Raw genomic sequence first — 72,089 nt, forward strand, 5'->3', positions numbered from 1 at the left:
CTCGTGGTCGTGACGTAATAGTGCTACCATTGTACTACAATAACAACCTAGTGATTGAGGAAGTGTGAGAACTCAATAGTAGAGTGCTGAAGTTGAAAGGATTTTCAATCAAACTCTTCATGCATGTTGTGAGATATTTCCAGCACATGCGAAATTTTTGCCTAGGCCTTCAGATCTGGGATAGGTTAGCTAATACTCTGCCACCAGCTCCCGACTTTGGCAACCGTATGCTGACATTTGGTAATTTATGGCTAAGGACTCTTTTGAACATGTGTACTCTATCGTTCAGCAAGACTTCTCCAATTAAATTTTCATGTTTTTGTTCGATTGCAGTGTGGTTGGTTACAGTTCCTCTCAAAATGCGTGAATTGTTTGAAGCTGCAGTTGGAAACACTGTGGAGCACACAGGAGGCAGAGAGTGTGATAGCTAGGTCGTACTTCATAGAGGCACATATACCGCATGTATTTTCCTGGTAACTTGATGGTCGTCAGGAGACTTAGGCAGGTAGAGCTGGAGGCTCCTGTTTCTGTTCCTCCTCTCAAACAAGTATACCATTTTGGATTATGTAGGGGCTTGCGAGGGAAGAAGGGAGTAGTTGGTCGTGGTCGTGGTGATAACCTCTCGGGAAATACAGCAGCAACAGAAAGGTCTTTGGCAACAGGACTGGCTATGCTGTGAATCATGATATGCCCAAGTCTCAGGAAGCAGTTACGAAAATGGAATCTCAGTCAAGAGCACAGACAAGTGATTCTGCTGTCGTCAGTGTCACTTCCGGATGGTATTTTCCCCCCTTGCTGCTGGGACCAAGACTGAATCGAATTCGTTGCAGTATACCATCATTGATCAGGTTGAGCCGCTGGAATCGCTGTATACATTAGCACTAATGGCATAAACAGAAAAAGGTTGAAGTCCTGGAGAGTTAGCATTAAATTCAAAAAAAAGATCTCCAGCTTAATAATATCTGTTTTTCTGCTACTACCAAGTGCTAGTGAAGGTCAAATTAGAAGGATTGGAGAGATAAATGCAAGTCTGAAGAGCCGGTGAAGGGGCAGGGATTCAGATTTTGTTTTGTTTTAGTGGCGTCTATTCTTGCGCAGGTCACCTGTAAAAAAGGGATGGGTTGCTTCTGAAGCAGAAGGGAGCCAATATCCTGGCTGGGAGATTTTCTTGAGCTTCTCAGGTGTTTGCAAATGAGGTTAATTGTGGCAGGGTCGGTGGGGGGATGGGGTTTTGCATGGGGTGGGTAAAGGGCGGTGGTATACCACAAATTGTTGGGAGAAAAGAAAGAAGATTGCGGCTGATGCAGAAGTTAAGCAAAACATGTAAATGGGGAAAGCATTTAAATAGACAAGACAAGTAATAGCGAGACAGGGAATGGCAGTGATGAATTATAATGCATTCATTTCAATGCAAGAGGCCTGACAATTAAGGCAGTTGATCAGGGCATGGATGGGAACAGAGGACTGGGATACCATTGCTTGTACAGAAACATGGAATTGAGCGCAAGACAGAACTAGAAGCTCAACGTCCAACGCTATAAATGCCATAGGAAAGAGAGAACTGGTGTGGGGGCGCAAGAAAGGAGGGAAAGTGCATATTTGATTAGGGAAAACCTCGCAGAAGTATTTGAGAAGAGATTACTGCTGGATCATCCAATGAAGCGACATGGATGAAACTGCAAAATGAAAATGGAATGATCACCTTGATGTTATTGTACTATTGGTCATCCAGTAGTCCCCATAAAACTGAGGAACAGATATGTTCGGTGACCCGTAGCTGTCAGAAAGAAGTGTAGCAGCAGTGCAGGATTTTAAAGGGGATTGCCATAATTCTAAGAGTTTGGATGAAGAGGGATTTGTCAAGCGTACACAAGAAAACTTTTCTCAAACAAAATGCAGATGTCCCTACTGGAGAATTGGCAAAAGTGGCCGTCGTCATAGGAAATAAGACAGAAAAAAAATGTGAGGTGTCAGTCGGAGAGCATTTTGTAAACAATGACAATAATTCTATATATTTAACGTGGTGATAGATTTTGTTCACAAGTTAACAACCTAAATTGGGACAAGGCCAATTTTGAAAACTGCAGGAAAGAATTAAAAAGGATCTGAGGGCTAAAGTTTTGACATAATGCATAGTGCGCACAGGGAATGATCTGCCAGAACAAAGGATCATTGCACATATAATTGCAACATGTCCAAGACGTTTGATCATGTGCATGGATAGGGAAGCTTTACAAGAATATGTGACATATGGAGGCAAATGGAAACAGTTTAGTTTAGGAAACCTTGTTGGCATGAACTTGTTGGACTGAATGGTTTGTTTCTGGGCTTTTCGATTCTATAACGATAATTTCAGAGAGTAACTTTTCCACTTCACGTATTTTCATGTCTTTGCTTTTTGTGGTTTTATATATTTCACGCAGCATCTATCTGCTCTATGTATTTACTTTGTTTTCTGTTTCGTTTCTTGCCCTAACACCTTTGTGTTTGACCATAGAAGACTCACTCTTTTACCTTTCAATCTTCACGTCTACCGCCGTTAACAGATCTGCTATTGGCCTTCCCCCACCTTGCTCAAATCCTGCCTCATCTCTACATTTGTCCCTGTTTTGCTGAATTACGTTTTTATTTCAAATCTTCCTGCATCGTGAACTGCAAATACCAAGAGCAACCATTTTAGAAAACGTACAAGGTAAATCTGAGCCAGATACCTGTGTCTACTTCTTCTCCTTATTAGCAAAATCCTATCTCGAAAAAATGCACTTGCGAAGTCTTGAAAAGTTCTTGTGAACGCGACAACACACTATTTGTATTCCTGGAGGTGGCTAGATTATCCGACAGTAGCTAGGTGCTCAGGAAACGAAGGAGAAATTTTGCTGTACACAATCCCTGTTTAATACATCTTCTTTCTTTGCCTGCAACACATTTTCGAGTTGGAATCGTCCCAGTTGGTCAGCTGTTTAAAATAGTGTCTCACTGAATGTTCCATATCAGAAATTTCTCAGGGGACAATACCGAACAGTGACCATACGAATAGATCAGTACAAATTCACACTTGCCTTCATCTAAGCAGGTTATTGATAATTTTCACGTATACTCACTGGGAACTGGATCATTGTATTCATCATAATATATGTTGCTACTGATGATACTTTGTTATATGATCTCATCCACATCTGCAAAATCACTTTTATACTAATGCATTGACATTTAAAGTGCACCAGAAGTCTGCAAATGTAAGTGTAAAATATTGCCATTCAGCTTTTATTTTGGGTTGGAGGACAACTGAATAAGTACACAGACTAAATTGCCTTTTAATTGACAGCTCCCATGCACAGCGAGATCCCAGTCTCCCTCAGTGAGGCAGATCCATTACCTACCCCAACGCTCATCCCTACAGTTTGGAGAGAATGGGAGAAAACTTCTGGAAACAGGTAGATCCAATCCTACCCTAGTCGGCGGGGATAGAGCAAAGATATTCAGGGGAAATGAGGTAAGAGAGAGAGACCAGGGATAAAGAACGATAGGTAGAAAATGAGAAAGAAAGGGAAAGTGAGAATCCAGAGGAAGAAAGAACGAAATATAAGTAGCAAGAAAATGTCTAGGGAGAGGAACAACTCCTCAGTCTGTGTATCTTAGGAGCGTCATTTCATACATTTCGTACATGTTATGCACATCCCATAAAGTCCTGCTCCCTGCCACACTCTCTGTGCCTCATGCTATGTCTCCTCCTTTTCTCAAAGTCCACATCCCATTCCTTTCACTCTCTCACATGCAACGCAACCTCCAATATCTCAGTCTCTCTCATATAATTCTCGTAACTTTATGTCAAGCCGTTCCTTCCAATGAATAGCCACATGGCCCCTCTCGAAGGGTTATCCCCTGTACAGCAGCATTGCACCTACTCAACAGCAACGTTATAGTTCCTCTATTATCCACCCATTGTAATGAAAATCCATTTTATATCCTCAATCGTGGACATCCCTATCCGTGCAAAATCAGTGAGTGCACTGGATTTTCCTGATCTCTCCTTTACATCGCAGAAACGTAGAGATACAGATCCTAAGGAGCGAAACATCATATTTATAAGTATAACTCCAAAAGCAGATGAGTGAGTCAATATGCTGATTCAAGTAACTTATCTCCAAATTCCCTAAAAGCTGTCCATAATCTACTAGGCAACAATCAGACGTTGATGGAATATTCTGCTCACGAGGAGGGGGTAACTCTAACAAGATTGATGACACCATTCAGGACAAAGCAACCTACCTGACTGGCACCATGCCTATAAATATACATTGCCTGGATATAGAACATAGAACATAGAACATTACAGCGCAGTACAGGCCCTTCGGCCCTCGATGTTGCGCCGATCAAAGCCCACCTAACCTACACTAACCCACTATCCTCCATATACTTATCCAATGCCCGCTTAAATACCCATAAAGAAGGAGAGTCCACTACTGCTACTGGCAGGGCATTCCATGAACAAATCTCGAGGATCTCTCAAAATCTCATAATGACTGAGAGATATGTTTATCAACTGCTTTATTGCATCTTACAATATTTCTGATAGTTTTATTCCTTTGCAGAAAATTGTCAGCAGAACCACACTATTTGTGAATAACTTAAATAGTTACTTTTCATTAAGAACATTAGCATTGTAGACTAGGAAGGATATTAATTCCTAACAATTTTTCTCGTGTCTTCAACATCGACCTTAACAAAAAGTTATTGTGTCAGCTGGCAAATTGAGAACAGCCCTTTTGACACTTCAACCTGACATACCATGTACAGTCCTTCCAACATGGAATCATAGACTCAAAAAGATCTATCGGACTGAAACAGATCCTTCAGTCAAACTGGTCCATGCCGACAGGTATCATCACCTATTCCAGTTCCATATGCCACCGTTTGCCCCACATCCATCAAAATCCTTCTTGTTCATATAACCATACAGATGACTTTTAAATTATGTAATTGGACCAGCCTCGACCACCCCCTCTGTCCCCTTTTTCCAAAGGAGAAGGTGAGGAGTGCACATGCTGGACGTCAGAGTCGAAGACTGTGGTCTTGCAAAAGAGCTGCCTCTCGGGCAGGATCCAAGGAGCAGGAGAATCGATGTTTCAGACATAAGTCCTTCATCAGCCCATACATGCCCCACACGCTGCGTGAAAAAATTGCCCGTTAGGTCTCTTTTATATCTTCACAATCTGACGCTAAACCAATTCCTTCTATTTATGTAATTCTACACTCCAGGGAAAAGACCTTGTCTATTTATCATATCCATGCCTGTCATGATTTTATAAACGTCTATAAGTTCACCTCTTAGCCTCCGACGCTCCAGGAAAAAACGCCCGAGCATATTCAACCCCTCCAGAGATCAGAAATCCTCCAACCCTGGCATCTTCCTTGCAAATCTTTTCTGAACCCATTCAAATTTCACAACATCCTTCTGAAGGATGGAGACCAGAACTGCAAGGAATATTCCAAATGTGGTCCAATCCTTATCCCGTACAATTGTAACATGACCTCCGACCTACTACACTCAATGCTCTGACTAATAAAAGAAATCATAATCAACGCCTTTCTTATTACCCAATCCAGCTCTGCCTTTGCATTCAAGGAACTTTGAAACTGCATTCCTAGTTCTCAGTTTTCAGCAAAGCTCCACATGGCCTTATCATTAAGTGCATAAGTGCTGCTCTGATTTGATGTTCCAAAATGTAGCACGTCACATTTACGTAAGTTAAACTCTCTCTGACACTCCTCAGCCCATTCACTCATCTGATCAAGATCCCATTGTACTCCGAGGTAACCCTCTTTGCTAACACTACTACCTCCAATTTTGATTTAATCTTTAGACTTACAATCTAAACTTCCTATGTTCACATCCGAACCATTTATGGGAATGACCAAAAGTAATGGACCCAAAACTGATCCTTGTGGTATACCACTCATCGTCGGACTCCAGTCTGAAAAGCAACTCTCCTCCACCACCATCTGTCTTCTAACTTCGAGCCAGTTGTGTTTCCAAATAGCTACTTCTCTCTGTATTCCATCAAACCGAACCTTGCTAAACAATGTCCCATGATGCACCATGTCAAACACTTTATTGAAGTCCATAAAGATCACATCTACCACTCTGTCCTCATCCATCCTCTTTATTTTACTTCTTCAAAAAACTCAATATAGTTTGAGAGACATGATTTCCCACGCACAACGTCATGCTGATTCCAAATGCATGTTAATCCGGTCCCTAGGGATTCCCTCCAAAAATTTGCCAACCACGGATGTCAGTCTCACCAGTCAATTTTTTTTCCTTCACCAGCTTTTTTAAATGGTGGCACAACGGCAGCCAACGACCAGTCTTCTGCCACTTCAACTGTAACTATTCATCACAGAAAAGCTCCGCGACGGCCCCACAACCTCTTCCTGAGCTTCCCACAGAATTCTAGTGTACACCTGACCGCGTCCTGGTATTTATCCACTTCTACGTGTTTCATGACACCTCCTCCTCTGTAGTATGGACATTTTTCAAGATGTCACACTTTATTTACCCAGATTCTATATATTCCATGTCCTTCTACATTTTAAACACTGGTGCAATGCAGTAGTTTAATAAATCCCCCATCTGCTGCACACATACGCTGCCTTGCCCATCTTTCAGAGGCACTATTTTGTCTCTTGTCACAATTTTGTCCTTCATGTATTTATAAAAACCCGTTCGATTCTCCTTCAGCCTATTTGCCAAATCTCTGTCATGGCCAACTTTTCACCCTTCTGATTTCCCTCCTAAGTATACTCCTCATTCCTTTTGTACACTTCGGAGGACTTAGGTGATATCGCCTGTCTTCAGCAGACATATGCTTCCTTCTTTTTCTTGTCCAAATCCTCAATTTTTCTATTCATCCAGCGTTCCCTGCACCGACCAGCCTTCCCTTGCACGCGAAAACGAAAGTAGTGTCTCTGAACTCTCGTTACCTCATTTTTGAAGGCTTTCCATAATTAATTACTTTTTCTGAATAAAAAAATCTATTGTTGTTCCACTGATGAATGAAATTCAATCACTTTTTAACTTTGCCAAGCCTTTAAACGACAGGTGTTTTGATTCTCGAAACAACTAAGGAATAGCCACATCTTCATTCTGTACTTTGTCATATATTTTAGTCATATTTCTCCTCTTTATTGATGCAAGAAAATCTTCGAATTGTTTAAATAATCGTTTATGTTTCAGTTGTCCCCTCAGGAGAATGCTTATGTGTTTAGACCTGCCTGTTTAGAGAAATAGGATTAAAGTACCTAATATGACTTCCTTTGGAGAATCTCAGTCGATCTATTTGGATACTGCATGTCGATCTGTGAACATATGTTGCATCTTGGCCATCTTGTTTTAGCTGAAAATGACAGAGTGACCATCTTTCAACTCTGCGTAGAATTTCACGCAAACAGACGCATAAATGAGACAAATCTTATCACCCAGAATTAAAGATTCATCTATGGTCAAAATAATGTTTGTTAGTTTACACCGGCCAGGAAATAAAATTCCAAAAATGATCATTCGATTATAAAATTCTGAAACTGAATAGCACCTCGTGGGCGGCACGGTGGCACAGTGGTTAGCAGTGCTTCCTCACAGCGCTATAGATCCAAGTTCAATTCCAGCCTCAGGCGACTGATTGCGTTGAGTTTGCACATTCGCTGCGTGGGTTTCCTACCATGGTCTAAAAATGTGCAGGTTCGGTGAATTGGCCATGCTAAATTGCCCGTAGTTTTAGGTGTAGGGGAAAGGGTCTGGGTTGGTTGTGCTTCGGCAGTTCAGTGCGGACTGGTTGGGCCAAAGGGCCTGTTTCCACACTATAAGTAATCTAATCGAAACAGGCCTCTTTCCTCAAACTAGTCACAACACAAGCGAGAAAGAATGAAGTAAGTTATGTCTTTTTCAATTAACTTTAATCAACTGTATTCGAGAGTGTGTTACTGGAAAAGCACAGCTGGTCAGACAGCATCCGAGGAGCAGGAGAATCGACGTTTAGGGCAAAAGCCATTCCCAAATGTCAATGTTAGCCATGCTTTCGGAAACAAACTCTCACTCAAACTTCAAAACCAGCTTTCATTTTCCATGTCCACGGCCCGTTCCTTTATGTTACATCTACTTAACCATACCTGTTCCAAACAGAGCCAGTCATACATCACACTTTCAAATCGTCACGCATTCGGAAAAAATATGCAAACCAAACTCTGTGTATGCTCAGACTGCGAACTTCATGGACGAAAAATATAGAAGCAACACAAGGACCTGTACAACGAAAGTGGAGCGGCCAGTTCTCCCAGCTCAGCGTTTTACTAGTTTGTTTTTGCTTTAATAATCTGTCAGTATAGGGTAGGGAATTCACCTAATCTGCACGTCTTTGGACTGTTCAAAGAAACCGGAACAAACCCACGCAAACAAAGAGAATGTGAAAACTCCACAAAGTCACAGAGGTGGGATTTGAACCCGTGTCACTGCATGGCAGCAGTGCTGGCCACTGAGGTACTGTGCCACCAAACGCTTGCATCATTACCAGGGGAGGTATATGAGGAGGTGAAGAAAACTATCTTAAGTGTACATGTGCTTGTATCAGAAGCCTGCATGAATTTAAGGAAAGGCCCAGGTCAACCCGAGACTGATGTTGATAGGGTCAAGCGAAGTAATTTTTGTAGTTGGGTAAGGGTGTTAAATATAGAGCAAACCACTTAGAGAGGCGGTTATTTTGTAAGCATTCAAAAATTCAATTCCTGAAGAAGTGAGAAATCACGTGGTAGTTCAGATGATTACAATGGCAAGTTTAGCATCTGAATGGCTGTTGATTATGCGTTTTTCTATAAATCAAGGTTTAGTTTCTATAATCAATTTTTATCCGTGAAGGATACAAGTTGGTGAAAATAGAAATCCTCACGTGGAAAAAAAATACCTGATCACAATGAAGATCATAATGGAATGAAAAGGGAAGTTGAAAATGTCCGGTGTTTTAACTGCAATAAAGTAGGTCATAAGAAGTCGTTGCACTGGTTGAATAGAAAAAAAAAAAGCATTGGGAAACCAAATCTGGGAAACATGATAAGCCAGTGAATTCTTTTGGAGTACTAATAGATACCAGAGTAGAACTACAAAGACGCATCAGAACGTCCAACCTGATCTGATGTTGTTTCAGAAGAAAGTGCCATTTTTTCCTAAAACACATACTTGCAAAGGTAAAGTTTATTTGGAGACCAGGATCAGCAGATAAAGAGTTTACAATATTAAGAGATACAGGATCCTCTCAATCCCTGATTTTGAAAGATGAGGATATATAGCTGGTTTACAGGTGGGAGTGGTGCCTGCTATCATTGACAAGGCAGTGGAAAATTTGGCAATTGAGTCATTAAAAGATGCAGAACCTGGGATTTATCCAAACTGTGAGGTAACGTGGTCAAACCGTCACTAGTTGAAGTACAAGAGTTGAAACAATATAGAGAAGTAAACTGAAGTGATGAAATAGTTGATACGAACCAGAAGCAGGTCTTGACAAGTCAGACATGATTAGTTCATTTATTGTGTAAGACTCGTACCTAAATCAGTAAGGGTGATTCTTCATTTGTTAAAAAGAATGGATGTGTCCACTACTTTTCCAGCGTTCATTTTAGACGCAATATAACAGCTAAAAAGATTGTGGAGGATTCACTCAGATTTTTCACTAGATGTGCACTATCCACAGAGGTGCAATCAGATTAAGGCTTAAACTGTACATCAAAATTATTCAAGAAAGTTATGGACAGAGTAAGAATTTAAAACATCAAACCAACTGCGTATCATCCAGAATGGTAGAGAACGTGAGAAAGTGGCATCAGACATTAAAGACCATGTTGATGACTGAGAATTAAGACTATCATCATGATTGCATATGGAAATTACATTTTCCGCCATTTTGCGATTATAGATGCATCAAATGAATCGACCAAATTCAGTCCAACTAAATTAGGTTTTGGGCATGAAGTGAGACGATCACTAAAACTCATTAAGGAGAAATTAGTAAGTTAGAATTCAGAGACCACGTATTTTGACTCTGTCAGATTTTAAGGAACAATTAAATGGAGTGTCTGAATTTGCTAGTAATCATTGAAAGGTATCACAGCAGATAATGAAACGAGAAGCAAACATGAAATAAAACAAACTCACAATTTTGCTATCATAGATAAGCTTTTAGTGTTACTTTAAAGTGGTGAACCTTTAACGGCAAAGTTTGGTGGACCTTATCAAGTCAAAAGAAAGTTGAGTGAGGTGATCGAATTGGTAATGAGCCCAGGCAAAAAAAAAATCCTGACAGAATGTGTCTTGTGAATTAACTCAATAGTTATTTTGCTCGTGAAGGAAAGGAAAAGGCGACTGCATTTTTTTCAAAACATAGAATAAAGAAACAAGTTCAGTGGATTATGAGTTGGAAATTCCTCAGATTAAATTGAACAATAAGGAAGTTATCAAAAACTGGGATAAAGTATGGAATTCACTTACAGAGGAAAGTTGAAATGATCTGAAGGAATTATTACTTTCGTGTAGGGATATATGTCGAAATAAGCTGAGGCTACTAATCTAATTATCCATTTTTCAGATATGCTGTTCTCATTAAGCAGCATCCTTAGAGCTTATGTCTCTAAACTTGGCACAGGTTCAAAAGGAGACTGAACGCATGCTGACAGATGATATTATCCAAGTGAGTTGCAGTGAATGGAGCTCTGCCATAGTAGCGGTGTCAAAATAGACAGTACCCAATTGCAATGTGTGGATTATTGCACAGTCAATTCAAATACAAAGATTGACACATATGCAATTTCATATCTGGAAGACTGTGTTGAAAAAGTGGAAGTTATATCTGTAAGTTGGACTTCCTCAGAGGATAAAGGAAGATAATTTTGGCCAAACGAATGAAGGCAATTTAGGTTTTCATAACGCCCAATGGACTGTTTCAGTTTAAAGTCACGCTGTTTGGTATGAAAAATGTGCCAGCTACATTTCAGACACGAATCAATAAGGACATATCCAGATTAACCAGTTGTGTCATTTATACAGAAGACCTGGTCATTGTAAGTCACACGTGGAAGGAACATTTGCCCATTTTATCGAATTGTTCAAACGACTTCATAAGGCAGAATTGATGATAAATCTTGCCAAAAGTGAATTTGGTAACTATCAAGCAACATTCCTGGGCCATATTACTGGACATGGTTAAATTGCCCAACGGGATGCAAAAACAAAAGTAATTGCTGCATTTACCATTCTATAGACAAAAATAACGAGCAGCACTACGAATCCTGAGATTGAATGGATTTTATTGAAAATTCGTATATGTATTTTGGCAGTGTTGCTGCTACACTTATTGAAATACTAAAGAAAGACAGCAGTTTCAGTAGACAGTGGAGTGGCAGAGGACATTTGACAGACTTAAAGCTGCGTTAACCATTGCCCCAGCGTTAGCCACACATAATTACGAAAAGTTCAAGGTCGTTATCAATGTAAGTGATGTGGGTGTAGGTTCTGTGCTCTTAAAGGAAGACTAAGTTATAATAAAAAGACCGATCTGGTATTTTTCCCAGAAAATTGGAAGAACCGAAGCGGAAATATTCGAAACCTGAAAACTAGACATTGAGGTCGGTGTTAACATCATAACATTTCAATGCTTGTGTTAGCAGTAATGTATCTGAGACAATCATATACACTGATCATAACCTATTGAAAGTTGTGGCAAAATTAAAAATAAAAAAACTGGACACTTTGTTGGAACGTATTATTACAGCCATTCTATGTGAAAATTGCGCATGTTGCAGGAAGAGAGAATTTGATGCCGACACATTGTCGAGACTTAAATAAGAAATGGAGGAGTTTGGTGGCAATAGTGAACCTGACTGAAACGGAATCTACGACTGTATATTTGCTTGCTTATAGTCAATGTAATGTATATGAGTGCTGTAGTGAACAAATACTTTGTGATTAAGAGATTTTAAAATGAAGCCATGTTTTGATATTGTTGGTTCATTTGTGTTAAAGGGGAAGGTGTGATGATTCTGCTCCTTGAACAAGGTTGCGTTGTAGTTGTTTTTTTCAAAAGTATTGTACGAAACAGAGTGAGAAAAACACAGGCTGAAGTGCAAAGATATTTTAACTGGCCTGGTGTGCACAAGCATGGAGTCGAAATTTGCCAGACGTATCCCGTTTTACAGGCAATTGGAAAACCACAGGCGGTAATAAAACACGCAGCCATAATAACTATTCCAACATTTCAGGGATCTTTTTCTTACCAGAGTCTAAATAGATTGTGTTTGTCCCATATTTCAAACAAAAAGTGGGAATCAGTATTTTTTAAACAATAATTGAAGTACTGACAAGATTTCCAGAGGAAGTTCCATTATGCAACATCACAACTAAAACGATTGTAGGGGATTTACTTTTTTTACTGGGTACGAACTACTAAGAGCGATACAGTCAGATCAAGATTCCAACTTCACATCCAAACTATTCAAGGACATTATGGACAGAATAGTAGATCTGAACTAAAACAGTTCAGATCTACTGCCTACTATCCAGAATCGCAAGAAGTGCAAGGAAGATAGCATCAAACACGAAAAACAATGTTGGGGTCTTATAGGCAGGATTATCTAGATGATTGGGATAAAGGAATTCAATTTCTGCTGCTTGCACCAGAGATACACCAAATGGATGGATCAAATTCAGTCAATTTCAATTAGTATTTGATCATGATATGAGAGGAGCATTAAACGTGATTAAGGAGAACCTATTAATCAGAATTCAGAGACCACACATTTGGGTAAACATGTCAAATTAAACAGAGCTGGTAAGTTGGATAGACAGCATTTAAAAGTATCGTAACCAAATTGGGTTAATGCTCAGAGAGATCAAGGGAAATTTCAGCTTTCAAAACGCAAAATGGACTGTACCAACTTAAAATAATGCCATTTGGTATGAAAAACACTCCAGCCACATTTCGGAGGTGAACTCAAAGGCTGGATTACCCATCTGTTTTCCGTACATTGCTGACATGGTGATGGTTAATCACTCATGGAAGGAATATTTACAACATGTGTCGAAGAAGCTAGCTCGAATTCGGAAAGCAGAAATGGTGGTAAAGCTAGCTAACAGTGAATTTGCCAAAGCCCAAGTCAACTTCCTGGGCCATGTTACTTTGAATGGACAAATGGCACTGTACGATGCAAAAACGAAAGGAATTGGGGAATTTCCCACACACTGGAAAAACGAGCTGTATGTTAGTTCCTGGGATTGAGTGGATTGTGATGAAACCAAATTTCAACAGTTTGGCAGCTCCACCCGCTTAATTATGAAAGAAAGGCAAGAAGTTTCAGTGGTCAGAATGTGTTTCATAGTCTGAAGACCGTATTAACCACTGCCTCATTATTAGCCACACTTCATTTTACAAAGCCTTTCATTGTCGCTATCAATGCCTGCGAAGTGGGTGTCGCTGTTGTGGTCCTGCAGGAAAATGATGGGAAGATAGAAAGACCCATTCGATATTTCTCCAAGAAATTGTATGTTCATGAACAGAAATCTTCGACAGTTCAGTAAAAGACTTTAAGGTTGGTGTTGGCAGTACAATCTTACAGTATGTACGCATCTGAGACAATCGCATGCACTGAGCATAACCCATTGAAATTGGTAGAGAAATTTAAGGAGAAAAATGCCATTCTGTTTAGATGGAGCTGTTATTGCAGCTATTCATTTTGACAATGTGTATTTGGCAGGTCGAGAAAACGTGCCTGCCGATGCTTTCCCAAGACTTGAATGAGTTTGGAGTTGTTCAGTTGTGAGTATACCAAAGAGTGAATCTGATAGCAGTTGTGTATGTTTGCAGATACATTGCTTATGAATGTATATGTGTGTTTTAAAGTGTTTTCCAATTTTGTTAAGGGGTTTTCGAAATGAAGCCATTTTTGGATATTGATGGTTCTTCTTTCAAGGGGGGAGGTGTCATAATACTGGTTCTGTTACAAGGATACTATGGCCATGAATTTTTCCGAGCGATTGTCAAACATCCCAAGCTCTGAGACGGCTTAGTTGGTACAAAGATGGATGGTGTATTGAGGGCCTCGTTGTTACCCTAACAGATAGTGCTTCAGAGAAAAGCTTGAAAGGGTTTTTGGAACGCTGGTATAACCAAGGGGGCGTGGCCAGCTCTCAAGCTGTGCAGTTCAGTAGAGAACTTTGTAAGTTCAGTTCCAGCAGGAATGTGTGAAACAGGCAGCTGAATGCTATCTCCTTAAAAAAGAAAGCCTTTGTTTACTTTGACTATTTTGTGCTAAGGGATATGCGAATTGGGACTGTTGCATATATATATTTGGAACAGTATCATTAAGTCGGTTTGTATAAGATAAGTTGGGCAGTGTTCTGTTGTTTGTCTTTCGTGTTTCATTCCATAATTTGGGAAATATATCTTGTTGGTTTAAAACCTGGCAGACGATCCAAGTAATTTACACCAGGCATACCCAATATACACCGACCTAAACAAGTAACAAAGTCACCTTCTGGGCTACCTGTTTAAAAATATTTTGAGGGGTCCAGCCTTGTCCATAATAGAATCTCACCCAAACTCTCTGAATTCATACATACCTTTCCTCATTTGTCGTTGAGTGGGCCAATCCTTTCTCTGGTTGCCTCTTGCTCTTTATATAACTGAGTCATAGAGGCATAGAGATGTAGAGCGTGGAAATAGACCCTTCGGACCAACTCGTCCATGCCAAACAGATATCACAACCTAATCAATTGCCACTTGCCAGCACTTAGCCCATATGCCTCATAACCCTTCCTACTCATATGCCCACCCATTGACTTTACAAATTTTGAAATTGTCCCAGCCTCGACCACGTCTTCGGCCAGCTCATTCCATATAAGCACCACCCTCTGCGTGAAATATTTGCCCCTTAGGTCCCTTTCCCCTCTCATTCGAAACCTATCTCCTCATGTTCTGGACTCCCCACACCCGGGGAAAAGACTTTGTTATCTATCTTATGCATCACCCTCACGATTTTATAAACCTGTATAAGATCACCCTTAACTTCCGACTGTTTCGGGAAAACAGCCCCAGCCTATTCAGCCTCTCGCTACAGCTTAAATCCTCCAACCTTGGCAACTTCCCCGTAAATATTTTCTGAATCCGTTCAGTTTTACAACTAATGCTTTTAGAACTTTTCTTAATCCAGTTTGCTAACGATACCTCATGACCCATTTTGGCCCTCTTAATTCCTCATTTCAGGTTGATCCTACATTCCCAATATTCTTCCAAAACTTCGTCTGACGTCAGAGGCCTAGACCTTACGTATGTTTCATTTTTTCCTCTTAGCTAGTCTCACAACTTCACCTGTCATCCATGGTTCCCGTATTTAACATTTCTATTCCTCCTTATGACAGAATCATGCCATTCCTGCACCCTAATCAAAATCTATTTAAAAGTCTTACACACATTCAATGTGGATTTACCCTCAAACTGCTGTTCCTAATAAACATTCCCTAGCTCCTGCCGAATTTTTCAAAAGTTGGCCTTCCCACAATTTAGCACGACTCTTCCTTCAGCACCACTCTCGTCTTTGTCCATAACTACTCTAAATCTTACAGAATTGTGATCACTATTCCTAAAGTAATCCCCAACTGAATTTTAGAACACCTTTCGTGAGCTGGGCTATTGAAATACTGCTCTAAAACGCTTCTGGATGTTCTGAACAAATTCTGCATCGTCTAGAAATTTATGTTATGTACATTTTGGAGAAATGTAAATCTCCTATCACCACCACCTTGGGTGTGGGCGGGAAGTTTGGTCAGACGGGGATAGATGAACATAAGTAGAGGGTACAACCTGGTTGGTCGATGGGAGGAATAAATTGCGAGAAGAGAGTCTGATCATTCCAATCAATGAAAGTAATGGAAGAGTGGGGGAGGGATCGAAGAGAGTCGGATGACGGGAAGGGAGTTTATTTGAAATTGGAGAAGTCAAAGTTTGCAAAAACGTAATCTTAAAATTATCTAAACGTACATCGTGAAGAGTTGTGCGCACACTGAGGTGAGGGTGAGATGGAGGTCCGCAAGTGCAGCATAGGGTGACCCCGGTTCTTGTGGACCAGAAGCTGTTCACTGAAACTGACAGAAAAAGCGGTCTATCAGTGGGACCCAGTGAAGGGAGAATAAAATGGGGGATGCGGGGGCAGTTGTTCGTAGGGAAAGGAGGGTGTTAAGGAAAGTACAAGTAGGTTTGTCTGGGCATAGCCAGACAGAACAAGAGCTCAGTTAGTCGGCGGGTTCAGGGCTACAGAAAATAGCTGCGTGCAGCATGGAGTAATTAAAATCTGGTATTTCTAATGTAAGGCCCTGTGGGGAACTGTGGGTGCTGGCATTTAGCTTGCAAAGCGTCTGCCAACATTGAAGGGCTACTGGGCAGGAGTCCAGGATAATGGATGGGTTAATTCTAGGAAGGGTGAGAGAGGTCGGCACTTAGGGCAGGAGTCTTTTGTGGATATACCCATTTCAAACAGGTACGCTGTTTTGGAAAATGTAGAGGGTGTTGGATTCTCAGGTGAACGTAGCACGAACAGTCAAGTTTCTGATATTGAGACTGGCTTTAATGCAACGAGGGGTACGCCAGCTTCCAATAGATCAATTGTGTTAGGGGATTCTGTAGTCAGAGGTACAGACAGACGTTTTTGTGGCCAGCAGAGAAAAAGCAGAATGGTGTGTTGTTTCCCTGGTGCCAGGATCAAGGATGTCTCAGAGAGGGTGCAGAATGTTCTCACGGAAGAGACGGGCCAGCCGGAGGTCATTGTCCAAATGGAACTAACGACATTGGAACGGAAAAGGTGAGGCTCTGAAGGGAGATTACAGACAGTTAGGCACAAATTTAAAAAGGAGGTCCTCAGGCATCGTAATATCTGGATTACTCCCAGTGCTACAAGCTAGTGAGGGCAGGAATAGGAGGATAGAGCAGATGAATGCATGGCTGAGGAGCTAGTGTATGGGAGAAAGATTCACATTTTTGGATCATTGGAATCTGTTTTGGGGTATAAGTGACCTGTACAAGGACGACGGATTGCACCAAAATTGGAAGGGGACTGGCAGGGAAATTTGGTGGAAATGCTTGGGAGTATTTATACTAATAAGGTTGGGGGTGGGTGGTCGGACCCAGGGAGATAGTGAGGAAAGAGATCGATCTGAGACGGGTATAGCTGAGAACGGAAGTGAGCCAAACCGTCAGGGCAGGCAGGGACAAGGTCGAACTAATAAATTAAACTACATTTATGTCAATGCCAGGGGCCTAACAGGGAAGGCAGATGAACTCAGGGCATTGTTAGGAACATGGGACTGGGATATCATAGCAATATGGAAACATGGCTCAGGGATGGGCAGGACTGGCGGCTTAATGTTCCAGGATACATTTGCTGCAGGAAGGATAGAAAGGGAGGCAAGAGAGGAGGGGGAGTGGCATTTTTGATAAGAGATAGCATTACAGCTGTACTGAGGGAAGATATTCTCGGAAATACATCCAAGGACAGATGTATTTGGGTGCAACTGAGAAATAAGAAAGGGATCATCACTTTATTGGGATTGTATTATAGACCCCCCAATAATCAGTGGGAAATTGAGAAGCAAACTTGTCGGGAGATATCAGCTATCTGTAAGAATAATAGGGTAGTTATGGTAGGGGATTTTAACTTTCCAACCATCGACTGGGACTGCCATAGTGTTAAAGGTTTAGATGGAGAGGAATTTGCTAAGTGTGTCCAAGACAATTTTCTGATTCAGTATGTGTATGTACCTAATAGAGAAGGTGCAAAACTTGAAATAGCTTTAGGAAATAAGGCAGGGCAGGTGACTGAGGTGTCAGTGGGGGAGCACTTTGGGGCCAGTGACCATTATTCTATTCGTTTTAAAATAGTGATGGAAAAGGATACACCAGCTCTAAATGTTGACGTCCTAAATTGGAGAAAGGGCAATTTTTACGGTATTAGACAAAAACATTCGAAAGCTGATTGGAAGCAGATGTTCACAGGTAAAGGGGCGGCTTGAAAATGGGAGGCCTTCGGAAATGAGACAACAAGAATGCAGAGAAAGTATATTCCTATCAGGGTGAAAGGGAAGGCTGGTAGGTATGGGAATGCTGGATGACTAAAGAAATTGAGGGTTTTGCTCAGAAAAAGAAGGAAGCATATGTCACGAATAGACAGGATAGATCGAGTGAATCCTGAGACGAATATAAAGAAAGAGTATAAATAAGAGGAAAATCAGGTGGGCAAAACGGAGGCATGATATAGCTTTGTCAAATCAAATTAAGGAGAATCCAAAGGATTTTTACAAACATATTAAGAACAAAAGGGAGAGAAGACGGCCTCTCAAAATCAGCAAGACGGCCTTTGTGTGGAGCCACAGGAAATGGGGGAGACACTAAATGAATACTTTGCATCGGTATTTAGTGTGGAAAAGGATATGGAAGACAGACTGTAGAGAAATAGATGGTAACATCTTGCAAAATGTCCAGATTACAGAGGAGGTGCTGGATGTCTTGAAACGGTTAAAAGTAGATACATCCCCAGGACCTGATCAGGTGTACCCGAGAACTCAATGGGAAGCTAGAGAAGTGATTGTTGGGCCTCTTGCTGAGATATTTGTATCATCGATAGTCACAGGTGAGGTGTCGGAGGACTGGAATATGGAAAAAGGTGATACCATTGTTTAAGAAGGGCGGTAAAGACAAGCCAGGGAAGTATAGACCGGTGAGCTTGACTTCGGTGGTGGGCATGTTGTTGGAGGGAATCCTGAGGGACAGGATGCACATGTATTTGGAAAGGCAAGGACTGATTTGGGATAGTCAACATGGCTTTGTGCATGGGAAATCATGTTTCACAAACTTGATTGAGTTTTTTGAAGAAGTAACAAAGAAGATTGATGAGGGCAGATCAGTAAGACATTCGACAAGGTTCCCCATGGGAGACTGATTAGCAAAGTTAGATCTCATGGAATACAGGGAGAACTAGCCATTTGGATGCAGAACTGGTTCGAAGGTAGAAGACAGAGGGTGGTGGTGGAGGGTTGTTTTTCAGACTGGAGGCCTGAGATCAGTGGAGTGACACAAGGATCGGTGCTTGGCCCTCTACGTTTTTGTCATTTACATAAATGATTTGGATGCGAGCATAAGAGGTACAGTTAGTAAGTTTCCAAATGACACCAAAATTGGAGGTGTAGTGGGCAGTGAAGAGGGTTACCCCAGACAACAACAGAATCTTGACGAGATGCACCAATGGGCTGAGAAGTGGCAGATGGAGTTTAATTCAGATAAATGTTGTGGTTCTGTTCGCCGAGCTGGGAATTTTTCTTGCAAACGTTTCGTCCTCTGTCTAGGTGACATCCTCAGTGCTTGGAAGCCTCCTGTGAAGCGCTTCTGTGCTGTTTCCTCTGGTATTTATAGTGGCCTGTCTCTGCTGCTTCCGGTTGTCAGTTCGAGCTGTCCGCTGTAGTGGCCGGTATATTGGGTCCAGGTCGATGTGTTTGTTGATAGAGTCTGTGGATGAGTGCCATGCCTCTAGGAATTCCCTGGCTGTTCTCTGTTTGGCTTGCCCTATAATGGTAGTGTTGTCCCAGTCGAATTCATGTTGCTTGTCGTCTGTGTGTGTGGCTACTAAGGATAGCTGGTCGTGTCGTTTCGTGGCGAGTTGGTGTTCGTCTATACGGATCGTTAACTGTCTTCCTGTTTGTCCGATGTGGTGTTTTGTGCAGTCCTTGCATGGGATTTTGTACACTACATTAGTTTTGCTCACGTTGGGTATCGGGTCCTTTGTTCTGGTGAGTTGTTGTCTGAGCGTGGCTGTTGGTTTGTGTGCTATCATGAGTCGTACTGGTCGCAGTGGCTGTCGGAAATGCTCCTGATGTATGGTCGTGTGGCTAGTCCTTTGGGTTGTGGCATGTCCTCGTTCCGTTGTCTCTCCCTTAGGCATCTGTTGATGAAATTGCGAGGGTTTCCGATTTTGGCGAATACTTTGTATAGGTGTTCCTCTTCCTCTTCTTGTAGTTCAGGTGTGCTGCAGTGTGTTGTGGCCCTTTTGAATAGTGTCGTGATGCAACTTCGTTTGTGTGTGTTGGGGTGGTTGCTTTCATAGTTTAGGACTTGGTCTGAGTATGTGGCTTTCCTGTAAACCTTTGTGCTGAACTCCTACTCTCCATTCCAGGCAACATCCTGGTAAATCCTCTCTGCACCCTCTCCAAAGCTTCCACATCTTTCCTAAAGTGAGGCGATCAGAACTGCACACTTTACTCCAACTGTGGCCTAACCAAAGTTCTGTACAGCTGCAACATCACTTCACGACTCTTGAATTCAATCCCTCTGCTAATGAACGATAATACTCCATAGGCCTTCTTACAAACTCTATCCGCCTGAGTGGCAACCTTCAAAGATCTATGTACATAGACCCCAAGATCCCTCTGTTCTTCCATCTGACTAAGAACCCTACCATTAACCCTGTATTCCGCATTCTTATTTGTTCTTCCAAAATGGACAACCTCACACTTGGCAGGGTTGAACTCCATCTGCCACTCCTCAGCCCAGCTCTGCATCATATCTAAGTCCCTCTGCAGCCGACAGCAGCCCTCCTCACTGTCCACAACTCCACCGATCTTCGTATCATCTGCAAATTTACTGACCCACCCTTCGACTCCCTCATCTAAGTCATTACTAAAAATTACAAACAGCAGAGGACCCAGAACTGAACCCTGCGGAACTCCACTTGTAACTGGGCTCCAGGCCGAATATTTACCATCTACCACCACTCTCTGCCTTCGACTGGTTAGCCAGTTTCCTATCCAATAGGCCAAATTTCCCTCTATCCCATGCCTCCTGACTTTCCGCATAAGCCTACTATGGGGAACCTTATCAAATGCCTTACTAAAATCCATGTACACTACATCCACTGCTCTACCCTCATCCACATGCTTGGTCACCTCCTCGAAGAATTCAATAAGACTTGTAAGGCAAGACCTACCCTTCACAAATCCGTGCTGGCTGTCCCTAATCAAGCAGTGTCTTTCCAGATACTCGTAAATCCTATCCCTCAGTACCCTTTCCATTACTTTGCCTACCACAGAAGTAAGACTAACTGGCCTGTAATTCCCGGGGTTATCCGTATTCCCTTTTTTGAACAGGGGCACAACATTCGCTACTCTCCAGTCCCCTGGTACCACCCCCGTTGCCAGTGAAGACGAGATCATTGCCAACGGTACTGCAATTTCCTCTCTTGCTTCCCACATAATCCTAGGATATATCCCGTCAGGCCCGGGGGACTTGTCTATCCTCAAGTTGTTCAAAATGTCCAACACATCTTCATTACTAACAGGTATCTCTTCTAGCTTAACAGTCCGTTTCACACTCTCCTGTTCAACAATACGGTCCCTCTCGTTCGTAAATACTGAAGAGATGTACTCATTCAAGACCTCTCCTATCTCTTCCGACTCAATACACAGTCTCCCACTACTGTCCTTGATCGGACCTACCCTCGTTCTCGTCATTCTCAGGTTTCTCACATACGCATAAAATGCCTTGGGGTTATCCTTGATCCTATCCGCCAAGGATTTTACATGCCCTCTCTTAGCTCTCCTAATCCCTTTCTTCAGGTCCCTTCTGGCTCTCCTGTATCCCTCCGCTGCTCTGTCTGAACCCTGTTTCCTCAACCTTATGTAAGCCTCCTTCTTCCTCTTTACGAGACATTCAACCTCCCTCGTCAACCAAGGCTCCCTCACACGACCATTTCTTTCTTGCCTGATCGGTACATACATATCATGGACACGTCGTATCTGCTCTTTGAAAAAGTTCCCCATTTCCACCACATCCTTCCCTGACAGCCTATGCTCCCAACGTATGCTCCTCAAATCCTGTCTTACAGCATCGTAATTTCCCTTCCCCCAATTATAAAATCTACCTTGTTGTGCGCACGTATCTCTCTCCACAACCAAGGTGAAAGTCACAGAATTGTGGTCACCATCACCAAAATGTTCACCCACTAACAAGCCCACCACTTGTCCCGGTTCATTACCGAGTACCAAATCCAATATGGCCTCCCCTCTGGTTGGACAATCTACATACTGCGTTAGAAAAGCTTCCTGGACACACTGCACAAACACCGCCCCAGCCAATCTACTTGATCTAAAGAGCTTCCAATCAATATTTGGGAAGTTGAAGTCGCCCATGACTACGACCCTGTGGCTTCTGCACCTTTCCAAAATCTGTTTCCCAATCTGTTTCTCCACATCTCTGCTGCTATTGGGGGGCCTATAGTAAACACCCAACAAGGTGACTGCACCTTTCCTAATTCTGACTTCAGCCCATACTACCTCCAGAGGCAGATCCCCCTCAAACTTCCTTTCTGCAGCCGTTATACCTTTTCTAATTAGCAATGCCAACCTCCCCTCCTTTTTTACCACCCTCCCTAATCTTACTGAAACATGTGTAACCAGGAACCTCCAATAGCCATTCCTGTCCCTCATCTATCCATGTTTCCGTGATGGCTACAACATCGTAGTCCCAGGTACCGATCCACGCCTTAAGTTCACTCACCTTATTTCTGATACTCCTTGCGTTGAAGTATACGCACTTGAGCCCATCTCTGTGTCCGCAAGTAGTCCCTGTCAGTGCTACCTTCTCCACAGCCTCCCTACAGTCTTGGGCATTCTGACACACAGCTCGCTTACTTGCTGGACTACAAGTCCGGATCCCATCCCCCTGCCAAATTAGTTTAAACCCCCCCGAAGAGTGCTAGCAAACCTACCCCCCAGGATATTGTTGCCCTTCTGGTTCAGGTGCAACCCGTCCTGTTTGTACAGGTCCCACCTTCCCCAGAATGCAGTCCAATTGTCCAAATATCTGAAGCCCTCCCTCCTACACCATCCTTGCAGCCACGTGTTCAACTGCACTCTCTCCCTATTTTTTGCCTCACTGTCACGTGGCACCGGCAACAACCCAGAGATGACGACTCTGTCTGTCCTAGCTTTTAGCTTCCAGCCTAACACTTTGAGCTCTTGAATGACCTCCCCACCCCTCTTCCTACCTACGTCGTTGGTGCCAATGTGTAGCACGACTTCTGGCTGCACACCCTCCCCCTTAAGGATTCTGAAGACACGGTCCGAGAACACACCCACTCAAATACTAATCACTTACCTTCCCGCAATCCAAAGGACATGCCACAGTCCAAAGGACTAGCCACACGACCATACATCAGGAGCATTTCTGAACTGACAGCCAGACTACTGCGACCACTAGGACTCATAACAGCACACAAACTAACAGCCACGCTCAGACAACAACTCACCAGGACAAAGGACCCGATACCCAACATGAGCAAAACTAATGTAGTGTACAAAATCCCATACAAGGACTGCACAAAACACCACATCGGACAAACAGGAAGACAGATAACGATCCGTATAGACGAACACCAACTAGCCACGAAACGACACGACCAGCTATCCTTAGTAGCCACACACAGACGATAAGCAACATGAATTCGACTGGGACAACACTTCCATTATAGGGCAAGCCAAACAGAGTACAGCCAGGGAATTCCTAGAGGCATGGCACTCATCCACAGACTCTATCAACAAACACATTGACCTGGACCCAATATACCGGCCACTACAGCGGACAGCTCGAACTGACAACCGGAAGTGGCAGAGACAGGCCACTATAAATGCCGGAGGAAACAGCACAGAAGCGCTTCACAGGAGGCTCCCAAGCACTGAGGATGCCATCTAGCCAGGGGACGAAACGTTTGCAAGACAAATTCCCAGCTTGGCGAACAGAACCACAACAAAAAGCACCCGAGCTACAAATCTTCTCCCAAACTTTGAATTCAGATAAATGTGAGGTGCTGCGTTTTGGGAAAGCAACTCTTAGCAGCACTTATACACATAATGGTAAGGTCCGAGGGAGTGTTGCTGAACAAAGAGAGCTTGGAGCTTGGAGTGCAGGTTCATAGCTCCTTAAATTGCAGTCGCAGGTAGATAGGATAGTGAAGAAGGCGTTTGGTATGCTTTCCTTTATTGGTCAGAGTATTGAGAACAGGAGTTGGGAGGTCATGCTGTGGCTGTACAGGCCATTGGTTAGGCCACTGTTGGAATATTGTGTGAAATTCTGGTCTCCTTTCTATCAGAAAGATGTTGTGAAACTTGAAAGGGTTCAGAAAAGATTTACCAGGATGTTGCCAAGGTTGGAGGATCTGAGCTGAAGGGAGAGGCTGCACAGGCTGGGGTCGAGGAGTCTAGAACGAAAGGGCATAGGTTTAGGGTGAGAGGGGAAAGATATAAAAGGGACCTACGGGGCAACGTTTTCACGCAGAGGGTGGTACGTGTATGGAATGAGCTGCCAGAGGAAATGATGGAGGCTGGTACAATTGCAATATTTAAGAGTCATTTGGATAGGTATATGAATAGGAAAGGTTTGTAGGGATATGGGCTGGGTGCTGACAGGTGGAACTAGATTGAGTTGGGATATCTGGTCGGCATGGATGGGTGGGACCGAAGGGTCTATTTCCATGTTGTACATCTCTATGACTCTATGACTCTATATGTTATCCACAACATCAGAAACATGAAAGACAAAGCAAGGATGAAAACTATTGATTCCTTGGATTCTTTATTTCGGGCTGAAAAATCATTTTACATCCTCAAGTGACCACCAGTGATTATAATATTTCAGACAGTCAGAGTATTGAGACCAAATTACAAATTATCAGAAGCAGAGGCGTTTGGAGACTGTGCATGCTTTCACATATTGTCCAAAATACTAAGAGAAGTAGTCAGTTGTTTGTTTCCAAAACTATCTCACCATATCGATGTGTTTTCAATGAACAAAAGGTATCAGGTAAGGACCTCAAGCAGATAACAATACTCACAGTTACATTCATATGGTTGCTGCTTTCGTTGTAAAGTTTTGGGAACAGACCGATTATTTTCAACGTGACTGAACAAAACAGAACAAACGAGGATTGTATAATGCAAGAAGAGAATTGGCGATTATAAAGGAGTAATGAAAGTTATGAGGAAATAAATGCCATTAAGTCATTTCAGTATAACATTAAAAATGGTGAGCACTCCATCCGACAGATACTGCCCCTCGATAGTGGTTAATACATTTGGAGATTCCATTTTTCTCTCGTTTCAAAACAGCAATCGCCATTGAACCATCTGTAGTAAATCGAATTCAAGATCAACAAATTTATGGAAATCTTTATCGTGCCACCAAAAATGTAGCTTCACGGGACTACACTGAAAATCTATAGTTATTCAGGAGGTGTATTAATTGATTGCCTTCGCCCAGAACAACACAATACATTATATAATATTTGAAGACAATGAAACCAAGGGATCGCAAACATGATGGGTTATAAAATACGGTACTACAGTTGGGATAATTGTAACGTGTATGCAGTACACGAATTCATTTTAAATTTCGGGTGTTGTCACTGAATATTTCACAGGACCAGGAAAGCATTTTTATTCGTAACTGATAGTATAATGTAAGTAAAAGTGCCAACATACAGCTTTATCGGTAATTAACATGACAAAAACACTGAATTGAGTTGCTTTTAAGGAAATGAATCAGAGGCCTTGAACCTAACCAAATACCTTTCCTGACTCATATTCGGAGCGTTCGAAGAGTGAACTTTCGTAGTCGATTATCTTTGTTCAGAAATGAATGCATTTGGCAGTTTGCAGATTGTAAGAGGACATCAAGCAAGTCAAAGAGGTAATGCTGAAAGTCGATTGTAGATTATTTGCTGTACAAGCAGGATATTTAAGATAAGACGTGGCAGTGGCCATTTTAAAGTGAGACTGAAAATAGGCTGATCAAAAAGCATTTATCATGGCAAACAGCTGCTGATCTGCATTGCATTTCATGTTTTTTTTCTATTCGTCTGTCCTGCTTTCAACTCCATTGCAAACTGACCGTGTGGTTCCTTCATTATCCTTTCATTTTCATGCCTGTTTAGTTGCCTCGGAAGTAGTTGCAATGAAGGAAAGATCAGAGACTTGGAAAAGACAGGTGTATAAGTGCAGATTCAATATTAATGTATCATAGTTAATGTACAACAGGCATGTTCATGATTTCGTTATTTTCCTAGAATACACCATGTCCAAATAGCAATTTGCAAAATTAAATATGGTTTAATTGAATTTGAAAGATAATTGGATAAATCATTATCTGGATAAAAAAAGCTGATGCTATGTGACTGAACGAATCCAGCTGATAGATTAGCAAGTCACATTCAACACTGACAGCTATTGTACTGAAGATCAACTTGCAGTGAAACAATTACCCGCATTCTCTAATGAATAATGGCAACGATATATCAGAAACAGTCTCAAAAACTTTGATTTTTAACCAAACTTAACTATGTAATTCAATCTATTTGAAACAAGTTTGCAAAACGCGTGACAGTAACTGCAGCTCGAATTTTAGCAAGTGGGAGGGGAGTGGGCTTCGTGACTGTTGCCGTGGACTCCTTGACATCGGAACATTGTGCACATCTTCTGTGCTTCATTTCATCGATGGCGTTGTGAAAGGGACGATTTCACAACCTCGGGATTTCCTGTCAGCAGCAACTATTCAGGAATTTCCCAGAAAGTCAAATCTGTGAACGGGCAATTTGCGGATTTCTGAGCACCTTTGAGAATGTAATTAACTCTGGGCTACTATTGGAGAATGCATGTTCGATGGAAGCTACAGTTAGAGTTGACAATGTAGAATTCAACAAATAAAATCCGGTCTTCCATTTTAGGCATCTAAGCAACTGAACTCAAACAGCCTGAGTCAACAGTTACCTCTTTCAGTACCTGACTTTCCCCTAATCTCCCAAACTGCATTCTCAAACTTCCTCGCCAATGATGTGCTGACAATGTCCGAAAACGTCAACGTCCCCACCATTGATTATCACGTTTGATTACTGTAAATGATCTAGAAATGGTAATACTGATGCAATTGGATTCATCATGAACAATCACATGAACACTGAGACTAAATTTGTCCCAACTTTGACGTTACACTGCTTGAAATCTTCCCCAATCCCGCAGTTATCTACTTCAGAAATGTTGAACATTTCCCAATTTCCTTCCCTTCAGTACTTAAGAAATATTATTTGATCTGTTATCTTTATTGACACCTTCTATCATACTGAATTCCCACCCCTATTGTCCAGTGCAGTGAAAAAAAAGGAATAATTTATATCATTTAAGGAACTGATGCTGCATTGAAATCTATATTTAAACATAATATGATATTTTTTCATTTCCACCCCTAGAAGTTGCCAAACTAGAAAATGCAATCAAAGTTCAAGAAATCTACAGCTACCCTACTGAAACAATCTACAGCACACTGGACCACGTGTTTGTCGTGGGAAAGCATTTCACATGCCGTTAAAATATTCTGTTTGCCGGATACAACACAATCGTGAAGAAATTGAGTCCGTTCAAGGAAGGTTTATTCAGTTGTTATTTAGACAAACAAATTTGTCTGATGAAGATGGACTGTACAAGCTAAACGTGCCCAAGTAAACTAAGCGCAACATTTCACATCCAAAATACAGAATCATAGAAAATTGTTTTCTGCATTTGTCATTATGAGGCCGCGATCATTTGAGACAGACCTGTGGATATTCGTCAAAAAGGATCCGATCTAGAATACATTGTAGTAATGAGTGGTACATCACAAACAACGAAATACTGAAATAAGTGTAAAGTTCAAAGTCCATGTTAAAAATATGCACATCTAAATTTCGCTTTGCTGACTTGTTTAATCTTCAAAATACATACCTAACTAAAATTATAAATGCAAGAGTCTCTCATTTCCGATCAACACGAATGATTTGATACCAAGTATGTGTGTGTGTGTGTGTCTGTACATATGACTTCAGTTAGAAACGCAAGCCAGTCTAATTTCCCATGAACACGGCAAGACGTTTAATCAACCCTCATCAACAAATACGGTTTTTAACCTCTTTAGAACCAAGGATGCGAACGGGTATGGAAGATTTCCGTAATAAAGGAATGTGTGATGGCTTTGGAGGTCTCCTGCTGAAGAATAGCCAATTACAAAGTGATTGTAAAGAGTTTATAAAATCATGATGGATATAGGTACAATTAATGGTCAGTGTCTATTCCATGAGATGGGGAATTTCAAGACGAGAGAGCATGCATTGTGGTGAGACGAAACCATTACTTAAGAAACACATGAGGGTCATTATCTTTTTACACAGAGGGTGGTTTGCCTGTGGTACTTGCTTTCTGAGGAAGTGGATTGATGTGGGAATTGTTGCAACGTTTGAAAGAAATTCTGATAAAAACCGAAATGCATGAGGGTTTGATTGGATATAGGGCCAGAAGTAGGCCTCTTGGAATACGTTAATTTGAGTTTTTGTTCGACATTGGTAGGTTGGACTGAAAGGGCTGTGTCTGTTCTGTTTGACTATATGGCATTTCTTCCGCATAAGTAATCAAATGCTAACTTTGTTGAATTAAACGGGATCGCACATCTACATGAAAATAATCTTGCGTTGCACTTTCTTGGCGTTGTACAGTAAAAAATAAATTGGAAAATCATATTCATCCATGTTTTCCAGTGGTCCAATGAAAGAGGGTGCAACATTTGAAATGTCAGAAAGTTAAATGTCCATTGCTATCTGGAAGAAATGTATCCGATAACCTGGCTCTAACGTAATAAAATTCCTAAAATGCGTGAGCCATATTTTCATATTAGCATCTTAATTGTTGCATCAATCTGTCTACCTATCTTGTTTTTAATGATGAGATGTTTGAGAAACTATGTCATGGAAATATGTTCGATGAATTGCATTCTGAACATTCAAAAAAAGACACAACGAATGAATCTTATTATTGATATTAAGAGGGATTCACAGAATTAGTACTGCTTCGGAGTTAGCTCTGGCGATTGGTTCTGAAAGGTTAGCCACATTTAGCTGCATGTTTACAATACACGCGATTCTGTGACAGCTGCTCACCATTGTGCAAGTATCAGTGAACGACTTGAATCATTACTTTACGATGAAGGGAAATGCTTTGATGAGGCAGCTAGTGGTGTATTGACATTAACCGCTGTCTCAGGCCACCGGTCCAGACAATGGAGGGACGAGGTGATTCGTCTCTAACACTAAATTCTCTCTTGCTCGCAATTGGTATAATTTCCTCTGGCTTCATGCTTTGGACCTGATTCGTTTTAATTGCACGTGCACGTACATTTGGTGAACTCAGTAAAATGTTACCTTCGTGATAAGTGATCTGTTCTCACTTCTAAAGTGTGCTTTACACACCAAAAGAATGCTATTGTTTCAGGAGCCATGCAATATTGCCAGATGACTGTCCATATGGCATTTATTATTGTGCATTTGCCATGTTAAGATAATGCCGATGACATCTGTTGTAATTAAAGAAAGATCAGAGTGGACTGAGACGGTTAGAACTAGTTGGGTGGCTTGGCCACCTTATTGTCAAGATGACATACGTGGCAAACTTTCCATATTTACTAAAAATACCAGCGTGTAGCTATCCTGAGCCGTTTGACACTCTGTCAGTATTACTTACGGGAATTTATTTGAGGCATGCTCATGGAGTTTCTAATGTTTAGCCAGTTCTTAATAATACATGAGGAGAAAAGACTAGCTTGTACAGGCTATCCTCATGAGATAACTTTCTTATTCCAGGTATCAACTGAATAAACCTCCCTTGAATTGACCCCATTTCTCCCCGGTGAGAGGCTTGTTAAGACGTCATACGGCGTACTCGCCTTTATTGTAGAGGGGTTGGGTTGCAGAGCCATGAGATCATGTTACAGCTGCAAAAAACTCTGGTGCCGCTGTACTTGGGGTATTGCAGACAGTTCTGTTCGCCACATTGTAGTAAATATAGAACATAGAACATAGAACATAGAACAATACAGCACAGAACAGGCCCTTCGGCCCACGATGTTGTGCCGAACTTCTATCCTAGATTAAGCACCCATCCATGTACCTATCCAAATGCCGCTTAAAGGTCGCCAATGAATCTGACTCTACCACTCCCACGGGCAGCGCATTCCATGCCCCCACCACTCTCTGGGTGAAGAACCCACCCCTGACATCTCCCCTATACCTTCCACCCTTCACCTTAAATTTATGTCCCCTTGTAACACTCTGTTGTACCCGGGGAAAAAGTTTCTGACTGTCTACTCTATCTATTCCTCTGATCATCTTATAAACCTCTATCAAGTCACCCCTCATCCTTCGCCGTTCCAACGAGAAAAGGCCGAGAACTCTCAACCTATCCTCGTATGACCTACTCTCCATTCCAGGCAACATCCTGGTAAATCTTCTCTGCACCCTCTCCAAAGCTTCCACATCTTTCCTAAAGTGAGGCGACCAGAACTGCACACAGTACTCCAAATGTGGCCTAACCAAAGTCCTGTACAGCTGCAACATCACCTCACGACTCTTGAATTCAATCCCTCTGCTAATGAACGATAATACTCCATAGGCCTTCTTACAAACTCTATCCACCTGAGTGGCAACCTTCAAAGATCTATGTACATAGACCCCAAGATCCCTCTGTTCCTCCACCTGACCAAGAACCCTACCATTAACCCTGTATTCCGCATTCTTATTTGTTCTTCCAAAATGGACAACCTCACACTTGGCAGGGTTGAACTCCATCTGCCACTCCTCAGCCCAGCTCTGCATCATATCTAAGTCCCTCTGCAGCCGACAACAGCCCTCCTCACTGTCCACAACTCCACCTATCTTTGTATCATCTGCAAATTTACTGACCCACCCTTCGACTCCCTCATCTAAGTCATTAATAAAAATTACAAACAGCAGAGGACCCAGAACTGATCCCTGCGGAACTCCACTTGTAACTGGACTCCATGCTGAATATTTACCATCTACTACCACTCTCTGACTTCGACCGGTTAGCCAGTTTTCTATCCAATTGGCCAAATTTCCCTCTATCCCATGCCTCCTGACTTTCCGCATAAGCCTACCATGGGGAACCTTATCAAATGCCTTACTAAAATCCATGTACACTACATCCACTGCTCTACCCTCATCCACATGCTTGGTCACCTCCTCGAAGAATTCAATAAGACTTGTAAGGCAAGACCTACCCTTCACAAATCCGTGCTGGCTGTCCCTAATCAAGCAGTGCCGTTCCAGATACTCGTAAATCCTATCCCTCAGTACCCTTTCCATTACTTTGCCTACCACAGAAGTAAGACTAACTGGCCTGTAATTCCCGGGGTTATCCCTATTCCCTTTTTTGAACAGGGGCACAACATTCGCTACTCTCCAGTCCCCTGGTACCACCCCCGTTGCCAGTGAAGACGAGAAGATCATTGCCAACGGTACTGCAATTTGGAAGGGTGCAGAGGATGTTTACCATAATGTTGCCTGGTATGGAGGGAAGGTCATATGAGGAAATGCTGAGGGTTTTGAGGCTGTTTTTGTTAGAGAGAAGAAGGCCAGGAGGTGACTCAATTGAGACATACAGGGTGATCAGAGGATCAGATAGGGTGGACAGTGAAAGCGTTTATCCTCGGATGGTGATGGCTATGTGGGTACATAGTCTTCAATTGATAGTGATAAATATAGCACAGATATCAGAGGTAGGGTCTTCATTCAGAGAACAGTAAAGGTGTGAAATGCCCTTCCTGTAACAGTAGGGGACTCAACAGAATTAATGGTATTTAAACTGTCATTTTATAAACATATGAATGGTAATGGAATAGTGTAGGTTAGTTTATCTTTCGATTAATTTTACAAGTCGATGCAACATCGGGCTTTGAAGGGCCTACACTGCACTGTAATACGCTGTGATGATAAACAATGCGCCCATTAATGGAACACATTCATTCCGAAAAGACTTCTCAGAATGTTTGTCATTTTCACCAAGTTATGACGTGGAGATATTCCGTGATATTAGTCGACAAAATATTCTCTAAACTGAACGAGGCTTCGTTGCATGCACCGTTATTGGAGTTGGTGACTAAATAATTCCAAGGATATTCGCACCAGGATCACTGAAATGTAACCTCATTGTTTCAGCATTCGTTACTGATCTGAGCAATTGTAACATTCTATTCGCTTCCTTTTTTTTTGAATCTGCATGATAACGATTGGCTCATGAACACATACCTCTGCATCTCAACACACTGCAAGACCTCACCATTTTGTGACATGCGTCTTCTTTTCATTCTTCCTGAGTAAATGGTCAATTTAATGTTTCTTCATTATGTTTCATTTTGCCACGTATTTGAACTCTCATTTGAAATATCGACATAGCTTTTAACCACGTGTCCTCTTCACAACTTATTTGCTTACCCAAATTTGTGTCACCAGCCCGATCTTTTATTTGCAATCTCAGATTTTTGTATATATTATACTTAATTCATGTCGAAGCATTGTTTAAATTTGCATGTTTCACTTTGTTTTTGGTCAGTCACCTATTATTCCAATAATGCAAGGGAGTTTCCCGATGCATCTGAAGTTTTATTTTCAACTGTAACTGCAACATGGCTGCTGATTTATGAACAGTGCAGGAGTAGACGAGAGCAGTTTGCATTTGGAATTGAGTAGATTATAGGCCATCTGAATGGTGCTGTTTTCTTTTACTTTCATGTTCACATCAAAAACATTTCACTGATTTTCTTTATAGACTTTTTGAGTTGGTGTTTTGTTTATTCCAAAGTGTATCCATCCTGAAGTAAAGACAAACACTGCAAGAATCGAATGTGCAATGTGCTTAAAACTGCTGTGAAAGAAACCTGTCCATGCTACGTCGCATGATTTCAATCTTTGTATTTTGATCAAATATTCTCTGAAGCATTTTTAAAACTATCTATTAATTCAAATTTCGTTTGCATTTTATTTCTTGCCAGTTCTAGTTTCTTAAATTATGCAATTTCAATGAACGCAATGCTACCCATTTTGCAACATGATTCGTCAATTTACTTTGCTTCTACATTTCCAGTTTTAGAACATATTTAACACTGACAGGAATGGTGATAAGAAAAATTGTACCATATGTGTTTTTTCTAATTTGTTTAATCTGATGCAGACCTTCACCCTTCCTTCAAACCCTTCCCTCTCCTTCTGTGAAAAACTGGCTCTGGGCTTTCTCAGCTAGTTTAAAAAAAATCTTAATTAATTACTTATCTCTGGAGTTCTAATGATATTTTACAGAACTGGATTTTACTATGGCACTTTGTTTAGAACAATGACACTTTCTCAGCCGTGTTTCACATTCACACATATTTTCAGGAATGTTTTCACTATTATTTATGCTGCGAAGATTCACTCGATTCTTAAAATATGGAACATCATTTGGAATAATTTATTTTTCTTCGAAGGGAATTTTGACCTGTTTTATTGTACCTTAGTTCTCATGGAAACCCATGGCATGATATTGTCCACAATGGATTCGATGACTACCGAAAGGATGAATCTCGTCAAAGAATGAAGAACAAACACAATTTCCAACCCAGGAACAGGCCTTTTCCTTCCAGATAGAACTGTCCATGTGTTTGGAAGGTGCTACTATTATCCCTTGATAATACTTCAGAGAAATGACAGTGGCGCATCCATTATTGACTATAAACTGCAATTATATGAAGCCTTCTCTTTGGAGCTGACAGAGCTAACTGTGCTTCTGCCATTTCTGATAACTGATCACGATGAAATATGATACTACTATTCACAATCTGAAATTAGACATGTGCCACAAGATGCTGTTAACGGCACTTTCCCGACTCAAAAGTGATTGGTTAGGCTCAAGGGGATGAGCATACTCAAGAGTAGCCCAAATTATCGATTGATATTAGCTTCAGACGCAGTCTTCGATGGACCTTGCTGCATCCCATATTAACTGTTTTTGCGATTCGTTCAGTGTCATGGTGGCAGCAATTCAGAAACAATAAACATTCATGGAGCAACTCAATTTCATCATCTTTACATCTGTCAATTATATACTCCCCTCCAGAGAGGTCGCAGCCTACGTTTCCACTTACAAAACAAAGTTCAATAGTTCACAATGCCCGCAGTCAGCGTTCAAACCGTTCACTTAGCTCCCTGAGATTGACCCATCAGCCGTAAAACAACTGTTCTCTCAGCCATTCATGAGAAACCTTTATATAATGAACACAGATAATCACTGGGATGGAGATGAAGATGTCACCTGTTGATTATGACTATGATGGTGGATATCCATTGGCACAGGATGGTTTATAAAACAACAGAACTGAATTGGAAAGCTCATTCATTGGAAATACCAGCAATGTTTCATCAATTGCAGTGACTGGTTGGTGGACTGGATCGCAGGACTCGCCATTGATTCTCAATAGGGAAAGTGATAAAAGTTCAATCATATTCAAAAAACTCATGCCAAAAGTGTATTTGCTGTTGATCGCTGGGGGCTGGTGAGTCTGAAGAGGCGGGGGTGGGGAGTATCGACTACACGAATGCCATGTAAAGAAGGAAGTCTGCCGTCCTTATCTCATTTTATATATATGTGACTCCAGCCTCACAGGAATTAGGAATTGCCTCTGGGCAATTAGCAATGGGCAATAAATGTTTTCTTTGCTAATATCGCCTTCATCTCATGAAATATTATTGTACAGGTCAAATGTACAAATCAGTTTGTAAACTCAACTGAATGGAATTTAGACTTCGGGGAATGAATTATGGCAGTCAACATTTCCAATATTAGTTAAGGCTGTCTGACAAAGGATGAACTCATCCTTAACGAAAACCATCGTAGCTTCAGTCCTTCATCATCAGTGCATGACGACACTATCAATACGATTCCAAGTGCTAACAACAGGGCAGTTCTCATCCTTGACATATTTTTGCTTCACTGTGAAATATTTAGACGACAACAGCTCCTTATTCGATATCACAGACTATTCTGCAATTAATAAAAGCGAATAAACATAATATGGAAGGAACACATGGCGTGCACATAAAAGGTTCTTTTGACTTATGATTCCAACACTAACGCACACATATGCATACACAGTCACACAAACATACTCAAACACACCGACATGCATACACATACTCACACACACAGGTGCACGCACAGGACTGCATACACTGAGATACACACAAACACAGGCATACACACATGCACATTCACGTGCACAGACATACGCATGTTCATGCGCACATAGTCACGCACAGTAACACATGCAGACTCACACTGACATTCATATGCACACAGAAACAAGCAGTCACACACGTACACTCATACACATATAAACAAGCAAAGACATACTCGCACACCACAGCGACATACACTGACATTCACATGTATTGATAAGCAGACACGCGCAAACTCACAGAGAAATACTCACTCACAAGCAGTAACATATACGGACTCACAGACATTTTATGCTAAATATGCACTTAACCATCCAGAAAAACCTGTAAACATTTTAACAGGCACACACTGTCACACAGAGACTTTCAGACATACACACGTGTCTACACACAATCTCAGACCTATAGATAGATAGATAGATAGATAGATAGATAGATAGATAGATAGATAGATAGATAGATAGTAGATAGATAGATAGACAGACAGACAGGCTGAAAAATATTCTTCCACTGAAGATCCCATTTGACTTCATCTTTTGTTTCAACCTGCTAGGAGGGTCTTTGAAACAGGCCTTGCCTGAGTCCAGGTGGATAACAACTACTGAAATGCTCGCATCCATCAACTCTGTTACTTCCCTAAAACGGTGAGACACAGCCTTCCCACGAAGCAATGTTGCTTATTGCAAGTAACTTCATATTTTCCCAAACGTGAACAAATTCTCTTACAACAAATCTTCTCCAATATTTTCTCTATCACATACAAAAGGCTTCCTGATCGATAATTTCGCGATTCTAATTGTTTCCCTGCTGAAACAAAGGAGAAACTTTCGGTATTTGCCAGTTCTCTTGGAAGTTTGTGGTTATCGAAGAGGATACAAAGATTTTACACATGGTACAGGACTTTCCAACAGGTCCGTCCCTCGGAATTCTTGTATAGATTCCATCAAATCCTCGGGACTTGTCGAACATAATTCTATTCCAATCATGGAACACCCCCTCCTATGTTTTGTAGACACACACTGGAATATCAACATGCCCTCGTGATTCTTGCCATTCACCGTGCGTTTCTCCACTATGAATACTGATGCAAAACATACATTAAGTATCTCATACACTTCCAGCGGCTCCAAGCGTCAATTGTCTCATTGGCTTGAGTGAACCTATCATTTCCAGACATCCAATGTTGCTCCATACATATGAATAAAATACGTCTAGATTTTGCTTAATTCTATTTGCTAAAGATTTGCACTACCTTTTCGCTCACCAATTTCTTATTTGAGTTTTTTCCGATATCTTTGCTTTCTTCAAAGGCTCTGTCTGTTTTTATTTTCCGAAACCTAATGAATGTTTTTTGCTTTCATTTTGACAAAGCTCATAACTTTCTCTTTTTGTGTTTGTTAGATGCCAGTTATCTCAGCTCTAGCTCAATTGAGTTCGTCAGGTTACTGTCAATTGCCCAACCTTTAACAGCTTCTTCACTAGTTTGGGTAGTCGGAGTATTCTATTACATTTCTGAATCCTGGTTAGATTCTGCTTCAACAGTAGCCACACGCCCCCACATTACAAAGTCAGAAATGGGGATATTTGGAAATGATTATAAAATGTTCATCTATTCGCGAATTCTCAAATACTAAAGCAATATATTTCCAAATGCAACAAGACCTGTACAACGTTCATGCTTGAAATTAGAATCAGCAAATAGTATTCTCGCCATATTCTTGCAGAGCATCGATAATTTCCAACAAGATACAACATAAGCAATGTTTTTAACATACAGTGATATACCATCATGGAATCCCCCATTATCTGCAGACATGGGATTGCCTCTGACAAAGAATCTAACCGCTGCCCCTTAACATAGACAGGTGGTATTATCACTGAACATTCCATGAAAGCCATTCTGATGTGGGGACATGTGGCTACTGTTGAAGCAGAATCTAACCAGAATTCTCCGACTATCCAACCCAGTTGCAGGTCAAAAAACACTTGATACACTCTACCTAATCCAGGGCAAAGTATTGTGTTTGACTGGGAGTACATCCTCTCCATCCACAACCAACGTAACAGCACAAACTAGGACACGGAATAACGGAGAAGAGGCGATGGCGAATGCAGGGAAATTTATTTACAAGATTCCGAAACACTAGGTCTTGGGCGATTGGATCTCCTGAAGCTGGCAAAGTCTGAATGATAGGAATTGCAGTCAGCGTCAGTCAGAGGCCCAGAGAGTCTCGGAATGCGACTCTTTGCCTTTTTCTGACATATTTCTTCACATAGCCATCTGCTGGAGACCACAGTGACAGATTTCCGGGAATTATATTTGTGACAATGTGATTCTATGCATCTTCACACATTCATCCGACAAATGCTCTGAAATGTTCAGAAACAGAAAATTAAAGGAAACTGACTCCTCAAATGCTGTAAAACCAATGCTCATGAAGAACAGAAGAGAGACAATGTTCCGATTCTGAACGACTTACCGTGCAGACAGAGCAGTGAGTGGATAATGTGAGTGAAGCAAGCATATAATTCGGTCACAATAAAATCTTACGAAACTTTTCTTTGGACCAAAATATTGTGAAATAAGTTGATACGGTGTCAGAAAAGCAGACTTTACATAAGGGTCACGAAAACCTTGTTCCAAGATGGCAGCTAATGAGCAGACGTGAAGGAGGAGGGGGTCGAACGGATGATACAGTGAATGCCCCAAATTAGTCATAGAGTCATAGAGTCATGGAGATGCACAGCATAAAAATAAACACTTTCAGTTAAACTTGTCCATGCCGACCAGATATCCCAAACCAATGTAGCCCCACCTGTCAGCACGTGACCCATATCTCTCAAAGTCCTTCCTATTCATATACCCATCCAGATGCCTTTTTAAAAAGCTGTAATCATACTCGCCTCCACCACTTCCTCTTGCAACTCGTTCCATGCATGTACCACCCTCTGCTTGAAAAAGCTGCCCCTTCGGTCTCTTTTATATCTTTCACCTCTCACCCTAAACCTTTGGCCTTTAGTTCTAGACTCACCCACCCCAGGGAAAATACCTTGTCAATTTATCCTATCCATGCCGCTCATGATTTTATAAAACACTATAAGGTAACCCCTCAGCCCTAGCCTAGTCAACCTCTCCTTATAGCTCAAACCCTCCAAGCCTGATTACTTCATTGTAAATCTTTCTTATCACTTTCAAGTTTCACAACAGCTTTCCGATAGAATTGCATGCAATCGTCCAAGAAGAGTTCCCAAGCAACTGGGGATAAAGCCACCGGTGGCGAGTCGATTCCAATCTGAGAGTGGGCAAATAGCTAGAATTGGAAAATCACAGGACCTTTGTGAACAGTGATCATCTCCGATGGACGGAATTACAGAAAGAGTGGGAATGGGATAGAGGGATGTGTAAAGATGTATTTGATTCTCTTCCAAAATCGCCAGAAGAGAACATGGAGATGGAAATTACTTCCAACTGAGTTTAAATTCTTATGGGAATATAAGATGAGCATGAATTATTCAAGGTACACTTTGGAATTTTCTTCATTGTGCTTGATGACCTGAACAAACAATTAATTTCAAATGGGCAGAACGGTGGTTCAGTGGTTAGTACTGTTGCCTTACATTAACAACGACCTGGGTTTGATCACAGCCGTGGGCGACTGTCTGTGTGGAGTTTGCATGTTCACCCCGTCTGCATGGGTTTCCGCTGGGTCCTCTGGTTTCTTTCCATAATCCAGAGTTGTGCATTTTAGTTTAATTGACCATATTAAAATATCTGTAGTGTTCAGGGATGTGTAGGTTAGGTTCCTTGGTCAGGGATAAGTGCTGATTAATACGGTAGGAAAATTAGTCTGATCGGCTTACACTTTGGAGAGTTGGCGTCGACTTGCTGGGCCAAATAACCTGCAGAGACACTATGAGTACGCAACTAATATTGCTGGTCAGATTAAGACACATATTTAGCCATAGTTAACGTGAACGTCGTCACAGTGTTTTGGAGTTTTGGCTGGTTTCTACCTCATTCTCTGAATGTCGCTGCAGATAAGAGAAATGTGGTCACGTCAAACAACGTATCTTGCACTCATACGCCCCAGCACACCACCCCCTTCCCCCCAATAGTGCTGGACTGCATCAGCAGTAGGGCCCTGGAGAAGAAAAAGAATGGTCTTCTTCATTCTGCACTGACGACCATAATGTGCGAGCTGGACAACGGAATCTCTTCATCTTCTATTGTTAATTATCACACATGGACACACAAACAAAGGGTTGGTTCCAACTCTGATCTGTTGAACAGACAGTCCATTCTTTGCGAAGAGCAATACTCAGAATCAATGGCTGTGTCAGTCTGCTGGTGGTGTGAAATAAATATATAAATGTGAAATGGATCTGAGAGAATCCGGTTGTGTTTTGCAACCTTGAACAAACGTTTTCATTGCATCTGCTTCCACTGTCTTTCCAAGCATCATATCAGGCGAAAACATTTATTTCTGCTCCGAGTTCAGGAACCTGAACTTGTGTCGATAGAAGATTATTTTTGATGGTACAGACTCGATGGGTTAAAGGACCTCCTCGAGACTGTTGATACTAAAATCCGAAGTATCAGGAGAATTCTCCCCATCTCCCGCCGATCCGGGACTCCAACTATCATCACTGTTTCTACCAGTTGCTGAATCTTCAACCCTCAGCAATCTCGGAAAGTGGACTATTTGCAGGTGCATTGTGCAGTTCTTCCTTGGGCTGCATAACTGATACTTTGACCATAATACTTTTTTTTTCAGATTCCTGCTTCCTTTACTACTTGGAGACATTTGCGTACTCAACTTAATTGTGACCTTTACTGCAGTGAGCTTTCACACTGCTGGTCAATAATTGAGTTTTCATGGATTAATTTCATAAAATTATAGAACTTCTATAGTGTGCAAGCAGGCCATGCAGTCCATCGAGTCCAGACCAACCAACCAAAGAGCAGTGCACCCAAACCCAAGCCTACCTCGTTGAGCTGAATTCCCCATGACTAATACACCCATCCTGCAGCTCCCTCGACACTATGGGTAATTTATCATGACCAATCTACCAACAGGCACATCTTCGCGCTGTTGGAAGATGCTAAAGCATACGGAGGAAAGCCAAGGAGAAAATCCACACACACATTCCGAAGGTAGAATCAAAAGGCGTGGGACGTTGACTCAGTGGTTAGCACTGCTTCCTCACAACACCAGGAATTTGGGTGCAATTCTATCCTCGGGCGACTGTCTGTGTGGAGTTTGCACGTTCTCCCTGTGTCGACAGGGGCTTCATCCAGATGCTCCGGTTTGTTTCCACAATCCACAGGTGTTCAGGTTAGGTGAATTGGCCATGCTAAATTACCCATACAGTCCAGGGATGTGGAGGTTAGGTGCATTAGTCAGTGATAAGTACAGGAAGGTGAATAGCTCTGAGTGTGTTACTCTTTGGAGGGTAGAAGTGGACTTACTGGCCGAAGGGCCTGTTTCAACACTGCAGGGATCCTGTGATTGAATCCCGGGTCGGGGACGCTGTGAGGCATCAGTGCTAACCACTGAGCAACCGTGCAGTGAGAGGCATGTGTGAAGTGAACTACAGAGGAATACAATAACATTGCTGTATTCTTCACCATACTCAATTTCTCTTTCTCTTCTCCCTACACATCTGACTTTCTCTCTCTCCCTCTCTTGTCCTTTTCTCCCTCTCAACCTGTCCTTCTCTCTCACTTCGTCTCCCTCACCCTCACCATGTCTCTAACTGTTTCTTTCTGTCTCCCCATCTCCCTCACTCTTTCTTTCAATCTCGCCTGTCCCTCTCGATCACACTCTTCTTATCTCTCCCCATTCCTTCTGTCTCCCTGCACTTTATTCCTTTCCCTTTGCCTCTTTCCTTCCTTTCTCTTTCTCTCTGTCTCCCAACAGCTTTCTCTGTCTATCCCAATTTTCTCCCTTTCTTTCTCCGTCTCTCTCCCTCTTTCCCTCGCTTTCACTCACTGATTTTTCTCCTTTCCTCTCTCTTCCCTTCTCTGTTTCTTTCACAGTACCACCCTCTCTCTGTTTCTCTTTCTACCTCCTCTGCATTTCTCCTTCCTTCTCTCTCTTTCCTCTCTTCCATGCTTCCTCCCTTTTATTCTCTCCCTTGTCATCTACCTAATTCTTTCTGTCTTCCTCTTCCTTTTTCTCTCTCTCTAACTTTTCCACACTTTTTTTCTCTCATTCTCTCTCCACCACGCACTCCCACCCCACCCGCCGCCTTTTAGTCTCTGTCAGCATGCCTCTGATCTGGAGATCTGAGTTTTAATTTCAGCAGCAGGACAAATTATCATTGGAAATGAGCGGAGGTTTTGCGAAGTCAGAATATGTTGGTCTAGTATTAAATATAACATTCACACCAAACATAAACATAAACGAAAGTACAAAATCCAGGAAAGTGGACTGTGAAATTCTTGAGCAGATTGGTGCAAGGTACAGGGAGGAAATGGTGATTTTGGCAGATTTACAGTTGGCCAAATCTCCAGGTCTGGACGAATTTTATCACTGGCTCTTGTGTGAGATGACGGAGGAAATTAAAGGGACCCAGATACAAAGCTTTCAAATGTTCTGGTCTCAGCTCAGATGCTGGAACACTAAAGGAACTATCTTGTCGAAGGAGGTAGAGGTAGACCAGTCAAGTATAGGTCAGTGTGTTTAACAACAATGGCAAGGAAACGAATGAAGCAACTAGAGAAGAAGCGAAAACCTTGCATCTGATCGTGAATAGTCAGCATGTCCTTTCCAGATGGATGCGATTTTTATCAAAAGAGGTTGTGTTTTTTTGAGAAAGGGAATAAGTGTGTAGATGAGGCTCGTGTAGTTGATGTAGTTCATATTGATTTCAGCAAAGCCGCTGACAGGGTCCCAAATTGGAAACTGAGAAGGAAGGTCAATACTCCTGGGATCCACTGGATGTGGAAAGTTGGTTTCATGACAACAGATGATTAAATACTGTTCTTGTGATTGCAGCTCAGTATAACGTGGAGCACCACAAAGATCAATGCTGGTTCCCTTATTATTTTCATAAATGGTGTAGATGAGAATGTCGCGGTGTTCAGTAAATTTGCGGAGAATACAGAATGTAGTTGGGTAGTTGACGGTGAGGACAAACGACTTTAGGTATCGGGTAGATGTAAATGGGCATATGGAATTCAACCATAATTATTGTGAGTTGATGCACTTTGGAAAATGGAACAAGACAAGGGGAATACAGAATTTATGTCAGCTGACTCGGAAGGTCAGAGGTACACGGTAAACCATTTGAAGTATCGTCATGTTGAAAGCAGTGGGCATAGTGCGGTAAATTTGAACGATTATTGATTATAGTCTATTTTTTGAGGTACAGACTCGGTTGGTTAATATGACTCATATGTACTTTATGGTGTTATGACGTGGCTCAAAGCTGTATGAGAGATTATTATCATGTTGTTATCCCAATTATTACACGCTCAACCACAAAAATGTAAGTAGATTTGTGTGAAATTAATGGATCATACAACCAGTGTGACAGCCTTGAGCAAGATATGAAAAATGAACTGACTGTGGACCAACAGCTCCATCTCTGCCTTTGGCAAAAATCTCTATTATTACTTCAACAGACGGGATGTTTTGCCCACAGCCACGGCTATATGTTGAAGTCACCTTGAGTGAATGGAATTCTCTGAAAACCAATGTCTGAAATGTTGTGTAACACTTGAGGAAAGTGAGATGGACCATCCACATAGTACTACTGCTTTGAGGATGTTTTTATTAACGTTTCAGCGTTGTACATATCTCTGACTGCCTCAACTCCCGCATCATTCAGTCTAGCGAGATATGTGAAGCCTCCTCCTCTGTAAGTTCCTAATCTCAACAACACCATCAAATCTGGACAGACTCCACAGTTTTAATTTGACCCACAGTTGTGAAATCACAGCGTTTTGACGATCATTTGCTCCTTCTGTTGTTGATCCTTCATAATGGTCTATAGAGGTCTATCATTTTAGATGCATTTTTGCTGCCCCTGAAACTTCCACGTGCATTCTTCATTGAACAATGTTGCAACAATGACTTGAGAATAAGGAACGTGATGTTACGCATTATGTTTGAAAATTTTCTGTTGCTGCAGATGGAATGCATTGTTGTCCAACGTTGAGCTGCTCGAGTTTCCCTGAAACTATGTGGTTTGGGGTGATGGCAGGGCCAAACGGTATGATGACTGCATCCTGTTGTAAAGACGAGATTTCAGCTTCGCCAGTGTCTCCAGGCGAGAATACTCACCATTGCTTTTGCTAGCAGGGGTACGGTAGCATTGCTGAGGTCAAATAAGTCTCTTCCTTTTGCTGGTACTCAGCCCAACATGGCACAGGCAATGACTCTCCTTTAGGCCTCAGCCGGCTCTTGTCAAATCACTACAGTCTCGTTGGTACACAACGTTGTCCCTTTAACCCAACACATTATGTGCCCTTGCAAAACTCAGCATTTACTCAGACTGATTTTTACCAAGGAGGAGGTTAGATTTCACGGTTAAGGGAGATGTACAGAGGGTACTCTGTCGTGTTTGTACTGATGACAGAAAAGTCCCAGGGATGGTATTGGTTGAGGTTGATGCATGAGGTACAATATATGATTCCATGGCAAAGATTATTTGTAGCTATTACGTTTGAATGGACGAGCTGAAAATTTCTGAATTCCACCCTGTACCAATCTTACAAAGACACATCGATTCGACATAGAAAGGTGGCAGGCGGCATGTGCTAGGCAAAGCAGTATGTTTGATACGCATGTTTGTGAAAATAATGTTCAAGGGGAGAGGAGCTGCACTATCTAATAGTGTTTGAATAACAGAAAGTACGATTAACATAACGCACAGCGTCGAAAGAACTAGTCAGGGAGGCAGGTTCCTCGTTGTGACGCACATTACTTGGTGCAGCAACGGCCACGATCCTAATAATGCAGTGTACCCAATCCCTCGCCGCTGTTTCAACTGAACAAAGTACATTTTCCTCAATTTTCCTCCTGAAGCTGATCATTTATGCTGGTTCTCGAAAGGAATAGCACAGTAAAGGGGTCATTCAGGAGCCTTCAGTACACATTCTTGTGTGGCTTGGAACCTACACATCACTTTTAGTGTTCCAGTATGAACCACCCCAGGTACATTGGATTCAGCAATTCTGGCTAGGCTCCAGGTATGGTCTACCACAGTATCGGGAATGTTGTGAATTTACGTATGAGCAATGATCTCAATTTGAACTATCCAATGTACGATGGAACAAGAAGGCACACAGTACAGTCTGGTTGATCCAAAGTAGATTGGGAACCGAAGGGTGAGTGAAGCCCCCAGTGTGGCACTTAGGGTCGTGAAGAGTATGCTGGATTATCAGTAATCTCTCCAACATATGTTGAGAACAGGGTGGTTTACCCAAGTTGGAAACGAACCAGAAGAGTGGACACTGCTCTGACTGTACTTTCTCAAAGGTGGATTAGGACCTGAAGCCCTCATCGTGTCGCCCATTCAACGATTCTTGAGAAATAAATTGAAGCAGTCGTTGGTAAAACTGAACATTCCAAACGTGACACACGGGTGAAGACTAAGGAAAATGAATTTGGTGCTGAATCAGAAAAAAAAAACCAAATATTAAAGGCAAGAGACTTTTTCTCAAAGAGGTGGGTGCAAAGATGGCATTTAAGGCGGAGAACGTGGGTGTTATGGTAGCTGAGCGAGGTATGCAGCGAAAGCACCGCACCGCTGAAGGCAAAGGCACCAATGATGAATTCAGTTCAAACTCGGAAATGTCAGGAAATCAGAATTGGAGAAGCACGATTATCAGAAAGGAGTTTTGAACTGGAGGTCATTGCAAAGGCAGATAGTAGAAATAACGTTAATCACACAGGATGGCATTGAATACTGTACAAGCGTGATGGGCTGAAGGGCCTCATCCTCTCCCTATTATTGTTCTCATCGAAAGCGCACACAGAGATGTACTTACGTACGACAAGGTCCCTTGCATTGATTTCTTCATCAGCAATGATGGGCTGCAAAAAAACTTGGGGCAGACACCCAAGTAGAAAAGGCAACATCTTCCTCATTTATTTATCTTCTCCTCGCAGGTTTTGGAGCACAGAAGATCATTATAAACACACAGGGTCATCTCTAGTTAATCATCTTTATCCCACTTTGGACGCTTGAAAGGACAGTTCCATCAACATGAGCAGCTAGAACAGGGAACAAAGACTGAATGTATCTTTAATTAGTTCAGGCCCAATCGACATCGTTTGTTTTTATTTAGGGCAATGTGATTTCATTTTGAATGAAGCACAAGCAAAATTATCTGCAAATGTGGATTGAAGAATGATGTTCAAATTTGATTCAGCAAGCGTTATAAAAATAATTGAACAGTTTATCTATTCTGCCCCACCTGTCCCTGCAAGCCTTTTGTGACAGCTTCTCAATGCTGATGATGCACAGGATGCTGAAATATTGGCGTTCTCCTCTCCCGCAGAATCTCAGCCAAAAAAAGAGGTTCAAGATGGAGATTGGTCGCACACAGTCCTGGTTACGACATTATAGGACGGATGTGGAAGCATTGGAAAGATGGCAGAGAAAATTTATAAGAATGTTGCCTGGTTTGGAGGGAATGTCTTTTGAGGAACAGCTGAGGGACCTGAGGACGTCTTTGTGACAGAGAAGAAGTTTGGGAGGTGACTTAAATGAGCCATATAAGATCATCAGAGATTTAGATAGGGTGGACAGTGAGGTCATTTTTCCCCTGATGAGGATGGCTAGCACGAGGGACATAGGTTAAATTGAAGGGTGATAGATATAGGACAGATGTCAGAGGTATTTTATTTACTCAGAGTAGTAGGGGCGTGGAAGCATATCCTGCATCTTTAGTAAACTTGCCATTTTTAAGGGCATTTTAAATCGTCATTCTATAAATATAGATGAAAATGAAATAGTTATGGCAGAGAGGATTCAGATTGGTTCCACGGTGCTGAATGGCCTGCATTTCACTGTAATGGTCCATGTCTATCAATCAATATATTCATGAGGGAGAAATGCAGAAATGTCGTGTTCAGCTCGCAGATCGGCCATGATCTAGAATGCCGGGGCCTGCACATGTGCCGAATGGCTTTCACTAGCTGTTATCTTTAAAGTTCTGAAATGCGTTGACAGAGAGAGGCGTCCAGAAAATATCTCCCAAAGCTGCGAGCCTGATTTTTTAAAGAAAAGACTGGGGTACACCTTTAGTATGTGTTCTGTATTCCAGCTGCTCATGCTGAATTCACGGTCCCTTTCACCATCCAAAGTTGGACCAAACTCAATTAATCTCCTTTAGTGCCATTTTCCAACCCCATCATCACCACCAACGCGAAGTACAAGGGCAGCAGACACAGGCGATAAAAAAATGTTTTTTTTTGTTCAGGTTTTGATATGACATCATTAGAAATGTCGGAATATCTTCCCTAAATGGTCATTGAGTGTATGTACCACAAAATGACTGCAAAGGTTCAAGAGTGTGGTTCACCACGTCTATAAAGAGGAGATATTGATCAATTTTATTTCCTTCCTTCTTGGGACGTGTTTACTCATGGTTGTGTGCAGAATTTATTATGAACCTTAATTTCCCCTCGGGAAGATGGTTCTGAACTGATTTCATGAACCACTACAGTCTAAGTGCAACACAAAAACCCACACTACACATCTGGGCTTGCCACAGGATTTGGACCTCGCCACAATTGAAGGAACGGCGATACTTTACCAACTCAAGACGGCAAAGGAACTTTCACAGGCAGGTGGCCTTATGCATGGTCTTCCCTTGTCTCTCTAGGTAGGCGTTTTCTTTGTTTTGGAAGATACTCTCTGATTTGGCAAATTTATGCAATACCCCTCTTAAGTGGTGCACACTGTTAATGAACATCTGTGGTTGAGGGAAAGCATGTTTGCTGGTAAGTATCCAAACAAACAGACTGCTTTCTCCTGAAAAGAGCCAAGATTCTTGTAGCATTGTCGGAGCTGCACTCATCCACGTAATCGTGGAATACTCCATGACATCCTGATTTGATTTTATTTCCTTCCATCCTGGGACGTGTTTACTCATGGCTGTGTGCAGAATTTATTTATGAACCTTAATTTCCCCTCGAGAAGATGGTTCTGAACTGATTTCATGAACCACTACAGTCTAAGTGCAACACAAAAATGCACACTACACATCTGGGCTTGCCACAGGATTTGGACCTCGCCACAATTGAAGGAGATGTGTTTACTGTTTCTGTACTCCTGTGGGATGTGGGGGAAATAATGTTACTTCTGCAATTCCATTTTACAAAGTAAATGAGCTCACACCAGTGTGTAATTGTTTCAGCAAAGAGCTGAGTCAACAAGAATGGAAACGACGTGGAGGAAATGTATAATTGTTTTTGTATTAGCTAAGATTGTATGTCAGAATGAGATGTGCCAGTAAACCAATGGTAGATATTACGGGCAAATAGATAAGATGTTGTGAGAGGATGAAGTTAAGCTAGATACGCCTGTACAAACAGTAGGTATAAACATTTGCTTCCCACTTTTACAAAAACACAGGAACAAACCCCAATTAAAAGGGTCATAGGGATCAGAACGGCCTCGGGAAAGACACAGATGAAGGGGGTAGAAAATGATGAAGAAAGAATATGCCTAACAATGACCTACAGCAGGATGAGGTCAAACAGCCTTGTGAGGCCAGGAATAAGCATTTTGTCACAGACAAGGCCGGATAAGGCAAGAGATAAACAGGGGTAATGGGGGCCGGTCTTAGGGAAGTGGACGATGTAAGCAGGGGAGGAGCAATGTAAGACAAAAGACATCAAATCATAAAAATATTATGTATGAATTGAACTTGGTGTGTGTATGTCCTCTACCTTATAGGCACTGGACATCTCACCCACTTGCAAATGTAAAATAAAGGACACTGCTGATTCAGATTTTGTCTCGGACTGCAATTATTTAAGTGTGTGAGCTTTGTTTCTCACAACTGGGGGCTGTCCGGGATTTTCTTCCATCACCGGGGGGATTGGCTGGCCTTGGACACTGGGAAGACATGTCCCGTTCCCCATTGAGGAGCGGTCTCGTGTCCTGGTTTGGTCTGCTCCCTTGGGCGACTGGTACGAATCCCACAAGAGAGACATCTGAATCAGACAGGGATAGGAGGTCGATAGAAAATACGGCGACAAGGGGCCAGGCAACTCTGTGCACAGACCAAGGTAAGAAACCTGACTTTTAAGTATTGCCTTGGTGGCCGGAACAAGGGGTATTTACTCGCTGAGGGACTAGCGAGGGCCCCGGGAAATGGGGGATAGGCAGAGTAGCTGTCACGGAGTACAGGAAGAAGAAAAAGTCCCTGGTAACATTCCTCCTGAAAGTCCGTTGGGGAGGATGTTGCGGGAATGGACAAGCAATACTTGTACAAGGGCAAAGGATAAAAAGAAAATGATTAATTATTGTTGTTTAGTATGGACCAAAGATCCAATCCTTCGTCCAGCTGTCTTCTGGCCAAAGTATGGTTCGGACGAGGATTGGGTCTGTCAGTATTTAGGTTTGTATGTGAATAAAAAACAACCTTTTAGTCAAGAGGAGGCGGACTATGCGTCCTGTTGGAAGGGCAGTTTGGGAATGATGGTAGTAAAGACAAAGGATTCCCCCTCTGCCCCACCTCGTCCCTGGGATCCTCTTGGCTGTTTGACCCCCCGACCATAAAATCAGGTTAGGTAAAAATGAGGGAGGGGGCGAGACAGACAGACAGAGACAGGAAACAGATGATTCACGAGAGGAGGATGAAGGGGCAGTGGACGTGGATGTTGTTGTTCCTGACCCTCAATCCTCAGTAAAAGAAAGCACTGCTACAGTAGATGTAGAGGAGGGCTCCGGAGGATCTAAATCAAAGCCTACGGGGGGAAAACAAAAAAACAAAGCGAAGAACGTAATGACTTGGGGAGGTACCGATAGGGGACAAACAGATTGGGTTTGTTAGTGCCCCCCTCAGCAGTGGGGAGGTCAGAACATTTAAAAAAGAAATGAAGGTCCTGGTTGAGGATCCGGTGGGGCTGTCTGAACAAATTGATCAATTTTTGGGGCCCAGTCTGTATACCTGGGCAGAGTTAATGTCTATTTTGATTAAACTATTTACTGGGGAAGAAAGGGGACTTATACGGGGAGCAGCCATTAAAATATGGGACAGGGAACACCCCATTGGAGATGGGGATGCTGGACAGGGAGAGGTGAAGTTTCCCCTCAGAGACCCCCAGTGGGAAAATCAAAATCCGGAGCATAGAGAAGAAATGAGGGAATTGAAAGACCTGATTCTAAAAGGAAGAAGAGAGGCAGTTCCGAAGTCACAGAATTTGACTAAAGCCTTTGAAGTTAGACAGGAGAAAGATGAGACTCCCTCAGCTTTCTCGCAAAGATTGAGAGACTCAATGCGGAAATATTCTGGAATGAACCCTGAGGACCCAGTGGCACAGGGTCTTTTGAAAGTACATTTTGTGACAAAGGCATGACCAGACATACAGAGAAAGATACAGAAGATAGAAGGGTGGAGTGAAAAGCCATTAGATGAATTGTTAAGAGAGGCACAGAAAGTGTTTGTAAAGAGAGAGGATGAGAGACAGAAACAGAAGGTGAAAATGATGGTAGCTACGGTTGATGAGGTAGTTAAGAAAAGAATGGGACCAATATTGAGCAACCGGAGGGTGGGTGACAGCATGTCGGACAGAGAGGAAGGGGGAAATGGAGAGAGAGAGGGAGAGGACAGGGGGAGTATTTGATAGAGGGTTCGAGCGACAGGGGCAGAGCTGGAGATCTCCACAGGCAGGATGCTATTATTGCGGAAAGATAGGGCACTTTAAGCGGGAATGTCCGGCTCTGAAAAGGGAAGAGAGGGCAATTCCACTTATGAATTTTGATGAAGAATAGGGGTGTCAGGGGTTCCTGCCCTCGGGGGCCCACCAGGAACCCTTGATAAACCTGAAGGTGGGACCCTATAGGGAAGAGGTAGTCTTCCTAGTAGATACGGGGGCAGCACGGTCATCGCTGAATTTTAAACCAAAGAAAGTAGAAATGTCAACACGGTCAACTACTGTTTCAGGGGTTAAAGGGGAGGGATTTACTGTTCCAGTATTTGAACCTATGATGATAGAAGTTCCTAAGGATAGGGTCACAGGGGAATTGTTGTATATCCTGATATAGGAAGTAACTTACTAGGGAGAGATTTAATTATCCTCTTAGGACTGGAGATTGGAATTCAGGAAAAAGAATTAGTTGTCCAAATGGCAATGTTGACAGAGGATATGGAGAGAGAGATAGACCCTATTGTATGGGCTAGAGAAGGGAATCGTGGAAAATTGCAGATCCCTCCCCTTGAAATAAATTTAAAATGGAAAGGGGACGTTGTCTGTGAGTGACAATATCCCATTTCCATAGAAGGTAAACGAGGACTGCAGCCAGTAATTGAAGGATTGAGATGAACTGTTAGAGCCATGTATGTCTCCTTATTCTGGCAAGGGTGAAAATAGATAAGTCCCCTGGGCCTGATGGCATTTATCCTAGGATTCTCTGGGAAGCAAGGGAGGAGATTGCAGAGCCATTGGCCTTGATTTTTGTGTCCTCTTTGTCGACAGGAGTAGTGCCAGAGGACTGGAGGCTAGCAAATGTGGTTCCCTTGTTCAAGAAGGGGAGTAGGGATAATAGTAGTAACTATAGGCCAGTGAGTCTCACTTCTGTTGTGGGCAAAGTCTTAGAGAGAATTGTAAGAGATAGGATTTATGCACATCTGGATAAGAATGATGTGATCAAGGATAGTCAGCATGGTTTTGTGAAGGGCAGGTCGTGCCTCACAAACCTTATTGAATTCTTTGAGAAGGTGACGAAGGAGGTAGATGAGGGGAAAGCGGAATATGTGGTATATATGGATTTTAGTAAGGCGTTTGATAAGGTCCCCCATGGTAGGCTACTGCAGAAAATACAGAGATATGGCATTGAGGGTGAGTTGGAGGTTTGGATTAGGAATTGGCTCTCTGGAAGAAGACAGAGGGTAGTAGTTGATGGCAAAGGTTCATCTTGGAGTGCCGTCACTAGCGGTGTTCCGCAAGGATCTCTTTTGGGACCATTGCTGTTTGTCATTTTTATAAATGACCTGGAGGAAGGGTTAGAAGGTTGGGTGAGCAAGTTTGCGGATGATACGAAAGTCGGAGGAGTTGTAGACAGTGAGGAAGGATATGACAGGTTACAGCGGGATATAGAGAAGCTGCAGAGCTGGGCAGAAAGGTGGCAAATGGAGTTCAATGTAGCTAAGTGTGAAGTGATTCACTTTGGTAAGAGTAATAAAAAGATGGATTACTGGGCTAATGGTAGACTACTTGGTAGTGTGGAAGAGCAGAGGGATCTTGGTGTCCATGTACACAGATCTCTGAAAGTTGCCACCCAGGTAAATAGTGCAGTGAAGAAGGCATATGGCGTACTGGCTTTTATTGGTAGAGGAATTGAGTTCCGGAGTCCTGAGGTCATGCTGCAGTTGTATAAGACTCTGGTGCGGCCGCATCTGGAATATTGTGTGCAGTTTTGGTTGCCATACTATAGGAAGGATGTGGAGGCACTGGAACGGGTGCAGAGGAAGTTTACCAGGATGTTGCCTGGTATGGTAGGAAGATCCTATGAGGAAAGGCTGAGGCACTTGGGGTTGTTTTCTTTGGAGAAAAGAAGGTTTAGGGGTGATTTGATAGAGGTGTACAAGATGATGACAGTGAGAACCTTTTTCCACGTATGGAGTCAGCTATTACAAGGGGGCATAGCTTTAAATTAAGGGGGGGGGGTAGATATAGGACTGATGTTAGGGGTAGGTTCTTCACTCAGCGAGTCGTAAGTTCATGGAATGCCCTGCCAGTAGCAGTAGTGGACTCTCCCTCTTTATGGGTATTTAAGCGGGCATTGGATAGGTATATGGAGGATAGTGGGTTAGTGTAGGTTAGGTGGGCTTTGATCGGCGCAACATCGAGGGCCGAAGGGCCTGTACTGCGCTGTATTCTTCTATGTTCTATGTTCTATGTTATAATACCCTAATACTACCAGTGCGGATATCCGATGGAATTTATCGATTGGTGCAGGATTTGAGAACATTAAGTCGAATAGTACAGATCAGGCACCCAGTGGTGCCAAACCCCTATACGTTATTAAGTAAGATCCCTCATGACCACAAATGGTTTAGTGTGATAGATTTAAAGGATGCCTTTTGGGCTTGTCCCTTGCCAGAGGAAAGTAGGAATTTGTTTGCCTTTGAGTGGGATGACCGTAAGACAGGACGCAAACAGCAATACCGGTAGACTGTGCTTCCCCAGGGGTTTATGGAATCCCCGAATTTATTTGGACAGATGTTAGAACAAATATTGGAGAAATTCTGCAGCCCCAAGGGGACTACCCTGTTGCAGTATGTCGACGACTTCTTAGTAACAGGAAAAAGAAGAGAAAGAATAGTAGAAGCCACTAACAAATTATTGAATTTCCTGGGTCAACAGGGACTGCGAGTATCTAAAAACAAACTACAATATGTGGAGCAAGAAGTGAAATACTTGGGACATTTAGTTAGTGAGGGAAAGCGAAAGATAAGCCCGGAACGGATAGAGGGAATAGTGGGGATGCTACTGCCCAGCACTAAACGGGAGTTACGCAAATGTTTAGGTCTAACGGGTTATTGCAGATTGTGGATTGATTCCTATGCACAGAAGACTAAGAAATTATATCTCAAACTATTAGAGGGGGAACCAAAATGCCTAAGTTGGGATGATGAGGAAAAAGAACTAGTTGAGAAACTCAAAAGAGATGTGATCCATGCCCCCGTGTTAGCCTTACCTTCTCGAGATAAACCTTTCCACCACTTTGCTACCGTGGATAAGGGAGCGGCTTTGGGAGTATTGACCCAGAGGTGGGGAGGAATGAGACAACCAGTAGCATATCTTTCGAAGCTACTGGATCCAGTATCCCGGGGGTGGCCTGAGTGTGTGCAGGCTGTGGCTGCCACTGCACTGTTGGTGGAGGAAAGCAGAAAGCTTACATTTGGGGGAGCCCGAATAGTAAGCACTCCACACCAAGTGAGAACAATCCTAAACCAAAAAGATGGGCGATGGTTGACAGACTCACGGATTCTGAAATATGAGGCAATATTAACCGAAAAGGATGATCTAGTGTTGGTCACTGATGATTGTTTAAATGCAGCTGCCTTTCTTTGGAAAGGGGAAGGAGACTCTGCTCAGAATCCAGGGCACGATTGCCTTGACATTATAGAATACCAAACTAAGGTCCGCATGGACCTGAGAGATGTTCCGCTTCATGCAGGGGCTAGACTTTTTATAGACGGATCATCCCGGGTGACTGAAGGGAAAAGACATAATGGGTATGCAGTCATAGACGGGACAAACAGTAGTGTGGTGGAGGCAGGAAGGTTGCCAAATGGGTGGTCAGCTCAGACTTGTGAACTCTATGCATTGGAAAGCGCCCTTAGGGCATTAGAGAATAAAGAGGGAACAGTATACACTGACTCTAAATATGCATTTGGTGTTGTGCACACTTTCGGTAAGATATGGCAGGAACGAGGGCTGATCAATAGCCGAGGGAAAGAATTAGTACATGAAGAATTGATTAAACGGGTCTTGGAGTCCCCATTACTTCCCCGATAAATAGCAGTAATGCATGTAAATGGTCATCAGAAAGGAAATTAACTAGAAGTTAGGGGAAATAGAGTAACCGATGAAGTGGCTAAGGAAGCAGCCCTGAACCCACAAGAAGTGGTGATTCATCCCCTAATACCTACTGTCCCAGGTCCTAGGGAAGCTCCTATATTTACTGAAAGCGAAGAAAATGAATTGAGAGATTTAGGGGTTGTAAAAACAGCAGACGGGCATTGGAGGTTACCTGATGAAAGGGAAATGTTAAACAAAATGATGATGCGAGAGATTATGGCTGTCCTACACCAAGGCAGCCATTGGGGAGTACAAGCAATGTGTGATTTAGTTCTTAGGGAATATGGATGTAAAGGAATATATACAATTGCTAAACAAATATGTGAGGGATGTATCATATGCAGAAAGGTAAATAAGAAAGTCTTGAGAAAACAGACCCCGGGAGGAAGAGACCCAAGATTGAGACCTTTCCAGAGTATACAAGTAGATTATACTGAACTCCCCAGGGTAAGCAGACTCAAATATATGTTGGTCATAGTAGATCATCTATCTAGTTGGGTTGAGGCATACCCCCTAGCTACCGCCACAGCAAGTGGAGTGTCTCAAACAATATTGGAGCACATAATTCCCCGATATGGGCTCGTGAACCATATTGATTCCGATTAAGGAACTCACTTTACCTCTAAATTGTTACAGGGGGTCATGAAAGGGTTGGGAATTTCCCTGGGAGTTCCTTACTCCGTGGCACTCGCCATCATCGGGAAGGGTTGAGAGAATGAACCAAACACTCAAACGGCAGCTCTCTAAACTGATAATAGGAACCAGACTCCCTTGGACCAAATGTTTACCTATAGCTCTCTTGTGAGTACGAACAGCCCCAAGGAAAGACTTGGGACTATCCCCCTATGAAATCTTATTTGGATTACCTTACTTGGGAACGAATGGAGAATTGCCAATTCCCGAAACTAAAGATTTGTTTTTAAAGAAGTATATACTGGGTTTGTCCTCCTCTTTGTCTTTCCTAAGGAAACAGGATTTATTGGCACAGACTCCACCCCTTGAATTCACCGTTCATCCCATCCGGCTGGGCGATTGAATCTTAGTAAAATCATGGACAGAGACTAAATCGCAGCCGGACTGGGAAGGGCCGTATTAGGCTCTTTTGACTACCGAAACGGCAATAAGGACAGCGGAGAAAGGCTGCACTCATTACACGCGGATCAAAGGGCCAGTGGACCCTCCCGTGGAGGAAGAAGTCTGGACAGCCGAATCATTACAAGATCCGCTGAAACTCAGACTAAAGAGACTTTGAGTAACTAATTATACAGTGGCGACGCGAGCGTGGGATTATTTCTGTAAGATTGTATATTAAATCTTTTTGTGCTTCAGCATGATGTTTAGAATACTGGGAATGCTTAGCGTTATGATGCTAGCCCTCTTAGTGTTGGGATATCATGAAATATCATTTTCATATGAATTATTAACGGTTCCTGAATCCGATAACCCACAAGTAATAGACGCTGATGTATGCAGCTTAGTAAATTGTGGGGATGCAGATAATCAGAGACAGTACCGCAGCTCTGAGATACATCTTAAGTCCTATGGGGATGGCCTTGGGGACGGTACTTGGTATAATGGTACTTGGTATAATGGTCTTGTCACTGTACACCGGGCCCCCTTCCGACCAGCTCGCGATTGCCAAGATCGCCCCAATGTACCTAACAATAAGGAAAACCACCTGGCATGAAACAATCCTGGGTGGGGGCACCTATGAGATACAATTCAATGAAACATTTGGGATAGAAATGAAAGTAAATGGGAAGGTTTCTTGGGCTGTTGTTTCCGAATTAATGTAGGACAGGGAAAACGGGTAGAACTACTGGGTAATAAGATACAATCTTTCACCCCTCCCGAAGATCCGAAAGTAGTAAACTTTATAGAGGTAAAGGGCTTGAAACAGACCATTGGAATAGAAACTGGGTACGGGGATGCAAATGCCTGGGTTGAATGGGTAAGGTGTACTGTGAAAAGTCTGAACAAAAGCAATTGCTATGCATGTGCCTCCGGTCGGCCAGTGGCCCAGGTGGTTCCCTTTCCGCTTGGGTGGAAGCGAGACAGGAAGGGCATGAAATGTATGATAGCCCTGTATCAGGATGAGACTGCGTGGAATGATAGGAATTGTACCTCCCTATCACTGATGTTCCCTCCCTTGGAGAAGAAAGATGCAAAAGCTCCCCCCCCTGTTTTCTGCCGCAGTTGGAAATCACACATCGTGTGTGCGTAGATGAGGTACAAGTCGGTCGAAAGATTTGGGGGAGCTGAAACTATGTACAGAAATTAAGAATGTCACCGAAACGGAGAAGCGAGGGAACTACTCAGCATTAAAGGTTCCCCGAGCGGATCTGTGGTGGTACTGTGGGGGCAAAATATTGAGACCCACGCTACCTCCGGATTGGAGAGGGATATGTACAATTGTACAATTGGCGATTCCATTTACCCTGGCATTTGAGACAGAAAAGATAGTAGTGAAAAAGGGAAGGGGTAAGAGATTACTGTTAGACACTTCTTTCGATGACAGGATTTATCTTGATTCGGTAGGAGTCCCTAGGGGAGTACCGGATGAATTCAAGGCTCGTAACCAGATTGCAGCAGGCTTTGAGTCAGCTCTCTTTTGGTAGGTAACAATTAATAAAAATATAGATTGGATAAATTACATTTTCTATAATCAACAGCGATTTATAAATTATACAAGAGATGCAGTTAAAGGGATATCAGAACAGCTTGAGGCGACAAGTCGAATGGCATGGGAAAACAGAATAGTCCTTGATATGATTTTAGCAGAAAAAGGGTGTGTGTGTGTGATGTTAGGAGGAAGCTGTTGTACCTTTATTCCTAATAACACTGCACCTGATGGTTCAATTACTCGGGCCTTAAGCGGATTGACTACCTTAGCAGAGGAACTGGCTGAGAATTCAGGAGTAGATACATCTCTCACAGGATGGCTTGAATCATGGTTTGGAAAATGGAAGGGGGTGGTGGTTTCTATCCTTACTTCCCTGATAGTAGTAGTCGGGGTATTAGTGGCCACTGGCTGTTCTTTCATACCCTGTATACGAGGACTCACCCAAAGACTGATTGAAACAGCCTTAATGAAACAGATGCCCCTAAAAGGGAATCAGGCTGAACGACTTTATCGACTAAATAATGAGGAGATGAGTGAGACCAAGATGGATGAAATCTCCGGAATGATGCTTGCGAAATTCGGGGGCGATGCTTAAAAACAAAATATTTGCAGAAGATAACAAATGGTAATTAAAAGAAAGAGGGGGAATTGTGGGATGTGGGGGAAATAATGTTACTTCTGCAATTCCAATTCCATTTTACAAAGTAAATGAGCTCACACCAGTGTGTAATTGTTTCAGCAAAGAGCTGAGTCAACAAGAATGGAAACGATGTGGAGGAAATGTATAATTGTTTTTGTATTAGCTAAAATTGTATGTCAGAATGAGATGTGCCAGTAAACCAATGGTAGACATTACGGGCAAATAGATAAGATGATGTGAGAGGATGAAGTTAAGCTAGATACGCCTGTACAAACAGTAGGTATAAACATCTGCTTCCCACGTTTACAAAAACACAGGAACAAACCCCAATTAAAAGGGTCATAGGGATCAGAACAGCCTCGGGAAAGGCACAGATGAAGGGGGTAGATAATGATGAAGAAAGGATATGCCTAACAATGACCTACAGCAGGATGAGGTCAAACAGCCTTGTGAGGCCAGGAATAAGCATTTTGTCAGAGACAAGGCCTGATAAGGCAAGAGATAAACAGGGGTAATGGGGGCCGGTCTTAGGGAAGTGGACGATGTAAGCAGGGGAGGAGCAATGTAATACAAAAGACATCAAATCATATTAATATTATATATGAATTGAACTTGGTGTGTGTATGTCCTCTCCCTTATAGGCACTGGACATCTCACCCACTTGCAAGTGTAAAATAAAGAACACTGCTGATTCAGATTTGGTCTCAGACTGCAATTATTGAAGTGTGTGAGCATTTTTTCTCACACTCCCATCTTCTGATCTGCTGTTCCATTTATTTGGTGAGTCTAATTTAGTTTCTGGTCAATGGAAACCTCAGGATTTTCAAGATAATTGATTTAGTCATGTTAGTACTATTGATTGCCAGATATTTTTGGAAATGCTCATTGCCTGGCATATATGTGGCGCAAATGAAACTTGCCCTTTGTTATTCCAATCGTGGATATTTCATGCGTCATTCTACTTCAGTATCTGAGGAACCATGAATGGTGCTTTGCATTGTGCAATCATCAGCGAACATCCGCACTTGTGGCATTATGAAATGTAAGCGAGAAAATCAGTCGATTTGCCCATCGATATCTGTGTTAGCCTAAGTTTGCCATGTATTCCACATTCCTCTCTTTTTTTTGCTATTCATATATTTATCTGAATGGCTCATAGGCATTGCTATTGTATCTTCTGTTATACCACTTCTACATGCCTGGCTTAAAGATTGAAGTGGCAGAAAGGGATTTGAATTCATGGAGCATTGGCACCATTACTGAAATAAGGGACCTGCTCCAATGAGACTGTGTTTATCTGAATCATGCTGAGAGAAGATTCCTCGCGAATTGCATATTACGGGCTTTAGAAAGAGCCTCCAACGGGGCAATGGTCGGATGGTACAGTTGTACGAGCGATTAGAAAGCATAAATAAAAGCAGGAGGTGAGGGTGCAGGTTTGCAATGTGTTGGATAGTTTTCAGACAATAACGATGATGGACAGTACACGTGAATGTCTTTATGCAACAATGAATTATAAAAGAGTAGGGAAAGTTTCCAGTAGAATAGATTTAAAAGTGTTGTACTTAAATGCACGAAGTATTTGAAACAATGTTGATGAGTGGATGGCACAAATTGAAACAAAAGAATATGTTTTTTAACGGTTAGCGAAACATTGTTTTGGGGGGGGGGGCAGTTCTAAAAGCTAAATATCCAGGTATACTAAGAATTTTGTAAAAATTTATGAAAATAAAAGAATAAGAATGTTTTAGCTTTTCTCGTGCAGGAAGGGATGCTTTCTTTGATGAAAAATGAAATAAGCACCGAAGATCAAGATATGGGATCAGTTTGGGTAGAAATAAGAAATAGCAGAAGTAAGAAGTAATTCGTAGGACTAATGTATTGGTCAACAAACATTAGTTCCGCGTTGGGCACAGTATAAGACAGGAGCTTGCAAGAAAGTAATTAATCCTGATTGATTTTAACATGATGTAGATTGGGCGGATCAAATTGGCAAGGGAAACATGAAGGCAGAGTTATTTGAATGCGTTAGAGATTGTATCTTCGACCTATATAACGTGAAAACCACTAGGGATCAGACTGCTTTGAATTTGATATTGCCTAACGAGGAGAGATTAAGTGATGACATCACAGTTCAGGATTTTCATACGAAGAGTGGCCATAGTATGCTCGAATTCAAAATTCAATTTGGGTGCGAGGAAGTGAACTTGCAAACTCGAGTTCCATAATTAAATTAAGAAAATTACAAAGGCAAGCAGATAGATTTCAGCCGAGTCGATTGGGCAGGACAGCTAAAACTAATAAAAAAACAGATGAGCAGTAGCCATTTCTAAGGAGCTACTCAATTCCTCACAACTAAAATAATTTCCAGTGAGGAAGTAAGATTGTAGGGAAGGTATAAAAAAAAGTGGTTAAACAAGGATATCAAGGAAAATATAAAGTCGAAAATGAATGTGCACCATACTGAAAAGGCCAGTAACAGACTGGAGTATTGGGAAAAGTTCAAACATAAACCAAGGGATACTGTGCAATTAATAAAAGACCGAAGGCAAACTGTGAAAGAAAACTAGGGCAAAATATGAAAAAAAGCAAATACGTATATGAAAGGAAAATAGTGACGAAGGTGAATGTTGGCCTCTTCGAAGATGAAAATTAAGAGATTTTTATGGGAACAGAACTGGCAAAGGGCAAGTCAGAGCTAAAAGTATGAGCAGAACTTAGAACAATTAACATTTATAGGGAAACGATACCCAGCAAACTATAACGATTGAGGGCAGACAAGGCCCCCAGGCCGGATAGCCTACATACTATGGTATTAAGGTGAGTGGCGACAGAGATAGAGGATCCATTGGTCACAATATTCAAAAGTTACCTGGACATAGAAAGGTACCTGTGGATTGCAAAAATATTGTTGTTACGGCCATATTCAAAACCAAAGGGAAGCAATTTGTGGGAATATTAGAGGCTTGCCAGAAAGGTACAGAAATAATCATGAGTTACGACTGAGTTTAGCAATTCTTGTTGTGAACGTGTTTGAAACAATTATCAAGAAAGCAATTTCAGGACATTTGGAATGTCTGAACACGATCCATGAGAGTCAGCATCGCCGTATAAAGGACAATTTAAGATTGCCTAATTTACTAGAGATTATCGATCATGTAAGAAGCATCTTGTAGATGAAATATATCTGGATTTCTGGAAAACATTCGAAAACGTGCCCCACAAAAGTTTCATTCACAAGGTCGGATCATATAGGATTGGGGACAATTTATTAGATTAATTGCAGTGTGGAAACAGGCCATTCGGCCCAACAGGTCCACACCGACCCGCCAAAGCGTAACCCACCCAGACCCATTCTCCTACATTTACCCCTTCACCTAACACTACAGGCAATTTAGCATGGCCGATTCACTTAACCTGCACATTTTTGGTTTGTGGGAGGAAACCGTTGCACCTAGAGGAAACCCATACAGACACGGGGAGAATGTGGAAACTCCACACAGAGAGTCGCCTGAGGTGGGAATTGAAGCCAGGTCTCTGGCGCTGTGAGGCAGCAGTGCTAACCACTGTGCCACCGTGCCGCCCACTTGGATAGGCCACTGGTTAATGGATGGAAGACAGAGAGTCTGGATAAACGAGATTCGTTTTCTGGAAGGCAAGTTGCCACAATTGAGGTGCCACAGTTTTCAGTCATTTGACACCAGATATTGTCAATCTGTTTTTTTTAAGACGTGGATATAGGGATTCATTCTCTATAGCCAAATCTTTTGACGGCACATTATAGGTGGGAGGGTCAATTACAATGATGAAATAAGAAAATTACAAATGGATATTGACAGATTAGGAGAGTGGGTGAAAACGTGGCAGCTCGAGTTTAACGTGGCTAAGTGTCAGGTCACCGGAGGAGGCATATTACCCAATTTGAGAAGAGACTTCAAGGTGCTCCGGTGTAAAGGGATCTGGGTGTCTTCTTTCAACAGTCACAGAAAGGTTTCGTACAGATATAGGAGACAATAAAACTTACGAGTGGAATTTTGGTAAAATAGAAAAGCAATGAAGTTTTGATGCAAGTATAAAGGGGTTGGGGAGATCGCACCGGGAGTACTGTGTTCAATTTTGGCCCACGCATTTGAGGAAAGGTTGGGTTATATTGGAGAATGTTCAGAGGAGTGTTTCGAGATCAACCCCAGAGATGACTGGTTAGTCGTCTGCAAAGAAATTGAAGAGTTCAAGCCTTTACATTAGGTTACTTACAGTGTAGAAACAGGCCCTTCGGCCCTCGAAACTCAACCCACCTAGACTCATTCCCCTGCATTTACCCCTTCACCTAACACTACTGACAATTTAGCATGGCCAATTCACCTAACCCGTGCATCTTTGAACTGTGGGAGGAAACTGGAACATCCAAAGGAAACCCACGCAGATACGGGGCGAATGTGCAAATTCTACACAGACAGCTGCCCGAGGCGGGAATTGAACCTGGGCATCTAGCGCTGCGAGGCAGCAATGCTAACCACTGAGCCAGAGTGCACTTTCGGGAACTTTGAAGAATGAGGGGAGATCAAATTGAGGTATTCAGAATGGTAAAAGGCATGGATAAATTTGACATGGAATGAATGTTTCTCAAGTGTGGCATTATCGGACGAAAGGTCAGAGTCCTAAGATAAGAGCTAACAAATTTAATACAGTGTTGAGGGGGGAACGACTTTTCCAAAAGCGTTGTGAATCTGTGTAATTCGCTTCCACAAAGTGTGGTGGATTCTGAGAGACTATTACATTTAAGGAGGATTTATACAGATGCTTAATTTGTGATGGATTGAAGGGTTATGGGGATTCTGGAGTATATCAGTATCGAAAGTGTGGTGCTGGAAAAGCACAGCAGTTTCGGCAGCATCCACGGGGCGGGAGAATTGAAGTTTGGAGCATGTGCCCTTTATTAGGATGATGGGCTTATGTCCCAAACGTCGTTTCTTCTGGTCCTCGGATGCTACCTGACGTGTTGTGCTTTTCCAACAGAACACTCTCGACTGTGATCTCCAGCATCTGCTCTCCTCGCCTTCTCCCTGTGTCGAACATATTAACGATGTTCGAATGCAGAGAAGGCACGATGGATGGGTTGAATGGCCTAATTCTGCCCCCATAACTTATGAATTTATGTACTTATGTACTTACGTACTGAGTATTGAAGGCCCCTGAATGCTGTCTGCAATGCGCTTTATTTTCTCTTCCCCAGCATTCCCCTGTGTGATCAGAATGCAGTGAGCTGAGCTTGGAAGGATCGTATCACTGGCCAGAAACCGAATACACTGCATTGTTGGGATCGTGGTGTTGCTTCACCAAATAACCACTAGCATGTCCTGCTGCATGATCGCTGTAACAGCCTACATTAAGCTGATTGTACTTTCTGTCATTCAGACGCTGCTCGATTGTATGGGTGATCTGCACCTTGAGGCGTTGCTTTCAGAATGATGTGAATAAAGCTTGCTGCCTTGAATAGCGCCTCTTTCTTTTTTCTCCTTCCTACATTGAATTGAGATGTCTCTGTCCAGACGGGAAAGTGAAAACTCAGACATTGTTAGGGCCTCATTCAAACTTTACAACTCCAATTACTTCTCCTCACGATTTCACCCAATGTATCAGCCACGTTCAGCACCATCCTTCAGCATATTCTGCAAACTCGGCAGAGCCTACTTCCTGCTGAGTATTCTCTACCCCACTCCATTAGCGGAAGAACCTGTCCTCGTCCTTGACAAACACCAACGGAGCAAATATTGAGTGTTAACAAGGGCAAAGAATGTACTCAGCTAAAGGAAATGATTATGTGTCAATCAGGGTGTCCTTGGCCTGAGGAACAGACACTCAGTGTCCGTTTGGACTGAGGACAAGCAAGGCATCGTCCACATCAACGTACCCATGACTGGTGGGGATGGACGCCTCGAAACATTGTTGCACATGAACACCAACGTCACACTTATGATGTGCAACTTAACAGCTTTAGGGCCAACTCATGGCCATTCCTTATCACCCAATGTTTTGTTTAGACTTTGAGTTTTTAAAAAAGAAATATTGCAATATTTCTTGCTCCCTGTAATCTCAAATACAATTTATCAATTTATGCTTGCTTTTCTTTAAAGCCTGTTCCAAACTATACATGTTGGAATCTTACTTGTTAAGATATATTTATATATTATAAATTCATTTACTTAGTGTTTAATATTCAAAATGCAAAATGCACACAGTTCCCAACTCTGTAATCCACCACAATCACCTGGTTCCAGTCCCCCGATTCAAATCCAAAACTAGTCCTCCCAAGTAGTCCTGACCTGTCATTGCTCAATTGCAATGCTGTAGGTCGTGAAATAACTAGAGCTGCCTTAAAAGGATTTGTCTATTCAAGTTAAACTTCAACTGTCCTCCATAAATCGCTTTAATGTAAGGATAAAAGAGATTAGTTAGAAACTGATAGTAAGGCCTGTAAAAAGAGCAGGAGTTAACATTTTATTTAATAATCTGTAAAATCCTTAACCTTAAAAGAAGTCATGTTAAAATTTCAATAATAGAAATCAGATTCAAAACAGTCCAGGATCTCAAGCTCCAGGGAACAAAGCACAAACATTCAGTCACCAACAAAAAAATGTGCATTCAAACCGAATCACAAAGGATTAAACTTTCTGTTAGCTGTCCAGCTTCTCTCTCTCTCTCTATCTCTCTGTCTCTCTCTCTCTCTCTCTCTCTCACACACACACAATCACACACACACACACCCCTACACCAAGTCTCACAGACACTTTGAGTTACCCGCAATGACTCCTCTAGCTTTTGAATATTTTTCAGGACGTCTGGCCATAAGTTAGTTAAGCAGTGTAGTCTCAGTAGCCATTCAGCCCTTCTAACACGAAGATTAATCTGATTCCTCCTGACTGTAAGGCTGTTTTTCATTAACATTTTATCATTTGCTTTTTATCCTTTCCTCGCGTCCGAGGATTGTACTTCCAATCTCTTAACAGTTTTTCTAAAGAACTGTCCGTTGGGATGTGGTCCTCGGACGTCCATCCAATGTCTCTTTCTAAACTTAAATCACTATTTTTATTCCCCATTTCAATACTCGACCGTTTCTTTATGTAATTTAGTTAACCTTACTGAGGTCCGGTGTCACCTTCTTCCACACCCACTTCAGGGTCCTGACCTTCACGTGGGGAATTTCCCCTCTTAACAACCGCTCTAAAGCTGGGTGATCGAATCTGGTCAGATTAATCTGGAAAATTAAATACTTTATTTAAATGTTGCCAATTCCCCGTACTTCTCGTATATCCCGTATTTCTCGTACGTCCCCGACTACCAAGGCGATACTTAAAGGTTCATTTTCTTACCTTGGTCCGTGCACAAGAGTTACCTGGTCGAATCAGCGAGGCCTGTCCCGTGGCAATACCTCGCAACCACTACCATTGCCGATCCCGATTGCTTACTCGACAAAACCTCCCACTGCGTGTCAGCGCACCCTGTCCTGCAGTATATCCAACTGGCAGCAATTACTGTTGCCTACCCTGGACGACCGGATTCGCCTAATCCGGTCGCCCAGAACCCCGGTTCCCCGGATCCCCTCCCGGTTCCCGGATCCCTGGATATATCACAGTGCATCCTGTCCCGCAGGAATTCCCCGCATATATCCAACTGGCAGCAATTACTGTTGCCTACCCTGGTCGACCGGATTCGCCTACCCCGGTCGCCCAGAAACCCGGTTCCCCGTTTCCCCCTGGTTCCCCGGATATATCACAGCGCATCCTATCCTGCAGCAATTCCGCAGATATATCCAACTGGCAGCAATTACTGTTGCCTACCCTGGTCGACTGGATTCGCCTACCCCAGTCGCCCAAAACCCCGGGGAAATCCTGTCCCGTAGCAATTCCCCAGATATATCCAACTGGCAGCAATTACTGTTGCTTACCCTGGTCGATCGGATTTGCCTACCCTTGTCGCCCAGAACCCCGGTTCCCCGGATCCCCTGATATCTCCGACTGGCAGCATATACCGCTGCCTACCCCGGTCGCCCGGATAAATCTTTAAAGACCTTTCTTACCCGGGTCTTGTGTACACAAGAGTCACCTGACTGAACCCGCCACGTCTGCCCATCTTGTTTCCAGGGTCTCTCAGTCCGGATCACGCTCGTCCAAAGCTGTCGTGGCAACGATAGGAAACTAGAGATCGCCGAAATCATCGAGGTGCACCTTCTCCACTTCTCCAAGAATGCCGAGCGACCGGAGCTAGGGATCCCGGAACCAGCCCCCAAATCTGTTAGAAATAAATTTAATAAAATTTAGACGAGACCACCAAAACTGGAAACAAGACAAGTTATTCTACGATCTTGCAAGAAAGGGCATCAAATGCAGAAACAATTGAGCAATGAACATTCAAGCTCGTACACAGTTATACTTTTGAACTTCATGCGGTACCCTCTCCGACTCTTACATTGCCCAATCTTTTTATTGTATTCTACCACTACCCAGCTGCGCTCCGCCCTTATTGCCCCCTTTTCTCCAAGTTGGCAACCTTTCCCTCTGCAAGTGCTGACATAAGGCTAAACTTGTATCTTGATATTCTTTTACTTTGCTTGTAACATCTTCCATTGTTCATGGGTACATTCCATTCTTGAACATACGTTTTAACAATGTATCTTTTCATGCTTGGTTTATGCGTTTCAGCTGTCTCAGCTATTTTGCTGAGACTATTCTCTAAAAGAATTATTTGCTTTAACACTCAACGTCAACCCTCCAATTCTGGTCTGCATTCGATATGATCACAGCTGTTCAGCCAACTCAATGCCCTATTCCTGCTTTCGCTCCATTACCGTCTGATCACTTTAGATCTAAGAGCCACTGACGTCCTGCTGTAATTCACTTTTTATCAAAGCCAATTGGCGATAATGCGAACGACGAATTGGGGCAATTGTTTCGATAATGCAAAATTTCCATTGCACAGGTTTCGCGATTTTCTAGCAATGGTATTCAACCAGACAATTTTCTGTGGTAGTTTTTCGTAGAGCGATTTTCTGTAGCGCGAGGTTGCAGAGGAACATGGCTGTTGTGTTAGTGTACAAGGACTTGTATGTGTAACTCCCGTTTGGAAACTTTCAATCTTTTGGCCTCAACTACTTTCTGACTCAGAGAGTCCCACTAGCGCTCCACTTTCTTGGTGACGACTTTTCTTGCCATCTTACTTCAGCACCATTTTCTCAATCTTCAACCCCAGTTCTGAATTCTCAAGTCATTGTGAATATCTTTCCTGTGCTTACCCAGTCCTATCCTGTTCAAAAATTAGAGGATTCCAGAAGATCGTCTATTCCCACCCGCTCTCCATTCTTAAATATTGCATTGAACAAATACCTAGCCGATGTAGTCTCCTGTCACTCATCAGTCTAGGCACTTCAGTAATCATTCTGGTAAGTTTTTTTAATACACTCACGCCATGCATGTCAACCTCAGATAAGGAGAACAAAACAACCCAAAGTTGTTATTTCATCCGTGCAGCAGGACATCCCTAATCGGATCCTTTCACAATGAAGGTCAACATGCCATTGGCCTTTGTCACCTCGTGTTGAATTTGCAATTTTTATTTTCAGTAACTCGTGTAAAAAGACATCTCGGTCCCTTAGCTCCTCCTCTTTCCCATACGATTATCTTTCAGGTACAAAACATCATGTTACTTTGATACAAAAAGTATATAATTTCAAATTTATTCACCAAATGTTGAGTCTTCCATGCATTTTTCCACTCACTCATCTTGTTCAAATCCCACTGAAGTCCATTTGCATTCTCCTCATAACTCACTCTCCTACCTAGACTTGTGTCAGTTATCCTGAAATCCATGGAAGTGAGAGTTTGTACTCTCCAATCATCTTCCAGATATCGGAAAATTACAATATCAAAAGCTTTTCCAGAATCACGATTTCTACTTTCTTCACCAGCGTGTGATTAAAATCATTCAGAGCAGACAACTGATTCACATTTTATCAATGACAATTGAGGCTGGCCAGCAGAATAAATTAACGGGAAACAGCAGATGTAACATGTTTAATGTAAAAAAAAAGTTTTATAAAATACCGCACATTGGCGAACTTTAGAAATAAGCACACATGGTGTTGGAATCCACACATGAGCATGGATAAAGGATTGGCACCAACATAAGACAAAGAGTTCGATAAGGAAGTATTTCCAGGATGAGAACCTGCAACTAATGGATGCCTCAGGAATCAGTGCTGTTGCCACAGTTATTTGCAACATATATTAATAATCTGCATGAGCAAAGTGAATTTACTAAGTCTAAGACTGCACATGATGGTGAAAATAGGTTAAGAACAATTGGCGCGGATAAGACAGAGTCTCCAGCAGGAAACAAACAGGCGTAGTGAGTAATCAAAAACACATAGAATTTGGAATATAAAGTGGGGAAATGGATGGTCCTTCACTTTAGCAAGAAGATTAGAGTAGAAAGACTGCAGAAAAGTAAAATACAGTGCAAATGTAGAGTCTGCATAAACGAAGCAAGAAAAAAACATTTAGCCTCCAAGTTCACTAGATAATAGAAACGACAAAGGGAACGTTGGTCCTTAATTCAAAAGGAATGAAGTATAAAAGTAGGGAGATTTTTTGAAATGTATTCAAGATACTCGTCGAATTGCAGCTAGAAAATTGTGAACAGTCCTCAGCCTCTTACTGTCATTGGGGGCAGTCTAGCAAATGCTCACTTGACGAATCCTGGAGAGGCGGCGGGGGGGGGGGGGGGAGGGATTGTCTAATATGGAAAATTCAGTCAGTTGGGCTGAGAATGATCAGAGTTTAGGTTGTGCCCTATTGAATTATACACAATGCTGAGACAATTTCAGAAGGTAGATGAGGAGAGGTTGTATTCCCTTGTGAGAAAAATTATGACAGAGCACATCATCTCACAATACGGGGTTTTCCATTTAAGACAGAGATGACGAGGAATTCCTTCTCTCAGAGGTCAGTGAATCTGTGGAATTCATTGCACAAAAGGTTCTCCAGGCTGGTTTATCCATTATATTCAAAGCTGCCGCAGGTATATTTTGAGGCAACAATGTAAATCGAATTTTATGTAGAAAAGACAAGAAAGTGGTGTCCAGGATGATCACATTGGCCATGATATCATTGAATAATGGAGCACTGATGAGGTTAATGGCCTCCTCCTGATATAAGTCTTCTCACATCAATACAATCATAATCTGTTGTAGAGTCGTAAAGTCATACAGCATAGAAATAAACCCTTTTGTCCAACCAGTCCGTGCTGAACTTAACCGCAAACTAAATGAGTACCCCTGTGAGCCACACACGAACCAGCCTCTGTGCAAAAAAAAGTCCCCTATGTCTTTTCAAAATCTCTCTCTTCTCACCTTAAACATGTGCCCCTCATCTAGAAATCCCACACCAAGGGAAAATACACCTACAATTAATATTATCCATTCACCTCATGTTTTTGTAATCTCCAAGAAAGTCACCCCTCAAACTCCTACGCTTCAGAGAAAGAAGTTCCAGCCGATCCAGCTTTTCCTGATAACATTTCCATGCTCATCTATTGCAAAACCTTCCTATATATCTATCAACGTATGTTTCAGAGGGACCGGGTTCAAGTTTTCAGAGCAACGCCAGAGGAATTAATGCTGACACGTAGAAGTGACAACATCAGTACGAAACTGAAATACAATTTCTTATACTACTTAATGCAACTTCACTTCCTTCAAAGGATATTTGATGATATGAGCCAGACGGGCTTCTTCAGATTCTCACCATTTTGTTTCAGTTAGAAAAATGTGACAATATGACTGAACTCATTTGGCTGTGAAACAAATAGCTGAGCTGGGTTGCTATGTTTCCTCAACAATTCGAATTTATCCAATCAGTTAAAACTATGATCTAAGATACTTAAACTCAACGAATTTGAATTTTACTGTTTTGAAAATATCAAACCAATGAGACGATCCTATTTAGGAGGGTTTAAAAATCGGGTATTTTGAACGGTTACCAGCGAGACCAAGAGCACCTACTGTCATACAAAATGCCCTCAGACCTGCTGTCTGAAAGCTGCCTTGTCAGATGAAATATCTGTGCAGCAGAAGACCGAAGAGGACCCAAAAATTGCCGAAAATAGATTGACACAGCTGGATGGTTTTGAAACTTGATGGGGCTTTATCGGATGTTGTTATAGACTCGGAGATAGATATCTGTGTGCCTGCTTTAAATTAGCAGAAGGACTTACCCCGTATCGTAACAATTTGGGCTCGAGTCCGTAATTTGGACAGGTTTTGTCGGATTCAGTCTGAAAGGTGGGCAGAGTTCCGCAGATTTGTGGTTTGCAAGATAATAACAAATGTAAGCACTTGCTGATTAATGTCCTCGATCTTTAAATAGCATGCAGATTGGTGTAATTGGTGTATTTTCAGTTCCTTGAGGCAGGTTATAATCAAGGTGAGAAAAGTGGCCTTTAAAACAGCTAACGAGTTTCTGGAGTAAAAAGGTGCTTGCCAAAATTTTCAAAGGAAGTTCAGAAAATAAACCAAAAACATTATCTTAGAATTAGCAAAGAGGTCAGAATTGGATTTAACCAGGGGCAAACGGAGAACTTAAATTGTAAGGGAAGTATTCAAACACTTAATTATGTCAGAGAAGCAGACAAGTGCAGTAGAGTTAGAAAAACGTAAATTACATTGGGGAAAATGGATTTGGAAGACAAACAAAGAGAGAGAGAAAGAGAAGAAAGAGCAAGGGAAGAAAACCAAAGAGAGGGAGAGGAAAAAGAATGCGAGAGAAGATTCTCAGCTGAGCAAAGAGAGACGGTAGTATGCACAAATGTGCTAAAACATAACCATATTTTGACGAGAAAGATATCGAAGCCTTCTTTATTTCATTTGAAAAGTTTGCTGGGCAGATGTAGTCATCAGCGGACGTGTGGATACTGCTAGTTGAAACTAAACGGGTCGGCAGAACTATTGAGGTAATTGCAGCGTTGTCAGATGAAAGGTCAAGACATTATCACGAGGTCAAACAGGCTATGTTAAGTGCTTTGGAATTGGTAACAGAAGCATACAGACAGTGATTCAGAAACATAAATAAGTAACAGGTCAGACTTAGGTTGAGTGGAAAAGTGGGAAAGGTGCTAGTCGTTAAAAAAGACACTGCGAGAATAGATGTGGTAGAAGAAGCGAAGCCAATGGCATTGGTGAAATTAGTGAAGGAAACAAGAAGAAAATTTGAAGAGTTACAGGAGAGTGCACAGCGAAGACAGGGGCTGGGTGTGTCGTTTTTGCCTGATCTCCATAAAGAATTTGTCTCCGTGGGTCATGTTTATTCAGAGAGAACGAAGGAGGAAGGCAAGAAGCTTTAATTTTGAGAGATTCAGTACCTAATCAGTCACTAATACAAAGAGATGAACGTATTGGCACTCTTTCTGACCTTTTAACCGAGAATGATGAATTGGGAGATAGATAGACAGCAATTTAGCGTTCCCCTACGAAAGATAAGGCTGGTTTGCAAACTCAAATCTGCTGAAGTAACAGTGGATGTGAATTGAGGAGTTAATAGAAAAAAATATCCTGGTATTTTCCCAGACTGTGTAAGAACAAGATAGCACTATCACAAGTCAAAGTACGAATCAAAAACTAAACGGAAAGATTAGTTAAGAATAGAGAAGACCTATAAGACTCGAAAAGAGATAATTCTGGTGGACGAGTTTAAAAATCACTTTCAGAGATTATAAGATTTCATGTGAATGAACATAAAGTTAATTAAGTGCGAAGTGCAGCAGAAATGGCAGAAGAATATACCTTACTTGAAATATTAGTACAGAATAATCTGAACAGACAGAGGTTCAGACGGAAATGTTTTGTCCTGAAATGCGAATGGACTTGCAACAGAAATACGAGAAAATAAGAAATCTATATTTTGATGTGTACTCAGAAAAGGAGGCTGGGAATATTCCTGACAGTTATTATTTGAATGATAGAATGCTAAGACGGCAATGGAGACCACCGCAGCTTAGTGCAGAGGAGAAATTGACCAATTTGCACTAAATTGTGTTTCCAGTGGAGCACAGACTGTAAACGTTATGGGTAACACATGAATGACCTATAGGAGGTCAGCGCAGTATCCAAAAGACTCCGACTAAGATAGAAAAGCATGCCTATTGGCCTGGAATGCAAAATGATGTGAGTAACGTTTAACATATGTATCAGACACGCCAATTGGTAGCTTAGCCAATGGCAGTCATAAAACAAGCAACTTTGTGCCATTTCCCGCATGAGAAGAACCTTTCAAGTTGGTTATAATTCAGCATGTAGGTCCTATCCCAAGAACTAAAAGTGGAAACCAGTGTTTGATAAATATAATGGATGTGTCTACCGGATTTCGGAGGCAATTTCATTAAGACAAAAAGAATGGAAGAGGAGTTAGTAGCTTTCTTCATGTGGGCTACCCAGAGAGGTTCAGTCAAACCAACGGTCTAATTTTACTGATAGGCTGTTAAAGGAAGTCAAGGATGGCTTCCATGTACTACACTTTAAATCAAGTCCCGATCATTGTGAAGCCCAGGGAGTTTTACAAAAGTGGCACCAGACCATGAAGACCATATTGAGAGCATACCATCACGATTAGCCAAATGATTGGAATAAAGGTATCCCATTCGTATGACTTGCCATTAGAGATGCCATAAACGAATCTACTCAGTTTACTCCGTTTGAGTTAATATTCTGACAGGACATATTTTCAAATTAATTAAAAAGAAACTGACAGGATCTAATTCGGAGATTATTGTAGGTGAGGGACGTATTAAATCCTGTAGCTGA

The sequence above is a fragment of the Chiloscyllium punctatum genome, chromosome 51 (assembly GCF_047496795.1).
Source record: "Chiloscyllium punctatum isolate Juve2018m chromosome 51, sChiPun1.3, whole genome shotgun sequence".
Classification (NCBI taxonomy): domain Eukaryota; kingdom Metazoa; phylum Chordata; class Chondrichthyes; order Orectolobiformes; family Hemiscylliidae; genus Chiloscyllium; species Chiloscyllium punctatum.